This window comes from Falco punctatus, assembly GCF_963210335.1.
Source record: "Falco punctatus genome assembly, chromosome: 7".
Lineage (NCBI taxonomy): Eukaryota > Metazoa > Chordata > Aves > Falconiformes > Falconidae > Falco > Falco punctatus.
In genome coordinates, this window is record NC_137587.1 from 38,837,763 (window position 1) to 38,908,811 (window position 71,049).

Sequence of the window (71,049 nt, forward strand, 5' to 3'; positions counted from 1 at the left end):
CAAAAGCTTTTCTCTGTTCCTTTTTAAAACTGAACGGACTTCATAATTTGTTTTATGTTCACTACATAACTTCATTAATGTTGTATAAAAGGCGACAATTTAGATCACTTTTCAAAATATTTATTTTGCTAAACGATTTGTTGTGGTTTTGTTTGGACTTTTTCCCTACTTAAGTACACTGTAATTTACCCTGCAATTAGTATTCTAAAAGAGAATTTTGCTCATGGCAAGTACTTCTAAACTACAGCCACCAGCACATCAGGAACTGGAAGGTTTAGTGAACTATCCAGAGAGGAGCGGCCCTCATTCCATCCCTTTTCTAGCCCCTTTGTGCTATTCCAGTAGCACAGAAGGGCTCAAAAAAAAGTATCTGTCTATTCTGGACAGACAGGAGAGGGTGCCGGACCACCACAGGTCTAAATACACCGCTCAGTGGGCAGAAGGGAGGGAATAGAAGCAGTGGTGCAAAGCCATTCACCCCACCACCAGTCTGGCTTGCACCTGCTCTGCAGTATAACCTGTATTGTTACACTGTGAGCTCCCACTCATGGTCTGTGTAAGAAGGTGAGGGAGAAAAACTAAATAAATAATAACACCAGGGAAAGAAAGAAATAGTGATAAGCACAGTGTCATGCTAGCTGCCAGCTGGTACATCCCATTAGAGAACTTGATACTTATTCTTACTTCTAATCAAGATCTAAATATATCAGAATTTATTTCCAATTGCACACGTAATCCTAAAATAAACTCTTTTTGAAGGAATTTTGAAAATGTGCATCCTTTATCTAACAAGACTCCATTCAACAGTGCACTCTGAAAGAGATGGCATTCTGAAAAATATGGCTCATAGCTTATTTTAAGATTTTCCTAAAGAAACACTGCTTAACAACAGTTTGAATTAATAGGAAGGAGGTCAAATAACTTATTTCAAATGAGAAAGAACACTTTAATAGAAAACTATGTTAAAACTTGCAAAAAAAAACCCTGAAACATTTGAAGTTTTTGCTTCCAAATTACTGAAAGTATCATTAAAACTAAACTATGCTTTCCTGTTCAATGTAATTCTTTCAATATAGTTTTATTTGTATATGTCTGTTATCAAATCTATACTGCAGGACCCAATCCTGTAATTACTCCCGTGTAAGTAACTGCTGCTTATAACTTAACATGGTGTTCTACATTCTACCCACTTGTGGCACTTCATTTTGCTTTTTATTTCTACTAAGATGCTTCTACTGCCTTTTTTTCTTTCCCCAGCTATAAACAAAATATCCTTTAAATGTACCTATTAATAAAAGCAATAAAATGAGCCTGAAAATATATTGGAGTATTGGCCTATATTAGACTAATAGAATTTTTTCATGAAACCCACCTATGAATATTAGAGCAATGAATTTAAGACTCATCTTTGAGCTAGAGGAGGCTTTGTTAGTAGAAGGATTCTAAGTTAATTGTTAGCTATAAAATTCAGAATCCAGCACAGAAACAATCTACATCATTCTAAGACACAGTTAAACAAACTGTTTAACTACCATTAAATGCAATTTGTCTTAGTCCTTACTCCTGATGACTGACTTGATCGTCCTATTCTTCAACCACATACAAAGCCCTGCTAAGCAATGAGAGACCTCCACTGTACTCAGTGGCCGTTGGATCAGATCTTGATGGCCAAAGTCTGCTTCTTTTATCCCCAGAATGAATAGCTCCTATTCCACAGGGAACTCCCCACAAAACATGGTGTTACTTACTGCAAGAAAATGTATCAGAAATTGGACCTCAGCGAATAACTTAATAATGCGCTCTCAGCAGAGAAAGTTTGAAAATACACTCGCTACAAAAGTAAGAGGATTTGTAAAGCAACATCATGAAAATCTGGTAATGGTTTATTTATAAGAATCCATATCAGAATGTCAAATACTCCAGAGTTTGCAGGCAGAGATATAAAACAGTGTGGTACGGACCACCATAAGAATAAGGGTTATTTGCTAAACAATAGCTAAGATCATGCTTAAGGCATGATATTAGACGCAATAAATAATTGTTATTTGGAGGCAATAAATGATTGCCAGAGCTGTAACTGATGTGAGAGCAGTTAAGTAAAGGCAAATTCCAAGATATTTTAGCTGAATATTGTGTTCAAATTCTGACACACAAGGATAGGAACTCATATGAAATGTGGACCTGGATTTAAATTTTAAACTTGTTGCCATTAAAGTTCAGGGTATGTTTGGGTCACACAGCTCAGTGCAGGTTTAGATCTCTACAGAATATCAAGTTTTTAAAGACACTTTTCATTTTCAGATGTGACAGTTAAAAAATCCTGGGTACAATAAACCATTTGACTTGGGGAAAAAAAGTTGTGCTATAAACTGAAACCAAAGTAGCTCAACTTGGGAGTGTCCCAGCTGCAGAAAACTCTTAATTTTAAAACACTTTGATTGATCCCAAATCTCTTCAAATTACACTGCAGTAAGGACTGTGTGCCCTTCTGAAATCAGGCTATGCTTCAATTACTTCATCTGCGTATAAATTTCATTGTTATTTGAAACATATGCAAAATGCAGATACCAGTATACCCTAAAATTGATTAAATATCTACCTCATTAAAGTACAAAACCTACAGTATAAGAGGCCCTAGTATGAGGGTTCACTTTGCATTAAGAATGCTAAGTCTTGCCAGTGAACTACCATTCTGGATCAATCCAGTTTAGCTGTACAACATCTGTATTTTAGCAGCTGGACACTTATACCACCAACACCCTCACCAGTGTTTTCACCGAGTTTATGCTGACAGGGTAAATACAAACCAACTCTTGCAGTGCAAGTCTGCCCACCTGATTCACTCAGGCTATCCAAATGGGAAAGGCAAACAGAAGCTGGCCTCAAGTAAAACCTTGGAGTAAAAAGCTTCATCCCATGAGCCAACATTTTTGAGAATCAAATGTGGATCAGAGTGTTCCAGAACATTTTATGGATTCGAATGTCACTTAAGGAAACATGAAACCTGACAGTCTGTAAGTCCATTCTGGGGGACTATTACCTTCCAGACAACTATTTTCAACATATAATTCTGAGCTTTGGAAAACCCTTCTGCCAATTCCCATGAGGATTCAGTCTGTTGGCCAAATGTGTCTCGGCATTGTGATACAACATGCACAGTAATACTGTGTTTGCCATCCTTGAGACAATACACCAGTGAGCATTTATAGACAGGAGGAAATTTTCATACCTTTGTTCTGAGATGCTATTAAAAAAAGAGCAATAATTATTTTAAAATTACAGAAAAACCACATAAACACAAAACTGCCAGGAAAAAAGTAGGTATAGTCAGTCCCATCTTGGCAAGGAAGCAAACTAGGTGCGTAGTATTCAGACATTCTGGCTGGATGGATCATTTTTTCCTGTCCTTCCCTTACAAGATCTGGGGTGCTGAAACAGCAGGAACAGCACTTCCTGAGGTCTCTTAATTTTCCATGCGCGCATATGCATGCAGGAAAGCCTCTAAGCATCCCCATTTCCCCTTGGAAAAAACAGTCATGGACATGCTTCTTGATCAGTTTGAACAGCCTGTTCCCAGTTGTCAACTCCTTTTCAGAGGGAGAATCTGGAGGTTGCAGACTGCAAGCCAGATGAACTCCACCAGAGGTGGTAGCCTACACTTCACTGATATACACTTCACTGATACCCTTCACAGGAGCTCACTTCTGGCGCAATGCACCTCATGGAATGCAAGCCCAGGAACCCCACAAGGAAAACAGGGGTCATGATCATGAGTTTCCACCACCCAAACAACTCTGAAAGCCAACAGTCCACATTTTATGTGCTCCTGAGTTGCTCCCTGAAAAGGAGGAGCGGGTTGCAAACTGGTTTAATGCTTTGAATGAGCAATACACAGCCTATGGATCCCAGGCTCAGCACCCTTGCAATCAAGAACCTCTCTAGGTGTCTTTCAGCCCTACTTTGCTACTGCAATTCTGTGAGAAGCAGTACAGCTCCACATTGCTGCTGCTCAAAGCAATGCCTAGAAGGTGTAAACCAGACCTTTTAGTTAAGCAAGGAATTTGAATGAGTACTTGGTGAACAGGATGAGTTACAGAGTGTATCAGGTTTAAATCAATCCCTTTTCAACAGAGCACTTAAGTATGTGATTACCTTTAAAGATGTATGTTCCTCATTAAGTTGGTGGGTTAAGTATGCCCTTAATAAGAACGATAAGAATATGCCTATTTTACAGATGGTGAGCTTCTCTGAACCAGGACCCTCATTAGGTTCCACTGAACTGACAAAGGGCCTGGTCACTTCTACTACAAAGGAAATGTGATGTGGTCTTTCATAATATTTCAAGCACTAAATGCAAATGTGGTCTCCAGAAGGAAGCCACTCAAATCCACATGGACACTCTAGCTATGTTACTGTACATCTTGCTTCCTGAGTTCTTCAGGCAAATGTCATCTGAGTATGCAAGTGGCTGTCCACATAGCTGCAGGGGCAAGACACAAGATGTGCATTTTTGGAAGATCATTTGTAAACTTGGCATGAGGTTTGTTTTCTAAAATGTTGCTGTGAACAATTTGCCCCTGACTCTAAGTCTGACAAACAAGCCCCTTAGGCTCATTCAGATGAAGATTAGGAATGCTTCACTGGAGCTAAGGAAGCAATACAGCTTCGAATGCATCACTTTTCCCTATGTCATCCAAAAACTATGTTAAAATAACATTGACAAGGCAATGCCCAAAATTTAAAAGCTAGGAAATGCCAAAATTAAGGTTGCTGTACAAACTCCATCCAGCCCTTTTCTCATTGCACTTCATGATACAGGTTTTCATTACATGATCATGCACAATTTTTTTGCACCAAACCACTGCCTCATTCATTGTGAGGTAAGGGAGGCTTGAGGAAAGAATTAGGGTTGTCAAGGAGATAGCTGTCTGTAGAAACACTCCCTCATTCAGAAAACAAGCAGTTATTCAATACTTCTTTCTATTCTTCCATTCAACATGTAGCCCCAGGCTTTATCCTATACACAGCCTTTAAAATCTGTGTTTAATACAGAATTATTCATTTCCTCATAGCCATTCCTATGGCCCTATTGGCATAGCATCCAAGTGCTTCACACAGGGTAAAACATTTGTCTTCACAACAGATATGTGAGAACAGAACAAGCAGAAAATACTCAGATTATTTTCTGTTTCCTGCTACCTCTGATTTCTACTTCCCTCCCATTTTCTCCATTTAAATTCTCATCAGGTGCTTCTTTCTGTATTTTTTTTTGCCTATATCCTTCAGAGACAGCTCTAGCAGCAAAGGAATTATGAGAAAACTATTTGTTCAGTTCAGACAAAAACTTCAGAGAATTTAGCTGCCAAACTCTAACAAGTCTCTGCTAAACATCTGTGAACTAAAATCTTTTGAGAGCCATACAGCTTGGCCAGATCTGGGAAAATTTTTATAGGCATGCCAAGAGATCTCCCCCTGATACCAGAACAACTTCCACATCAGATTTTAAGTGTTTGTCCAAAGCATAATTTAAAAAATATTTCTAATTTTAGCAACAACAGAAATGTATCTTTCTCTAATCTCATAAACAATGCAGCTGGGTTTAGCTATTCCTTCCAAATAGCTGAAGAATGACAATGATAAAACCAACTGGCAACACAGTGTTATAATGTAAAGCTCCAGATAACACCATAGATAGTACTGTTTACTTTGCATGTAATTAATGTAATGTAAGGCTAGAATCACTGGCAAGTACAACATGGGCATCTTCCAGGTATTTTTAACAATGCTAGAATTTAAAAATGAGAATTGTTGGTTGCCTACTGATACAGATTAACTATTAACAGAGAGAAATATTGTCACCACCGACAGCAAAGCTCAGCACAGCACATACTGGCAGCACTTTTATGCCGCTATGCAAAAGTGGAGCTTCATGGAACACCCATAATGTGGCGTGTGACCCATCTCGAGCGGCAGATTAAATTGTAGAAAATATACTACTGCACTACTTTGTGGCTGAGGAACGTGGTTTATTTCTAGGAGAGTCTCTTCCAGCACAGCACCTATAAGCCTAGGGCTGAGTCCTACACCTTCCCAAACCACACAATGGGGAACACTAGAGCTAGACATGCCTTCTTACTTATAGACGGTAACACTACATTCATATAGTAGAAGAGTAGTGAGTGCTTTCTGAAGTTAATGGAGTTATATTGGTAGGAAATTAATATATTGGAAAAGACAAGCAAGACCTTCAGTCTTCCTCATCTGGAGCATAATCCTGAAAATCATACCCTGTTACATGTCTTTCTCAAATTAGTGTCTTTGGGCAGACCCTCAGCTGAGATCAATTGGAATAACTCCACAGAATGCATGGCAGTTTATACTTTGTAAGGTTATGACCACAGTATGCTTGAGCTAAGTTTTCCTCAGAATAAATAGGGAGGGACAGACCAGACTGTTCCTTATGTGTGTCCTCAGTTTTTCCACTCATTTCCCCATGCTTTGGCCCACCAGAATCTGAATCTGTTAACCTCCCATGCATCCTATCAAGTTCATCTTTTCTCAGCCTGTAGAGCAAAGTGGCCTGCCTGGGCTGATGATGAGAATGGACAAACCTTTGGTTTGCTGGTGGGTTGTTTGTTTGTTTGATTTAAACATTTTCTTTCTTTATTAATGAATTTTTATTAGAGTGAATGGAGAGCTACTAATTAAAAAACAGTTAAAAATTTGGAACAGATATCAGTGCAAGAGGTACTTAAATAATTTGGGTTCTTCTGGGGATATCAATTCAAATTTAAACAAATAAAAATTTAGGACTAAGGTTTCTTAAATTTAAGGATAAATCATACGAACAAGCAGGCTAAGGTACGTTACATCTTGCAGTGACTCCTGGAGCTAAGGCTTTAAGAGCTATATTATATAATATATGCTTTGTGATACCAATACTCTGTCTCTTTTCACAGAGAAAACTAAGGAAATTCAGTGATAGTTTTCCCCTTCAGCCTTTTGGCTCTGTAGACCTTTTATTAAAAAATAAAGGAGGCAAAATAGTCTAATCACAGGGTGGTGATTCCAAGACCTCAGAGGTCTTTGTTTCCTTTCACATTTTATTTTTTTTGGCCCATCTAAATCTCCTTTCCTATTTTAGCACCCTAAATTAATCAAAACATTGCTAGAGAAAAACTTATATCTGATTGTTTGGCCGAACTCATCACACACTTGAGAAATGGATTTCAAGCAATAAAAGGACAAAAATGTTTAACATAAAATTATAGTACATAGTTAACAAAAAATAAACAGAATTTTTCTCCAAAGAGGTTAAGTCCCTGATGGTGGCTAGTTGACCTGGAGAAAGGAATATCAGTGGAAAACACTAAAACCCATAACACAAGGGTGCTGTTAACAGGCTGCACAACCACTTCCAGGCAGCTGGGATTTGACTCCATTTAGCTAGGAAGCTTCACAAAGGAAATCTCACGACAGTGCTTTTTTCTGTCCTCTTCCAGCTATTTGAGTACCTACTTCTTCCCTCCCACCCCAAATTTCTAGGTCACAATGAAAATATAAAAGCCAAGAAGTACTGAATACACCAGGAAGATATCAGAAGCTGATTAAAGCTACCGGCAAAATGGTTAATGCTTTTCCCCTTCCTGAAATTGTCAAGGAAAGATACTAATTTCTGACAAATTTCCAGTAGAAAATAATTACTTTCAAACAATAACCCCCTTAATGACATAAAAAATAGATTTTCAGAATGAAATATGTCTTTTGAGATTAAGTAAAAAAATTCCATGAAAGTACAAAATTTCTATATATAAAACAAAAAGTCTACATGTTTTATCAAAAAAGAGTCAACAGCAAATTAATGACTAATGGACACTCTCTGATGCACCTTTTCATAACAGCCCAGTTTCCTTATTGTTGCTTTTATAGTAAATCCTCACAGGCCACACAGAACAGCACCTTTGTAATTCTTTTCACAGCAACGCAGAGTGGTCTCAGAGGGCAGACAGCGGGCCAGGAGGATATATGAAGGTTGTTATAATTCCTTAAAGCTTTGTGGCTTTATTAGTGGGCATTTCCATCCACCAGCCTCCAAAGGCCATTGAGTATGACTCCTCTAGTGAGGATGTGTGCCATGTGAAGGCTTAATCCTTTAGGATAGATACATGCAAAGGAAAATAGGAAGACTATTTTAAAAGTGAAGGAAGACCAAGCGGATAAAGCAGTGATCTTAAGTATGTTTCTCATTAGCTTAATAATTCCTTCTAAAATTATTTATTATGCTTTTGGGGCATGCGTCTTTGTTGAGAGGACTATAGCTGAGACACACACTGATCGTGAAGGCAGATGCTGCTACCTAAACATATAAATCATTGTTACAAAGTTAACTTCCCCTCCCCTTTTAAATTTACTATGCAATCCAATCAATTTGGTTTTAGTTTATAAATCAGCCCAAGTAAGCATAAGATTCCTCCCTTTCTTCCACATTCACTACTTTAGGCAGGAATAAGGTCAGGGATCTACATCACAAGGCCCCAACACTGAACTGCGGAAAATAGTCTTTCAGCAGCAGGAAGAGCATCTGGTTTCTTGGCTTGCTCCACACACAGTTGTGCTGACAGATCTGGAGTGGCCTTTTACAGTGTCATACAGTCAAACTGCTAATGCAGTGTCCCTCCCCACTTGTCCTCCTCATCTCATTTTACTTCTTTGATTCATATTTAGCTCCAACAAAGCTGCATGCATTCATCCCTACAGACTGATGGGCCCATATCTCCTCTTTACACTTCACAGCAAGCTCAGCCAAATGACCATACTGAGGCAGTCTTCTAGGCATGCCTATATGGGATTTCCTTAGGAGGGTTCTGGTACTCATCCAAAACCCAACCCAACAAAGCAATGGGTTTTCCCCTACACCTTCATATCAGAGGACCTTAATTCCAGCCCAGCGTCACTGCCACCTCATTAAGCAGACAGTGGAGGTGCCAAGAAAGTGGGGTCCCTCCCCAGAACTCCAGTTTGTCACCGCCTCAGTGTGAGTCAGTGCCATTTTGTATTATTGCCACAGATCTCCAGTGTGTGAATCTGGGATATGAGCTGTAAGTATAATTCACAAAGCAAGCTGAAGCTGTACTGATTAAGTATTTTTCTTACTTGTTTAAACATTCAACACACCAAATACATTAAACATTTTGCATATGAACCTCTGCCTGTGTGGACAGATCCACTCTAGAGAATAAGCCCATTTTCTTTATGTCACATGAATGAAAATCAACACTGGATGACTATCTACTGTGGACACATTTATCATGATTTATTGAAGCATAGGACACTACTTTCTAAACTTATCTGGTGTTGCCCACCTGACAGTCTGACCGTCTGGTTAAATATGATTTTTCAAATAGATTTCAGAATCTGCCCTTGGCCTGTAGATATTAATGATAAATACCTCAACAAAAAGGAAAAGAGTCCAATTACAAGAAGGCATAAAGAATTCCTGATCAAAACTCTGCAGCATATCCTCTACTGCTGCTAACTGGCATGAAGCAACTTACATGGGGCAAGAATCTGGTGAGCTATATAGAAATGAATGACTGTAATTCCACAGCATCTGAAATTATTTTTCTAGAAGAACTCAAGCAATCAGAGTTCAACAGATTGAAATGAGTATCTTACAGGCATGATGCTGCAAGATAAAAAGTATGCTGGCTATTTTCCAACAAGGAACTTGAGCATGTGCTTATCTTTAAGCTTACAGGCAGTCACACTGAAGTCCCATGCTTCATGCCTCAAATTAAATCAAGTATTTTGCTGGATCAGGGCCAATGCAATTTTGAAAGTGGCAACTCCAAAAGCAGGGATTGTTTTTTGAAGAGTTACTCAGGTGCACCTAGTGTGAGCTCTGCTGACAGTCGCAGGAAGAGATGAAAGCGCTGTTACCTTCCTGCTTTCCAGTAATACCAGGGCTTGCCAGTCTCTCATTTAACCCCTGGTATAAATTAGAGCAGATTCAGGACTACATGAGTTTATGCTGATTAAAATTCCAGCTGGTCTGCTGCTTACTGTTATGAACAGCCCCAGCTGGTTGCATCCATCCTGCACATGCCTAAATGGTAGGGAACCCTCAGTTGCAGAGATTTTTGCAGAGCAGGACAGAGTTCTTGGTCTTTATCAGTACACAGCAAACCCTAGTCAGTCACTAGATATTGTGGGTCTGTAGAGCTGCCTTAACGTCCATGATGCTAATCACCCACCAGAAAATGAGAACCCCAGCTTGCTACACATCAGGGAAAAGGAGCTTAAAGTATTATTATTTTTGTTTTGTGGGGTTTTTTTACTTCATGTTCTAATAAAGGGAATGTTTTCAAGTTACTGAATACCTATCGAGATTAATAAGAAAATTTAAATTGGATTTTATACAGTGCCTTGCAAAATGTAGCATATATACACCTTTATCTCAGTCATCCAAAATAAAAATAGAGAAAGTTCTAAAAATTTGGCACAAAGCTCTAAATTGTTTTGTCAATAACTGAGTATTTTGCAGCATTAACGTGCAACTTCAGCTATTAAAATAAAGAGACAGGAAGTAGAGATGGAAATCAGAAAGAAGAACAAGAGCTGCAAAATTGAACTGTTCTCTTTCACATGTGAAATTCAGTATAAAATACTTCTCTATAAATAGTTGTCAATAAACACAACTGCTGCAAATGTATTTGGTAAATGTTGAGGTCAAAGGCCTCAGCTGTTTATTGCCTTGTAAACTCAAAGGCAAGTAAATTTATTGCCTGAACGAGTTTCAGAGTATTGGCCATCATAAAAACTCTGCATCCAAGGTACAAAATATCCCATCAGCTTGCACCGCAGCTATTCCACACAAAACGCAGGGGCCACCACGTATATCATAATTCAAAGTATCAGAAAGTATATTGTTGCTGTGCTGAATACACACTGCCATGGGTTAGTGCTGAACTGTCTGTCACTACTTTAGAACTACCACTTGGTGAAATTATAAATCGTTGTGCTTTTAAAAGCAATTTACTTACTGCACTACTGTAGCAAAATGTAGCATTACATTTGCCTGGCATCCTTGTGCAGTATTGCATTTTCAGAAGTCCCTCAGTGAAACTGGAGCAGCAGCATACTAAGCACTGTGCAAACACAGCAAGCAGCAACATTTTCCCCAAATGTTTGCGATCTAAGTGAAAGCTTACAGACAGATGATGGGAGAAAGAAAATATCTTCCTCTGCACTTTACAGTTGGAAGAATGGATCTCAGCATTTATGTGATTTAGGTCTTGCAGACAGAAAATTATTACCTTAATGTATGTCTTTCCCCTTCTTTTAAAAAGGTCAGATTGGTTCTATAGCTTTCTATAAAATCATTAAAACCATGGTTAGTGTTTAGTGCCAAATCCTATCCTCAGATCCATTATTCATGACTATACTTCCAAGATTAATGTGTTGCGAATCTTATTCTCTTCCAGCTCCAAAATTTAAAAGGGCCAGTTCAGGAAACAAAGTGTATATATATGTTTTCTTGAACAGGGTTCTATTAGGAAACGTTATGTTTCTGTCCTCCATGGTCAGAGCTCAAAAACTGAATGTGTTCAGTGTCCTTCCTCAGGTGTTCCTTTCTTAAGTACTGTGCAGCTATTAATTAATGTAAATTAACACAGAACAGGTATGAATCTGTAAAAACTCAATTGAGATAGAACTCTGGATTCAAGCTAATATGGCACATACTATAAAATATTACATTATCAAACTTTGTAACCTAGACTGTAAACTCCTGAGGGCAAACACTGATGTTTTTCTCTCTGTATCATGGAGCATGCAGCCAGTGCTAGTAACTTTGGGCATAATTCAAACTTTTAATCTTCAGTTGTGTAGTCAAAAGGGAGCTGTCCGGCTGCCCAAAACTGTGCTTGTGAGTTGAAATGCAACTGCATCCTGCCTTTGCTCTTTGAGGCCATTCTTGAGCAGCTGATAGTATCTGAAGATAAAGTTTTGCAGTGTTACTTGAGAATGAAGCTGCTGTCAGAGAATGAAGCACCTGACTGAATCTGCCAGTCAGCAACCTAACTATCTGCACACTTCAACTGAGAACATACAAACGTAGATAGGCACATGCACATACATGGTACCCCACACAGACAAGAAACCCATCAAACAATAAAACACAAACTGCAGCCGCACTTTTAAAAAAAATACTACTATTTCCACAGATCTACAGGCTCAAGGAAATCAGAAATCTAAACACAAAACATTCAGGAGCATGCACAGGTACATCTCATTTCCTAGAGAACTACGGCACCAGTAAAGCTAGGCATATAGATTTTTGTTTTTCACTCTGGACAGATCTAACTGTTTTCCAGTATTATTCCCACCTAAGAAAACTGTCTCAACTTTCTTCCAGCCATTCCTCTGAAATGTTATATGATAAAAAACACTGTTCCATCTGAGAAATCTACCCCAGTAAATTTCATTTCCTGCACAACCACAAGTATGAACACCTTGTCAAAGTCAACAAATCAATGTTTTAAATGAAAGGTACTATGCAAGCTACTGTCATGCTGACCCTCCTTTTTCTACTTGTAGCTTTTATAAATACATAACTAATCCAAAACACACATAGCATATGACAAGCATAATACTGCGATGTGGTTATGTATGAGTGAGCATATCACAAAATTTAACACTTTTTTCCATGTTCCCAGAACACCTTTTCCTTGTGATGCTGATATACAAGAGGCCACATGCAGAACACTCATGACTGAAGCCTTCACTGGAGTAAACTATTTCCACATTCAAGAAACCCAGCAGGAACTCTGTGCCTCTTGTCAAAAGCAAATGAAAATGGAAGAGACATCCCAAAGATTTAACTGGCAGCATCTCATTGCCTGTCACTAAGGAAAGCCAAACACAAAGACGCACAGGTGTAGCTTAGAGTCCTCCAAACTCGGGGCAGGAAACCCAAAGAGAGAGAGAAATGGTTTTTCTACTACCTGCAGCTGAGCAGGGGTTACCCTCAATTCTAGCACAGAGGCCCACCATCTTGTATACTGCATGGCAGTATACAATACAAATATCAACACTGATTTAGAGAACCCATCGCATCCATAGGGTATGATTTAAGCAGTTCCATAGGTTTGCTGTTCTTGCTTATAAAACACATGGCTCCTTTCCATACCAGGACCATTTAACATGCCAATTGCTGACAATTTATCACTTACAGGCATTAACTTCTTGAGGGAAGGGCTAACTAAGTAGTACCTCCCTCCTTAGTTAGTATTGTCTAACTGAGGTGTTACCTATCACACAGCAAATTATTTGGGTTATACAGCAAAGGCATAGCCCCAGGGCAGCATATTGCCCCAGCCCACAATGCAGCTGGGTCCAGCCTTGAGCTGTAACTCCTTATTAGACCCCACTGTCTCACTGTCCTCAGTCACAAGCGTATAACCCATCTCTCTGCCTTCATCTTCCCTCAGGAAGGTAACAACCCTGCATCCACACAAAACAATCTTTTACTTTGTTATGAAAAGAGGGGGGGTTGAAAAACATACAGCCATTTTTTATCCCAGATAAAATTCCCCTTTAATTTGTGCTGTGTTGTCCAGCAAATACCAAGCTACTCTACAAAAGAGTTTGTTCTCATGCCTGTGCATGGTATTTCATGCCAAATGGAGAATTAGTGCCTCAGCATCAATCTCTTAATTCCAAACCATAAGCTGAAAATAGCAGATGATGGGAACAAAATCAGAACAAAGATAATAATTACAGTAGTTCCACTAAGGTTAATTGGGACTATTCAGCTCAGTGAAGGAGAGTTAGAGTCTAAATCACCAAGAGGAGAAAACAAGCCAAAGAATAATAAGGTACAAATATTAAACAAAAAACACTTTCAGGTATTTCTGTCCTTTAAGTTGGTTTAATAACAGTTAATGGAATAACAAATAAGTGACATTACATTACCCACCCAGCACACTTTCAATCAAGAAACAATGCGGCCATGAACTTTTCTTGGTATAACATGGAATATGAATGGGGTACTGTTGCTTAATTGTTCTCCTAGATTTTTATAGGATGGAAATAAGATCTTAATATAACTAGAGGGGCCACAGGAGGGACACTTTAAAGGCTGCACTACCATGTGTGTCAATACCAAGGGCTCAGCAACATCTGGTTTAATTCATTTTTTGAGCTGTTTACTAACTGGAGACTAGGTGTTATTTCCTCTTTGAGATGGGAAATGCCTTTAATTGATGCCGGTGCATCTCCCTCGTGCCAAATGGGCACTCATGAGACACTATGAAAACCAGTTAAGCAGTTGTTGTAGAAACAGGAGTGGGATTTGTGCATGGTGTCAGTTTAGGTGGCAGGCCCTTGGAACAAAGGTTGTCTCTTACTGTGCATGTCAGCGTAGCATTTGGTCCTACAGAGCTTGAACCTGGGTAAGGCTTCTGAGTATTTCTGGAACAGAAATGAAGATTGCTATTTCCAAAATCTATACTTTCCTTTGAACAAAGGAAATGTACCACTTTAGCATCATATTTTCCAAATATCTTCGATGACAACGTACAGCCTTTAAGGAACTCCACCCACCAATCATTTTTAGAAAGGCAATTTTTAAAAACAATCACCTGATAACTATACTGTTTTGGGGAGACCTTTTGATCAGTTGGACTCAGTTTGTCTTCCAAAAATCAGTTAAACATTAGCAAAGCTGCTCAGGAATAATTATTCAGAAGAAATAGTTTTTTTCAGATCCATGTTTGGCTTTGTGATCACAAAAGGGGAAAGCAGAAACAATCTCAGGCTTTTAGAGAAAAATCAAACTTTCCTCAGATCATCTGTGTCAGCAAACAAGTTTAAAGCACAGCTGTGGATAGGCAACATAGATTAGTCTCTTCATGCATTTGCACAAAAACATGCCAGAAAAGGTAATTTGAAAATCATTATGCACTCATTTCTATAAGTAACACCTTGTGGCCCCCACTGTGAATGTGGCTGTACTGCAGCCATTTCCTTTTATGTCAGAATTTTTTTGAAGTTTGGTGTAAGAATCACAGTCATATTTTTGTTAAAAAAAATAATTCAGATTATGCAGCAGGTCCTTGAAAACAGCAGCATAATGCAAGCCCTCAGATTTTTATCATTTGCAACCCTATTTCAACTTTCCCTTACATCACAATAAAATTCCTTCAAAGCTAATTTCAGCCTGGTCCCAAGAGAGCATTTGTCCATATCATGAAAACCAGTACTTAATTTAACACGATTACATACACATGCTAGTGCAGTCAGATGCCCGACTGGAATAGCAGAGTTAAGATAGGTCAGGATGAAGGTGCACTGGTGGGGCTTGGCAGGGAACCTGCTTTTAGTGCTTTTGGCTCTAGTTGAGAACATCAGTTTCTCGTTGGTGAGTTCTGAAAATAAAATCCTTTCCAAAGAAAAAAGAAAAGAAAGAAAAGAAATCCCTTCACAAATTCTACTTTGGGCAATTGTATATCGGTGTCATAACTTAAAATCAACAAACCATACAAAGGAGGTGAATCAAAGTTAAACACATCTGTAGACATTACGTTCTTTGATTCTATTTCTTACACCCACTTTTGAAAATAGACTTCTCATGCATCAGACTCAGCTGGCAGATGCATTTTATTCAAGTTGTCCCAGCCACTGCTCCTCCACAGGTATTAACTCTCCCTGGGGAATGCAGGCACAGAGGTAATAAACATATTTGTTTCATTATAACATCTTAAAAAATGTAAAAATTCTAAAAAACCAACTGTAAGCTGACCTCCAGCCAAAGTACACATTAATTATACAGCTTAAGTCAGGCTGATGCGCAAGGAAAAGAGATATAATGTTACACCCAGCTGGATACTTTGTAGTTAGCACAAATGTAACATAAAGCCTACCAGAGTTTGTCAAGTGTCTGTCTGGATTTTCAGTTTTCATTAGTACTATAATTAAAACCACATTTTCAGCTATATTACCTATAACAAGAAAGGAATGAGAAATGAGGTTGTCAAGGTCAGTCTCTTTCTGCTCTTTATACTGAGTATCTGCAGGCCACAAGTTGTTGAATTTGGTGTAAACCAGAGTAATAGGATGGAATGTCACGTTACAACCAAACCTTTGTGGTTGAAAAGACAAACTTATGAGGTCACTTCCTTTTAATCACCAATGGAGCATATTTATCAACCGTCATATAAGTCAGGAAGACAGGCAGGCAGATGACAGACAGACTGACAGATATATGGAAACACAAACACCCTAAACACAGATACCACAGAGCTGATGCACAGAAACATTCCTTTTCAGAAAGCTGCGCTCAATTTCACACTGTCATAGTTCTTCCTATTTATAAATGACACCACGCTAAACACTTTTTATGCCCTTTCTATGGCTCATCACAGAGAACACAGCGAAGATTAGGAAAATACAAACAATGGATAACTTGGACAAGAACAAGCTAAAAAATTTAGATCCAGATTCATATTTTTAACACTTTTAAGTAGTTCACAATTTTGCTTAAGACCTATAAGGCAAAGTGACCAGTAGCAGATAGTAGACTTCCCAGCAGTGGGACATATTGTTCCAATCATTATAGTGGATGCTTTAATTAAAGATTGGTGGTGAAAAGCAGACAGTTTCCTTGAACTCAGCAGAGGTCAACATCTTAGTAAGGATCTGATTCATAAATTTCAGTATTAAAAATGCAATTTTTTCATATTCAAGTGCAAATAAGTACTAAATGGGGTTCCCCAGACGAGTATGCAGTATGTGGTCTAGAGAGCAGATATAGTTTTAGCTTTCAGGAGAAGGGGGGGGGGGAGAGAGAAAAGAAAAAAGAAAAAAACCCACAAAAAGCAAAGCAGCTGATCAGTCCTGTTAAATATAAATGACAGTTTATTTGTGATACTAAAAAGGGATTTTAGCTTCATTTAAAAAAGACTGCTATGAAGGAGATGAGTGAACTATTACAACACTGAAAGACTTAAAAACAATACCCCAGGAGATAACGTTCTGAGAATAAAGTGAAAGAGCTCATATAAAATACAAAAGGTGTGTTGTAAAGAAGGATCAGAAGGGCAGACTCTGAGCTTCATCTAGTCATAAATCAAAAGCTTGTTCTCCATCATTCTTTTCTATGAGGTCAGCTTTGATTCCCAAGCTACAATTCCCAAAGGATGGAAGTATTTCTATTGGCAAGTATGTGTCTGTCTTCCCCCAGGCTGGCTCTGCCAGCCCTGCTGTCACCATGGACTGTCATTATCTCAATCTCTTTACTGCCCAGGATTGTTCCATCCTGGAGCCATAGGGAACTATCACAGGGCTGTGAGAGGAAAACCCAGTTAGAAAACTAAGGGCATTCGCAACAGATTAATTGGCAAAGTTGTTTATCGAGACAGGCCATCTACAATAGTTCAGTAGTTCTCCTTCATAGTGGCCAAATGCTTTAGCATACTAGCCTCCAGGTGACATGTTAGGAACACAAACTCTTATACAAATTAAAAAGTGAGTTAAAAAACACAGTTTAAAAACCCTATCCCAGCTGAAACCAAGACAACCACCAAAAATACATTCAGAAAAACAATTCTCTGCCTAGTCACGTGCTTCATATTATTTTGTGTCTGAGTAACTTAAGCATTAATCTTTTAGCTTTTACTCATGCACACTGTCCATGCTTATAAGGATAGTCTGTGTAAACGGAACTATCCCCACCCACCCCGAATATACAGGCCAGCTTAGCACCTCAGTTTGCAGGCAGCCATCTCCATATATAAATACAGGGCAGATACTTTCCATACAGAAATGTTTACAAAATACATTTAGTATGTTGTTTTCCTGATTTTCATGTAATGTACTACATCAAATAATAATTACCAATTTTATCTACATTTCATTAATCAAAATGTCTCAATATTTTTTATCCTAAGTCGAAAAAAAAGTTAATTTCCGAATATTCTTAGGTACCACTCAATTACAGCACACTTTTATAATCTACTTCCACAGTGGATTCTATTATTTGTTCCATTAGTATTATAATGGTTCTACTTCAGCAATTCTCACTTAATATAGAGAAACGTTGCTGTGTGGCATAAAACCTGATAGTTACTGCAAGTATCTTTAACAAAGATAACATTTACAGAGAATAATACAGACATCTGATCCTATATGTTTCTAGAGATAAAAGCCTTGATTCTTTTGGCAACAATTTGTAAAAGCAAGGCATTGATAGGTGTAAAGTCTACATTTTTAAGACAAGATCGCCCTCTACTGCTTAGAAAACAGTAAAACTAGGAAGGATCACAGAATGTTTTGAGTTGGAAGGGATCTTAAAGACCATCTAGTTCCGACCCCCTGCCATGGGCAGGGACACCTCCCCACCAGCCCAGGTTGCTCCCAGCCCCATCCAGCCTGGCCCTGAGCACTCCCAGGGATGGGGCATCCACAGCTGCTCTGGGCAACCTGGTCTGATGTCTCGCCACCTTCTCAGTAAAGAATTTCTTCCTAATAACTATCTAATCTAAATCTGCCCTCCTTTCAGTTTAAAGCCATTCCCCCTTATCTTGTCACTACATGCCCTTGTAAAAAGCACCTCTCCAGCTTTCTTGGAGGCCCGTTTAGGTACTGGAAGGCTGCTATCATCCTTACCTGTATGGTCTTTACATAACCAAAATGTGAAGCTCCTGGCCTGGAGATGCTTTGCAAACCTTGATGGCTTCACAGTCTGGGAGTTGTTCCCTCTCCCACAAAGCACATTCCTGAGTGAGCTCAGTGACTGCAGAGCAATAACTCCATGCTGCCAAGGATGTAAGGTGGTTTATTTACACATCCTCTCCTCTCTCTGAAATTGGTACACAACTGCCTCCAGTGCACGGAAGTTATGTAGGCTCATTTGCATGGCATGCTTGCCCTTTGCTGCACATAGGCCTTGTTTTTCCCTGAGCTGGTATTCAGTGCCTTCCAGACTCATTAAAAGACAGGGATTGCTCAATAGGATAATATCCTTGAATAATTATTATCATAAAGTGTCTTTACCTTAAGTGTTCTAAACTTGCCTACAAAAAATAGGCCCATAAGCCCAAAATCATATGGTGGAATGACAAGACACATTAAGCCAACAATGTGACTGGGTCAAAATCATTCTTGTAACCAAGAGGACTGCACAAAAAGAGTGCAATTTCTTGATTCTTCCTAAAAACTATTATCAGATCATTGAGGCCTGATTTCCCTCTATAAAGGCAGTGTTTACTCTTTGCCATCAGAACTTACTTAACCAAATGCCTGTTATTTCTATTTTTATCACAGCTTTGACCAATTTAATATGGCAGTCAGACCCACATAAGTCTGGATCTTTGTGAGTACTCTCCTAAAAGTGTTTGTCACCTGCCATCCCAGTGATCTGAACTCCATTTCAAGACAGAAAGTAGCAGCATAGTAGTTTGGTGAACTCATTATCAGATATCTTTGAAATTCTTCAGTGAACATCTTCTGCTTCTAGCCATTTATTTTGCATTTTCATTGTGTTGGGTTTTGTTAGTTTTTTAAACTCTTCTACTGACACTACAATTTGAGTAGTTCCTCAGAGACATCTTGAATAAAGACTCTACTCTTGGAAGATCCCTAAGCTACTCTGAAAAGAACATTGATCCAAATAACTCATTTAGTCTTGAACTTCAACCTTACTTTCATCAAGGATTCCTCTTACAACAGTGTCAATAGGCCACAACATTTCCGTGGCAAGTTCTACTTCCAATAGGACTGGAAAAAGCATATTACTAATTCTCTCCAAGGAGTTTGTCCCTCAAAATCTTTTTAGCTGTGTTACTATTACCTTATATTTGACTTGGGTTCGTTATTCCCTTAATCTAAATATGACAGCATCTTTGATGGATGTCTATTAACTTCCAGTAGTGTTCTCTTCTCTACTGCTTAAGCATACATTGTTGTTTTTTTCTTTTGTTGTTTTGGTTCTTCAAAGGTTTCCTTACTATCACAGACTCCATGAAGCCCACACCATGACACCTGGAAGATGACACTTCCAGCTGCTGACTTTTCCTACAGTCTAACTGCTGATCAAACCTAAACTACTTAAAAACCACAAGTTGCACTGAAACACAACTTTGTGCTGAGGGGAAGGCTGAAATACATTCCAAGTGAATCACAAATTACTGTGTGCAGGATTTTGGCTTAAAAAAAGTAACAAAAAGATTGCAAAACCTGTGTCCCATAAGTTTACTATTGAGCTAATATCAATGCTTTCATAAAGCACTGGGCACAGCTGGAGATGGAACTTCAGGCAGGCTGGACTAAGTGCTTGGGTGATGCATTTTGCATACGGATATTATGATCGCCCCATCTTGAGCCAGGATGATTTTCTCTGAAGTTAAATGAGTAGACACCCAGCAAAATAAATTACATACCTGCTGGCAGTGTGTAGGTATAATTCATGCAGTCATTTTCCTTCCATTGCACAAGCTTCTGGCATGTTTGGCACTTTGATCTCTCTGCCATCACCACACAACTTCAGCTCCTGATTACCACTAAGCTTTTGTCTATTTAGAATCTTTGACAATACTATGGACATGGCTCAGTAAAATTCATTAGCTTGTGTTTTACACATTTAATGACATAATTTGATAACACTATTGCTCCTAGATTCCTAAATATAAAAATAAGATTTAGGAGCCAAAAAATAATTCCTACTTCTGATATATTTTACTAGGCCAGCTGGGCAATCTACCTTTTGATCAAACTCCAGCTTTTACTTAACTGAAGAAAAATCCTAAACCATTTGGGGAACATTTCTATTTTTTTTACTAACTGTTTAAGATCAGCAAGATGGACAGTGGGACTGAGTGCACCCTCAGCAAGTTTGTCATCGACATGTGTGGTGCAGTTGACACACTGGAGGGAAGGGATACCACCCAGAGGAACCTTGACAGGCTAGAGAGGTGGGCCCATGCAAACCTCATGAAGTTCAACAAGGCCAAGTGCAAGGTCCTGTATACGGGTCAGAGCAATTCCAAGCACAAATACACGAAGCTTTAAACTGAAGGAAGGCAGATTTAGATTAAACACAGGGAAGAAATTCTTTACTGTGATGGTGGTGAGATATCAGGCAGGTTGCCCAGAGAAGCTGTGGGTGCCCCATCCCTGGAAGTGCTCAAGGTCAGGCTGGATGGGGCTTGGAGAAACCTGGGCTGGTGGAAGGTGTCCCTGCCCGTGGCAGGGGGTTGGAACTGGATGGTCCTTAAGGTCCCTTCCAACCCAAAGCACTCCTTGATTCTATGAACAGAATTTCAAAATTTTCAAGCATCTTCTTTTCCCCCCTTCACTTTAAATTCTATGTTTGTAGAAAATGAACCACCACATTATAGGCTTTACAATGCACCTCACAATGAGGATATGAATGGAAAATTCTTGTTACACAAGATAAAATTGTGTGATGTTTGGAGAAACAATTCAAACTTGAGAGAGAAAATTGTACAAGTGCAAGCACAATTTTGAGGGATTCCATATATTTTCCACATCTTTACTTAGTTCTTCAGCTACACTTGAGTTTGTTTTGTCAGGGGTTTATTCAAAAACCATGCCAATAAAACCTTGACAGAAATATTTGTGAATAGTGATTGTCTGCTCCAAGCCGAAGTGTTTGCTGAAGGCAGATTCTTTGCAAGGTATGTTATTTCAGAACAACAAGCAACTATCCTCCTACTCCAAATTTTTTGAGGGAACTTTTTCTTTCTTTCATGCATGTGCATTTTCATTACTTCCAATCACAACCCAAATACATTTGTGGCAGAGAGCTGGCTGAACACATAAAACTCATGGATTGGCGGTCTCTTCTGTCAATAAAGCCTCAAAACTAATTTCTCTGTAGCTCCGAACAAAAACACCCTGCCTACTGAGAACAGCTGTTCGATTGCAGAGCGACTTACTTGTGAATATGGTGTTACACACTGCTGCTGCTGCCATAGAACTAGATTTATAGATTCTTTTGCCAGGATAGTACCATGGAGTTAAGATTTGAAACCAAGACAGAGGGTCTTAAGATCTGTCTGGCCCTATAAATCCTACATGTCTACTGAATTAAAACAAGAACTGAGATTTGGCCCTAAAGCTGGTGATGAAAAACAGTGTTGTAGGTAAATAAAATAGTATTCCATGCAGTTTTAAAATTTGTTACTGGCAATTGTTAGTGGAGATTAGTTTCTGTGTTTCTAAGGCAGGGGGCTGCCCTGCTTTTATTGAGACTAATGATATAAGTGTCACTGCCATCAGGATGTTTTGACTCACAGTATTCAACAAATCCCTGTTTATTCTGGATTGAAATGTGAAGCCTTTCATAGATACAAAGAAGGTCTACTGCTATTTGGATTCAAGAACTGTGCACCTGATGTGGTATGATGTATGTTTCTTGTCTGCTCTGCTTTTATCACAGTTCTCTCATATTTTTTTCCTGTTTGTGCTAAACAAAAAAAGAAGTTATATCTAATATGGTAAAGAAAGTCTCTGAAATGTACTTTTTGTTTTGTTTACTTTCCATGACTTGCTCTTTCTACAGTGGTCTGTTCATGACCTTGAAGAATCTGTTCCAAGAGATTATTATTTAAAAGCAAGATTTTCCCTGCTGTATGATTCCCTTTATATTTCTTTCTTCTTCTATATGTATTGCCTGTTGAATCAAGTAAAAACTAAAAATATTTTTATTTTAGGTTTTAGCACAGTGTAGTTTGATTTCAGCATGTCAAGGGAGGTGATCCTCCCCTCTGCTCTGCCCTAGTGAGGCCGCACCTGGAGTGCTGTGTCCAGTGTGAGCTCCCCAGTTCCAGAGAGAGGGGGAGGCTACAAAGATGATGAGGGGACGGGAGCATCTCCCTGGTGAGGACAGGCGAGAGCTGGGGCTGTTGAGCCTGGAGAGAAGACCGAGAGGGGATCTCATCAATGCCTACAAATATCTTAGGGGTGAGCGCCAAGAAGACGCGGCGAGCCAGGGTCTTCTCAGCAGTGCCCAGCGCCAGGACAAGGGGCATGGGCACACGCTGCAACATGGGGAGTTCCACCTGAATGTGAGGAAAAACGTCTTTACCATGAGGGTGCTGGAGCACTGGGATGGGCCACCAAGGAGGCGGTGGGGTCTCCTTTTCTGGAGACATCCAAACCCGCCTGGGCTGTGCAGCCCGCTCTAGGAGACCCTGCTTGAGCAGGGGGTTGGGCTGGGTGAGCTCCAGAGGTCCCTTCCAGCCCCCACCAGGCTGGGGTCCTGTGATTATAACTTGACTACATAAGCCCTACCAGAACACAAGTAATAATAACAGTTAATGACAACAACACAGCAGATGAGAGCTTAACAGTTGTGCCTTACTGCTCCAAAGCAGGTAATTTGTGGATATCTATATTGCACCGTGCATGCAGCAGCATACTTCATGTGCAGTTACTTGATTTACAAGGGATAAAGTCATATTTGCAACAAATGCAATGTTGCCCATGGAGCTGAGCATCACCTATCAATCATTGGCTTGACATACAATAGGAGTAATTTTTATTCCAAGTTATATGTGGCCATGTAGATATTGCTGTTTTCCTCATGGGACCTACTTGTTCTTTATTATCATTTAATAATTACTGTAAAACTTTTGGAGATTGGAGACCATTTGCTAGCAAACTGATTTGAATTCTTACTAACTTTTTTTCCTGTATTTGTGGTTTATATGAAGTTTCAAAGCAACAATCAAAACAGGACATTGGCAGCAACAGTAGGAAAGAAGGAAAGCATAGGAAAGCAAAACAAACTTAGAAGACTGAATCTTCCACTGATAAGTCTGCCACACTTGGTGGCTATCCTGGTTTACGCTAACTGGAGATTATGTTCTCCCTAGGAAATATTATTTCTGTTTGCTTTTATTAGCTTTGTAGATAATTCACCCCTACTTAACATTAACCCAGCTAATACTAAATTGCACTTTTAAAATGTATACTCCCTTAATGGTAACCAAGATGAAATGGAAAACATTGCATATGGATTATTTTGTCCCTTTTCATTGCACTTACCAAGTTCCTTATAAGAAGGCTACAGTGAAGCTGGGGCTTTTGTGTGTTTCTGGCTTGCTCTTCCAGACATTGTCTTTTTAAATACTTGGTCTATGACAGCACAGGTTTTTACAGTGGAGATGATATAAAGTCCCAAACAGACAGCTGAATTATTACTTCAGCCATTGTGAAAACAGCAGGAGCTAAAGTTTTGAGTGAGTGCCTGTGAAACAACTTCATGAGCCATAATGAAGGTAAAGGACACAAACCAAATATTTGATAAATGGACATATGTTTAAAGCTTGATAGTCCAGAAAAGTTTATGAAAGTTCTGGCATAGTGAATCTTTTTTTCCCCCTACAAACTAGTCAATGGAAATACTACCAGAGCACAAAACTGGATAAATTTACATGTTTTCTTTCTCAATTTTTCCTGTTTTTCAGAGAGTTGAACTGAAAATTAGCTATAATCTCATCAACTGGGGTGACTCATGAGATAATTAAACTTTCACAGTCCGGACTTTTCAGAACAAGAAAGGATTCTAAGTATCAAAATGCAACTTGGAGAGGAAAAGTGCAATAAAAAACCAAAAGTTACTTCCTGCAACCTGTAAAATCTTATTTCAAGGGACTTGCTCTGGGAGGGCATAGGAACAAAAGGGGGATGTGGCTGAAGTCAGTGTCAGGGGTTGGTATCTATGTTTTGAAGGAACTAAAATATATTACTGTCTCTTGCTGTTTGTGGATACGCACTGTGACTAAAAAAAATGGGGGTTAAAGCATTGGATGCAAAGTCAGAGGATTCTTTCTTTTCTTAGTTCTGTAGTCATTCATCTTAGCCTGTTCCCTTAAATTATATGTTGCAAAGAAGGGTTTGCCCCGAGAATGTCAGTGGATGTAAGTTACTGGATTGAGTCTAAAAATAAAAATGCAGGTTTTGGAAAGGTAGAAAGGAATTCTATTTTAAAGATTCTGAAATCCATTTTTTCCATTTACTTGTCTTCATAGAATTATGGAACGGTTTGAGTTGGAAGGGACCTTAAAGACCATCTAGTTCCGACCCCCTGCCACAGGCAGGGACACTTTCCACTAGCCCAGGTTGCTCCCAGCCCCATCCAGCCTGGCCCTGAGCACTCCCAGGGATGGGGCATCCACAGCTGCTCTGGGCAGCCTGCGCCAGTGCCTTGCCACCCTCACAGTAAAGAATTTCTTCCTACTGTCTAACCTAAATCTGCCCTCTTTTAGTTTAAAGTCATTCCCCTCTGCCCTATCACTACATGCCCCTGTAAAAAGTCCCTCTCCAGCTTTCCTGTAGGTACCTCTGGATTCTGGAAGGTGCTGTCAGGTCTCCCTGGAGCCTTCTCTTCTCCAGGCTGAACAGCCCCAACTCCCTCAGCCTGTCTCCACAGCAGAAGGGCTCCAGCCCTCTGAGCATCTCCGTGGCCTCCGGACTCGCTCCAACACATCCATGTCCTCTTATGTTGGGGGCCCCAGGGCTGGACATGGTGCTGCAGGTGGGGTCTCACCAGAGTGGAGGAGAGGTAGAGAATCCCCTCCCTCAATCTGCTGGCCACGCCACTGGTGATGCAGCGCAGGGTTAGGGCTGCAAGCGCCCATTGCCGGGCCATGCTGAGCTCCTCGTCCACCAACACCCCCGAGTCTTCCTCCTCCAGGCTGCTCTCGATCCATTCTCTGCCCAGCCTGTATCTGTGCTTGGGATTGCCCTGACCCACATGCAGGACCCTGCACTTGGCTTTGTTGAACTTCGTGACATTCGCACAGGCCCACCTCTCCAGGCTGTCAAGGTCCCTCTGGATGGCATCCCTTTCCTGCAGCACATCAACCACACCATATCATTGGCAAACTTGCTGAGGGTGCACTCAGGCCCACTGTCTATGTCACTGACAAATATGTTAAACAGTGCCCAGGTAGATGATGTCACTTGCTCTTCCCTTATCCACCAACACTGTAACCCCATTGCAGAAAGCCACCAAATGTGCCAGGCACAATCTGCCCTTAGTGAAGCCATGTTTGTTGTCACCAACCACCTCCTTATTTTCCATGTGCCCTGCCATAGTTTCCAGGAGGACCTGCTCCATGATGTTTCCAGACACAGAGGTGAGACTGACTGGCCTGGACTTCCCCAGGTCTTCCTTACTTCTCTTTTCATAAATGGGGGTTACGTTTCCCCTTTTCCAGTTAGTGGGAACTTCACCGGAATGACACAACTTCTCAAATATGATGGACAGCTGGTTTAGCCACCTTATCCGCCAGTTCCCTCGGGACCTGTGGATGCATCTCATCAAGTCCCATGGACTTGTGCACCTTCAGGTTCCTTAGACGGTCTTGAACCTGATGTTCTCTTATAGCAGGCTGTTCTTCATTGTCCCTATCCCTGCCTTTGCCTTCTGCACCTTTGGCCGTGCAGCCAGAGCACTTGCCTTTGAAGACTGAGGCAAAATAGCCGTTGACTACTCCCACCTCCTTCCAGAGAGGGCCCACATTTTCCCTAGTCTTCCTTCTATCACTGATGTACCTACAGAAGCTTTTCTTGTTGCCCTTGATGTCCCTGGCCAGATTTAATTCTATCAGGGCTTTAGCTTTGCTAACCTGATCCCTGGCTGCTGGGACAATGTCTCAGTATTCCTCCCAGGCTACCTGTCCTTGCGTCCACTCTCTGTAGGCTTCTTTTTTGTGTCCCACCTATCATTTTTTCCCTCCAAAACTAACAATCTGAATAATTAATACGATGCCCTGTGGGATCTTCTGGTGATATCACCAGTGGAGTGCTCCCAAAGACATTACAGTGCATCTTTTGGAACACTACATGTATTAGTCAGTCTTACTAAAACGCAACTTCTAAAATCTGATATATGAAATGGGCGATGACTAACAGGTATTTGGCATTACATATGGTTGTTTGGAATAATCAGTTACCAATTATCTTAAAAATTATTTTGATGGTTTGGACATTTCAGATGTCATTTTGGCTCCTTGCAGGAAGGGAAGATAACTTGTTTGTTAAAGTTTCCTCTTTGAACAAAATACGTTCCTTCACTCCTTGTTTCACACTGGTCCCTGGCTGCCTCCACTGCAGACACACTAGTTCACTCCCAAGCTTTTACCCAAAGTAAATCCATTATTTATTTTGCCCGGGAAACCCGAGTGCAGAATAGCAGATAGAAGATATTACATATACAAACCACTCTACTGTCCCCAGGGATGAGGGCTATTCCCCTGATCCAAGGACAGCTAAACCAGGTTAGGCTTAACTGTATTTGTCTGGCAATTGAGATTTTAACACTTCACTGGTAGACAAGCTATGAACTCAAGGTACGAAGATCTTCACTTTGTTTTGGTGCACACAGACGTAAGGACCAGATGTAGCCAGAGTAACATTTGCAGCTAGCTCTCAGGCACTTGACTGTTTGCTGAGAAATGAGAAATAAGAATGACCCAAAACCCAGATAGGTTTGTACAGCGTTGCTTACACAGGAGTCACGATTGAGTCCATGAGTAAATTCTTAGCTAACACACCAGACCTGTCTGGATTTTCATACACCATTTTCTTATATTACAAATTTTGTATGCAGATTTTGCTGCCAGACCACAAACCCATTCTACATAAGTGTATTTAAAGCCTGGGACATAGGGCTCCTTGGAAAATCTTGCTGCCTGACCCCCTCACCGTAAATTATTTTAAACATCTCTGGGAAGGTATTTATTATCGCATTAGAGACATAAGTGTCTTATGTCATGTAACATAAGCATTATTATCTCAAAAACAGGAAGAGCCAATTGAAAAAACATAATCCGAAGCAGCTACCACATAAGCACAAACTTACCAAGCAGACTCTTATTTTGTTGTCAACGCTTGCAGTAAGCAATTATTTTCTTATATGAAGCAAAGACTTCCCATATTCTAATTTTTTTCCATTGCCTCTTCTCTTTCTCCCCTAAGAAGAGTCAGAGTCCATCTTTTTCAGACTCTCCCATCAGGTATTTGTAGATAGCTGTTCCTGGCCCAACCATTTATCTAAAAGCCCAATTAAAATTCTGGTTAAATCATATCTTATTCATCACCCTTTCACACCAGTGAAATAAATCCTCCAAGCCATGTATTTTAGCCCATGTCTGTGTCTATTTTTCTTCACTTTGCACAAGCCTCCAATCTACAAACTGACAAAAATTTCCAGAAGGTAAAGCCTTGATGTCAACATGTTCCTTTATATATGCCAAAAGGGCACTTTCTTGCATACCAGCTCCTGTAAGTCTTTCCTATAAAATACACCACAAACAAGCTGATCTAGTTGCTTTAGCACATTACAATTTGGTATGCTGGGCAACAGCTCAATTTAAGACTAATAGACATATTTGTCATTTCATGCTGCAAGGTGCCAATGGTAATAAATAGCAGGACCTCCCCAGGTTTGCTTTTGGGGTTATTTTCCTCCAAACTTTTTCCTACATTTACTTCAGATTTCACACTTCATTTCATTCCTGCCACAACAGACCCAAGATTGAGCCTCACATTTTGCAGACTCCTTGGCATTACCAGCTGTTATTACCATTTTAGATTTCATGCAATACTGTACTGATTTTTACCACGTGAAGGCACCCAAACTCCAAAGAATTCCTTTGATCTTTTCAAAGGACAACCAAAAGTTATTATCACCATTGTTATTTTTTTGTATTTATCTTTCTCATGTTGCTGCTTCCATAAAGATGTAATGCTCAGATTAAAGTCTGCAACACCTCTCACATGAATAGACAAAATCAATCACAGGAGAAAAGTACGGCAAATTTCACATCTATATCAAATAGTACAAGTGTTGCACATAATCTCTAAGGGAACAAGAGCTAAAAAGACAGCAAACAGAAGCAAACAACATACCTGTTCCATCATGCAGTGGCTGTAGGAGTCATTACAGTGGCATTTGCAGCTACAGTGGCTAGCTGTCCTCATGTTGCCTCAATTCTTTGGATGAATTTTTTCCCGTTGCTCATCTTAGTCCACAACATCTGCATTGTTTTAATTCTCCATTATGCTCAGTAATGTAACTTTCTGCATCTGCTATTGTATTCTAGGTTTTAATAAAGTGGTCTTCTCCTTGATCCTCTCATCATCTGTTTCTTCATTCCCTGAACCTACCCTAAATCCTGCAATACCAAGCAATTTGCTTCCACAATCTTTCTCAGGCAGGTTTCATTAAAACCTCCAGCTGTGGAACATTACTAATGTAGAACTAAAATCTCCACACCTGGAGACATTGCATTGGTCCTGCTGGGAATCCCAAACTCAAACTACTTAAGGAATTTGTAAACAGCCATTCTTTCAACTTCAAACATCCTTAAAAGTCTCCATGACTTTATTCTCCAGGTTGATGCGAAAAATCACTGTTCCTCCTTGGCTCCTTCACCACATAGCTCTACTCAAGTCTAAACACAGACTAGAAATGCCTTAAAACAATTTTAAAAAACAAAACTCCACACTATCAACTTATGCATTTCTTCCTATTATTTAATGGCCAGAGTTACTGGCACAATAAACCAGATATGCTGCAAAAAGAGGTCTACTAAAATGCCCTAAGCTCTTAAAGATGAGGCATCCAGAATCTTCCCCCCACCCCTCCCTCCCTCCCCTGGAGCCATCTTTTGTGTTAAACTCAGCTCAAAACTCCATGTAATATCCCTAAAACCTATTTACACTGGACTTTTGAAAAGAGGACCATGGCAAGAGCAGGATGCGGATGTATGTAATTGCTTTAAGTCTGAATTTTCCATGAGATCTCACAAGAGCATACACAACAGCCACCTTCAGCTTTCCTTGTACATGGAGTTGTGAGTCAGCTACCTAAGCAGCAATGTTAAAAGTATACCTGTGACGTGCAGACAGTCCCAAAAGTTCTATGTCTTACTGCTGCCAAAATATTTGATATTAAGTTCACAGTTTAAAAGAGCAAGCATAGCTCATTTTCTGCTTTTAGAAAGTCCTATTTTCTCTGCACCCAGAACTGGTAACCCAAAACCTCTGCAGTGTACCTGGGAGCCCCTTTGAGAACTCCCCTGCACCCATGAAGGGTACAGCCACCCACAAAAACCACACTAATGCCGAAAGGAGCCACCAAACTGCACTCAGACCCCATAAATTCAAGCACATCCCTGCTCTCACAGGTACTGTGGGTGATACAAGACTACCAAAGAGAAATGGAAATAAAAGGCCGGCGCTGCAGGAGCCCGGACAGTACTCCACGTCGACATCGACCGGACGCTTTGCAACACATATACCTCAGGAACAGCATCCCAAGCTAAAAGGGCTGGGGCAACGTGAAAGCAATTAAAAGTAAACCTACTTTCGCTTCTTTTTCAGTCAGAAACACAAAGCCGGCCTTAAAAAAAGGAACTGCGGGCTGGTGCAGCTTCTTGCAAAGGCCCCGGGGGCTCGAGACGCAGCCCCTTCCCGCCACACCACCTCAGCCAATCAGCGCAGAGACCCTCGACTGCCAGCTCTAGGTTGTTTATCTTTTTTAAAGCCCGCCTCTCCTTCGCTGCTTACCAATCAGAATGCTCCTCTCGTGAAGCCGTAAGGCCGGCCGCTTGGCTCTCCAAGCTTCCTGTGCGCGACAGCTTCCTATTGGGCGAAGGGAGGGAAAGGCTTGGCCAATGAGGTGGCTGGGGTGGGCGGGGACAGTTCAAACGGACGGGCGGCCGGTGGAGAGCGGCGCCATGGTGAAGCCGGTAAGAACCGGGAGTGGGAGCGGGGCCGGGGCTCGGGCTCCCAGGGTCCCTCAGTGCCGCCTCGGCCGAGGGGGCAGGGCGGGCGCCGGCCCGGTGCCGGCCTCCAGGTGAGCTTCTGGCTCTCCTTCCGCCGCAGCCCTGCGCCATGGCAATGAGCGACTTCGACTCCTCTGACGACGAGACCGCTGAGGAGGAGCTGAGGCCGCTCCCTGTCTCCTGGTAAGGCGCGCCGCGGGGCGGGCGTGGGTGACTTTTCCCTCAGAAACGACGCGGGAGCTTGCATTAAATCTCTCTCGGGAGTGTTTTCCTGAGGAAAACCCGCGCCCCGGTGACCTGCTAGCGGGAGGGCGGAGGCTGGGGTGCCCCTGGCAGGGGATGAAGGTGTTGCCCGTGAGCTGCCGGTGGGTGCGGGGCCAGGCCCGCTTCTGGGAGCGTTTCCTGGCCACCCTTGGTCCTGCTGGCCCGGGGGTCTCGGTGCTGAGGCGCGGGGAGCCGTCAACATTTTCAGTCCTTCTCTTGGGCAGGGGCATGCGATGAAGTATGCTACCAAACGTGTGATTCCCTTGTCTGATGTCATAGAAATAATACTGGAATTTATTCAGTTTATTCTTAAAATTGAATGATAGGTAGGCAACTCGTCTCATGGTCCCACAGAAAAGGAGTGTTTAGTAGTGAGTTATCTCTATTCAAATAATCAAAATGTTCTGTTCTGACCTTTGTTATTCTCTCCCCTGATAGGTTGTCTTTGTCTCCTGTCTACTCTTCTGAGTTCCTGGGATTATGTTCCCTTCCAGGTAAGAAGTGTTTACTGAAATTAGCAGACGTGTTTGAAGCTGAAGAAAGGTAATACCTTGCACTCAAAGATCCTCAGTTGCATGTGCTTGGTAGGGTGACTTGGTTTTTAATCTACCACTGGAATCATTGTTTCAGAAATACCAAAGCTGATCTAAAGAATATCTTAATGCAAGATCATACATCAGAGCGGTAAGAGAATAGTGGTTGTCTTCCCTTGTCAGTTAAAATATTTGGCTTTCTGGCCTGGCTTACTATTTATAACAAGCAGCAACAGTGAAACAAGACTGCTTTAATAAATAATTCCTTAATAAAATATATCGGGCCTGAATTAAAAACACTTGCTGTGCTGACAGTTCTATACTGCTCTCCCTTAGTGTCTGGGTTGCCCTACCATGGCCATGATATAAAAATTAACATATAAGCTTTCACTGTATTTTTAACTACCAGAACTTCAGCCATGGTGTATCTCCTGTGGTCACGAAAGAGACAGAACTGGTGGTAGTGACAATGTGAACTTTCCCTACTTCATTTAAAGCAGTTACTTGATTTTCATTAGCCAACTCTGAGAAATATACAAGCTTGGGAACATCACCACACTAAACTAGAAAACAAATGTTGAATAATATTTGAACTTAGGGTACCTTGAGGTGGATGATGGCCAGCACTGATGAAAATCCCACTAACGCTTGAACACCGGTTAACATATATATGCCAAAAAAATAACTGCATTATGTTTTTTAGCCACCTCACCTGTTCATGTAATAGCTGTTTCATCTTCATATTCCAACCTCCAGTCATAGCCCTGCTGATACAGCTTTTGGTCTGCAGGATTCTGCTGTCATGCTTTCAGAAGGTGTTAGAGGATATGCACAGTCCTGACCGTTGTCAGCAAAGGCATAAGAATTTTATGCCTGTGGGGCTGTAAGGGGAAGAGGGGAGACAGAGGGAGGATGCAGTGTAAATGTTTTGAGCAATTGCATCTTACAAACCAAACCATAGCTGTGAGTGTTGTGCTGCAGTATTCTGCAAGGGTTGCAAAAATGTCTCGGTAGCATGGTATGAGGAAAAAATGGAAGTGGCTGAAGATTGAGTAGTAAGGAGGATTTTTAATGTGATTTGTGCTGAGCATTACAGAAGAGGGAACTCACTTTCCTACCAGTCAACCAGACAACTCTTAAGTGATCTCCATCCAGCCCTTTGATTTGTTGGGGTTTTTTGTTTAGGTTTTGTTTGTTGGGTGGTTTGGTTGTTTTTTTTTTTTTTTTTGGAGGGGGGTGTTTAAGCTGTACTGTGCTTTATAATATCCCAAACTTTTAATCTGGATAAATGCATAGCAGTTTAAAACCTTGGGCAGATTTTTTTAATCCTATTAAATTACAGTGTTAATCAGATAATGGTGTTCAAACTGTCTTCTGTGCCAGTGATCTATTTGCAAAAATAAGAACTGTGTTGTATTTGGGGTGTGGCTTTGTTGTTTACTTTGGCTCTGAGGGAGAGGTTGTCTGTGCTCTGTTCTTCAGCTGTAGCAGCCATTCCATAAATGTCACATACCTGGAGTGGTAATTGTCATCCATCATTTATTTTAGGTTGCAGGTTTAAGGATGTCAGAAGAAATCTTCAGAAAGATATAGGTGAGTCTTCTGGACAGTGTGTAAATGTCTCTCATTTTCACGTAATCGGCAAGAACAGCATGCAGGTAAATTGAAAGTGTAAATTGCTGAGAAGCTGCAGGTTTACTTTGTCTTAGTCTGGAGACTTCTGGAGTTGCTGTTCATCTAATCTGGGCATAAAGATCCAGACACCAGGTGTCTAAAATGGTGGTCTCTTAATCATACTTCTACGATGGATGCTATAATTGTCTATGTGCATGTCATGATGTTAGAATGCAAGGCAGTTCTTTACAAAGTCCTGTTTGAGGGTATGTCTGACAGCAATGTCTGCCTGAGTTTTGGTGATACTGTGCTTGAAGGTGCAGCAAGTACCTTAGCACGGTCACTGTTATGAGTATTAGGTACCATTTTCAAGTATGCAATGCCACTTTCTCTGTGGCTTCTCCACCAAATATTGAATAAATAGGGTATGGCCAGGCTGGAGCTATGCAGGCATCTCTGTATCTTTCACAGTAACCCTGAGGTCTGCCAAGTCATTTGCAGGAGAAAGTCTCTTCAAAGCATCTAGGATCAAGATGAATTACAAACTTGTAATCTCCTCTTCCCAGACAAAAGTGAGATTGGGATAGAAAAGATGAAATTTTGTAGAGATTTGTACCGAGTGTTCATCTGTAAACACTAGAAGAGCAGAGGCTAATAGCAAAAACCCATGCAGTTTGGATGTAGTCACAGCTGGAGGTGGGACAGAATCATGCTTCAGCTGGCAGCAGTTAACAGACGGTTCAGAGTGCTGACAGTTCTAATGAGGCTTGTCTCAAGACTCTGAACTGAGAAAATTCCACTCATGGGTTACCTGAGGGCAAATGTGGGAGAGAGTCAGTAGAAGTAAATGCTGCTCAAAGCAAAATTGCCAACTCCTATTGTCTTAACCTCAGAGATTAAAAAAGAGAATCAGTACCAAGTAGCTTATCTGTTTATCCTTAAGTTTTATAGGCTTTTGTTTATTTGCAAGTGTCTTAATCTGTTGGCAGAAGAACTAAAGAATTATGGGACCCAGGATATATTTGTGCTTTGTACCAGAGGAGAGCTCTTAAAATACAGAGTGCCAAACCTTATAGATGCCTACCAACAGCATGGGATCTGTGTGCACCACTATCCTATCCCAGATGGGGACGCTCCTGACATTGCCAAGTGCTGCAAAATTCTGGAAGAGCTCAGAAGCTGCTTGGAAAGTAACCGGAAAACAATCATACAGTAGGTTCTGGTTCACCCCACATTCCTGTAAAAGATACCAGCTTGTCTCTAGATGCATAACCAGCTGCAACAGAATGCTGTCCAATGACAGCTGTGTTCTTTAGGGTTAGTTCAAGCATTGAAAAGCTGCTTGTGTTTCTTAAAGCTCCTTTTGGAGCTACCTTGTCCTTTGTAAGATCTGAATCTCTCATTTCCTCTTGCTCTATCCAGCAGGGCTCTAAAGCGTGTGTTGGATGGCACCACATGACTCCTTGCTGCTAGCCTAGTTCGATATTGGGTGTACAGTATGAGTTGTAAGCTAAAGCAGCTGTTGTCAGAGGGTAACACACCCCTGGGTTGTTTATCAGGGACTCGGTGGGTTCCAGCAGTGCAAAATTCACTCTTAAATTGCACAAAACTGGTTTAAAGTAATTTCTTTAGACACTTGTAGCTGTGCGCAGGGTAGAGGGGAAGAGCTCTGCAAATTGCATGTTCTCTTAATGGTCCCACTGACAGCTCCTTGCATAGGTGTCCACTGAGTCCTTGGGCTTCCTGCTGATGCAGAACCCTGCTGCTTTCATTGTCTTACAGCTATCATCAAAACCTTAATCTGGAGTAGGATTTAAAGAAAACTGAGATTGTCCTCCTGTGCCTTTGGGACTATTCCCATGAATAAGGGGGAGCTTTAAAACTGAGGTTCCTCTAGAAAGGCACCACTTAAGGAAGGCCTGAAGAATAAACAGGAGATAGCGTTGTGGGTATTTCTATTGAAACTCTTATTCTGACTTTCTTGTACCCCTACTCTTGATTTTATTAAGGCAAGAATTGTGTTCATATATTTACATATTGAGGGGGCTCTGGGTGTTAAAATCAACTGTTTTCTTCTATTTCAGCTGTTACAGTGGTCTCGGGCGCTCATGTCTCGGTAAGCAGTTGTCTTCCCCCTCTCAGTACCTAACTCACTCATCTTGCCTGTTATCATGAGACAGCACTGTCTAAAGGAGCCAAATTCTACTTGAAGCTTAACTGTGGTTACAGTGCAAACCGCCACTACAAAGAGCAGGCTAGTTAATGTATTTGGGCCCATTTATAGTGATGAGTGACATAAGCATGTCACAGTATAGACCTTAGTATGTAGGTGAGAAGATGGAGGGTCAGACAGGGGCAGTCTTTCAGTGAGGCTGATGGGAAGTTCTGTCAAATTCCTGACTCTCTCCATTTTCACTGCACATTTTAGTCTTATCTGACTAATGGGATTGCACCTTCTCCTCTTCCCCGAACTTCTCATCAAAAAAAGGAGATGAACCTATTCCTCGGCATCTTTCTTCAGCCCAGTGTTCCCCCTAAAGTTTTCAGGGCCATTAATTATTGTGTGTGTCCTGGAAGGAGGGGGTGGCAATACTGCTAAAAAAGCAAATGTGGTCAGAAGACACAAAGGGGAATTTACTGGGTGTACTGGGACCCATTCTTGAAAAGCCTAGAATTTGCATCCCAAATGCTGCTGGAAAGGCAGGGGGGAAACAGGGGGAGGGGTTTTCACCTGTTTCCAAAACCTGCAGGCTTGGGCAGGAACAGCAGGCAGATGGGGCCAATGCCAAGAAATTCTGTTCAGCAAAAGATCCAACTACTCTGTGACCCTGGTACGAAGAGGTTGAGTTTTACTGGAGTGGTTTTCATGGAACAAACCTACTACTGTGCAAAAGTGGTGCTGCGCACAGCCAGAGGTGCTCAGCAGCATGCATGCCTATATACCTTTCATTCACAGTAGCTGCGTGTCTCCTGCTTCAGCTTTTGGACACACTGGCACCTCAGCAAGTGATAGACAGCCTCAGGAACTTGAGGGGATCTGGAGCGATACAGACCATCAAGGTAATGAGGCTACAGCAGCTAAATCACATGGTGAAACAAGTGGAGAGCTTAGCTGGTCCTCCTCTTCATGAAGGGGTCCCTCTGGTCTTTCTCAGATACTCTGCAGCTGGTGCTCCTGCTGCCATCTTGGGTTTGAGCTGCTTCTGGCTTTCTGCTTTCGTGCTGATTCTGTCTTGTTCTGCCTCTACTGAATTCAACATCTGTTCTCCCTGTCTGCTGATCACCATTAGTAACTTGTTGCTTTCTCATCCTTATACCTGCTCATAACTCGCTAAGCTACATCCCTTTTTCTGTTACTCATGTTCTCCTCACAATGTGGACATCTGGTTGCTTTTTCTGCCTTGGTTTTATTCCATCTTCCTAACCCAGCTAGCCACGTTTGTCCTCTGTAGCTACTACATCAATAGACTTGCAGTCATCTTTTAAGTGTCCTAGCACTAGTGTGAAAACCTACATGGCAGGAGGCCTAAGTGGCTGAATTTAATGGGGTTTCTCTTCTTTTGGTGGGATTTTTAGCTACTCTACATACTTCCTTCTGTTGGTGTGAGTCCTGGATGTTAGGCTTTTAAAACTGTTCTACGTAAAGGAAAGAGGAGCTGATATTTAAAAACTTTACAAGATACAGCTTTTTGATATGGGTAGTACCCCCTCTGGAAGTGCAGAGCACTCATTACAAATCTGGTTGTGCTTTTCCAGCAGTACAATTACCTCCATGAGTTTCGGGAGAACCTAGCCACACATCTGGCAACAAAGGATACAACATTGAGATCAGTATCGCGATAATGCACGCTAGCATGGTGCACCTTTGTCTGCGTGGATGCAGCAGACACCTGGGCAAGACACCTCGCTCCTGACCTTTACGGTTTCTCATTGCTACTGCCTGTGTGATACAACTGCTCGCTTCCAAATCTGCATGTCTAATGTTGGGGTGGGGGAAGGAAATCCTACAGGACATGCAGCATCTGCCTCTATTTAGCAGCCTTTAATACTCACTGCCTTAAAAATACATTTTGTGTTCATTACTGTTTGGCTGGTGACCTGTCATCAATATAATAATGACTCTTACAAAGTGTCTACCTCACAGGACCCCAGCCTGGTGGGGGCTGGAAGGGACCTCTGGAGCTCACCCAGCCCAACCCCCTGCTCAAGCAGGGTCTCCTAGAGCGGGCTGCACAGCCCAGGCAGGTTTGGATGTCTCCAGAGAAGGAGACCCCACCGCCTCTCTGGGCGGCCCGGCCCAGCACTCCAGCACCCTCGCGGTAAAGACGTTTTCCCTCACATTCAGGTGGAACTCCCCGTGTTGCAGAGCTTCCCTTTTTAAAAGGAAATGCAATTATTCATCAAAAAAACTAACAGATGAATACAACAAGTATCTGTTCAATTCCAAAACAAAACAAGGCACCAGGTAAAAATAAGTGTTTCCACATTTGAGGGTTTTTTTAAATATTTTTATTTATTGCACTAAGGAACAGCAGGGCAGTTTCACAATCTCACTTTCTGCTTTGAAAATGTCTGTAGTATTACTCAAGTATTTTCATCGTTGGACTTGACAAATGTTGTAGGTTTGTCCATTTGTTAATAAGACAGCACAGACATTGAAAAAAAAATAATCACTTAAATACATTCCTTTGTGGACAATTCAACTTCTATCACAATGACATATGCTTGAGATTAAAGCAAGATTACATGTTTGGAGAAAATATAGAAGTCTCTGAACCATGCATATACAGGGAAGGACTAACCAGATTGGGGGTGGGGGGGGTGGGGGAAGCAAAACACAACAAAACCCAAACAAAACAGAACTATTTTTTGCAATTGTGTCCACGAATTTATCTCTCAAGGCCAACATCACCTACAGGTAAAACACAGAGCACTTCTGGTCCTTCCCAAGTATTCAGCAGCTACAGCTGATTTATAGTTACAAGTGGGATACACAAGTCCAAACGAGCCACTACAAAGCCCAGCCTAAAGAAAATCCCTAGTGCACTAAGGCTAGTCAGTAACGCATACCTACTTGAAGATTATGGCTGTTCCTTATGGAGTGCGAAGTCAGAACTTTTCAAAAGCCCAGTAAAATATAAGAAAACAGTCTTTCCACAAGTATAAAGTGTGGAAATATGTTAAAAAAGAGGGGAACCATAAATTCCTAACACAAATGCAATAATCAGATTCTGTGTTTAAACTTGGTAAGAGGCTCTCATTGTAAAGAATCCATGTTTTGTGGCTTTTGCATGCACTTAACTGGAACAATGCTCGATCAATGTCTTCTTAAGAGCTCACCAGAACATAAATCATGCTGGAAAATAAAATGAAAATAGTTAAGACACACCATTTCCATTCATGTTACACATTTTATGATACAGTTGTGTATTCTAAGGAACAAATTGGTGTGAGGAAGGTGGATTGTGACTGAAGATTCCACACAACACATCAGAAGGGCACTGTAAAGTACCACATGAACTGCTGCAACAACAGTTGTCACTAGAGCAAGTGACATTACCACAGGGAGCCCTGTACAAATGTGATGCCTATATGTTGAAAGCCTAAACTATTCCAGCTGCATTGTAAGAAGTGCAGCGTGCCAAGAACACCTGCACGCTACTTCTCATGTCACACCACCCAGACCAGATGTGACCACCCAGCAGCCAGTTAGCTTTTGAGCCAAAGAACTGGGAGGAGGAACCAGGTGGTGGCACTGGCTTTTGTGCCTCCCACTCCTTTTCACTCTTGGAATGATCCTTCCACATCTGACTTCAACAAAAATCACTTTTACATCAAAATACCTACTTATTCTAAAAATATTGTTCCAGCTTCTAAATGAAAATACTTGGGTGGGGGGTTGTTATACTATGCTTAAAAGAAGGAAAGTGTGGAGCTTTCAAGTCTCCTGTCACCGTATATTCGAAAGAGTAACTGCGACCAAATTAAGACTTGTGTTTTAAAACAGACTAAATGGTGACTGTGGATTCTTTTCCAGGGAAGTCCCATGTACAACATTTCTCTTGTGCACTGAGCCAAAATTTCAGACTGAAGATTAGATGGGAGACAGAGGAAAAAAACTTACCCATATAGGTAGTAAAAAAATGATAGAAGGTAGAATGCTAATTTGCACCATCCTTCTTTCTGGCAATAGGCTAAAATATCTGCATTCATGATGGTTGTAGGATCATACAGACCAGGGCCACTCATCACAGGTCTACTCATGTACCTGAAAGTGACGCACAGTTAGTTTTGTGGTGGCAATGATGGGAAACGTTGGTTCCTGCCCCCCACCCACCAAGTAATACCAGAACCGAGACAAGGAATCGCACCCCTCACAGCAAAGTCCATCACTCCATGTAGGAGACGGTGAACTGTGAGAGCAATACGAAGCCCCATACTAAATGTGTCTTATCAAGGGGCGTTCCCAGGTGGTGCTGCGACAGCTTACCTCAGCCTTAAACCATGCTGAACTCTAGTACGCCAACAGGGACTAGGACAAATTTATAAATAAATGAAAAACTGAATTCCTGATGGAAGGGGTGAAAAGGATGGAGAGGAGACCAACGTACTACCCTACGTAACCTGCAGCCTCTACTCGTTAAAAGACATGCTGGCTACCATAGTGAAGGAACGCTCATATGGGCCAATACAAAATGACCCTGGAATTATAGTTTAACGCAGGCTGCTAGGAACAGTCCTGCCTCCACCCCTCGGATTCCTCCTCCTGCCGGTACTAGCACAAATACAGCCAAGCTGTGAAAGCTGTTTCGCTGGGTCACATTTCAAACAGAGAGCTTCCTCCTGCAGCTCCCCAGCACAAGGTGAGGCAGTGCCCACATCTTGGTGGTAGGAGGAAAGCAGGATTGCCGCTTCTACCGGCAATCCGCTCCACGAGTCAGCAGGATTAGCACACCTTTGACATGTCAGCTACCTTTAACACATGCAACACAACTTGATTCTTGCATAGCACAAGTGAATAAAAAATTTAAATGACAGAGAAAGCAAAGTGATGGATCTTATTTTATAGCTATGACATAAACTTTCTCTCTGTCATATCAGAAAGCATCTTTATTTGCCAAAGACAAGGAACACTGCAACGACAGAATGAAGGAACAGTTAACGTGAGTACAGAGATACCAGACTCATCAATATTACCTCCAAATATGATAAGCCAACAAAGGCATATTGAGACCCAGTGTAAGCCACTCTGCTGCACAGAGAAACATAACACAGAAGAATGCATGGATGAGGTACTCTGGAAGTACAAGCTGGAAAAGAAAAATATGAGAAGTTTCGATTACTCAAAGCAAAATGTGTGGTGTTTATTTTGGAGGTAAGCTACCGTTTAAAGAATACTATTTAAAAACAACTAACAAGAACAAGACTGCAGAGAGTGAAAACAGCAACTAGCAGTATCTGCCTTGCTGTTTTCACAATGGTAATTCATGAACCAAAAAGAAAAAATTATAAAGTTAAATGCCCAGATCAATTTTCTTTTTTTATTGCTTCTATTAAATAGAATGCACTGTTGACAGATTCCACGCTTTATACGTGACCTTCATAACAGAAGAGATCATAGAGATATTTCTGCTCATGCAACAGAAATATCAGTAGGACACGTGCTCCATGTAATGGTTTATAGGCAAAAAGATGTTTTGTGTTTTCCTATTTTACAGCTTTGTTTTGGTATGCACACATAGATAATTTTTCAAATTTAAACTACAAAATGTATTATCCCAGGCAGAGCTTTACCCAACCAAATCAGCAGGTACGCCGTCACACACACGGATCTGCACACAGACGAGCGCTGTGCCACCTGCTGCGCAGGAGGGCATGACAGCAGCGACGCACGTAGAGTTCAGGGTGTACTGGCCAGCTTCATTTTCCTTCACAAGTACCTAATATGCATGCTTTATAGCATCATGCTTTCCAGCAGAAGCCCACAGAGCTAATTATCAGTTTACTATGAAATCACAGAAAGCATGAAATGCCAGGTAGTATTAGTGTTATTAATAGGAATAATATGGAGAGATACATAGATTAAGGCATGCAAAGAGCCAGCAAAATCTCACACCCACCACAAGAGTAAAATTCACTGAAACGAGTCACCCCAAAGTGGTATTATTTTCTCCTTTTATCACACAATTCAGAAAGAAGCAAATCCGTACGCTTCTGACTTCTCAGCTCAGGACATCTCCTCATGAAAGATACTCCATTTCCACCCAAAGATTTAAATTGTGTATGTGTGTGCACACGCATACACAGGGCACTCTGCCCCTCTTGTGTAATATGACTAACATTGCATAGGATGACTATGCTGAAGTTTCAGCGTTTTAGAATTCTTTTTCATTCTCTCTAAGCAGACACTTCTTTTAAACCCCAAAAATATCTTCCCAGAAATCTAAAAACTACCAACAGACATTCGCACCACCTACTTTGCTACAACACTCTGCTTCCCTAAACGAAGAATATCAAACAAAGCAAACTCGCGTCAACATCAACAAAAATAAGCCGTCAGACTTGAGATGTTTCACGTAAACATTTTTGTCCAGATCCTTTTTTGCATACTTACCATTCACAACTCGGCAATTATTTATAGCAGAACAACAACCCTATCCAAAACGCAATGCATTTGGCACCCTTCTGAGACAGATTTACCAGGTCTGGAAAGCTGTAGTTTATTTAACTACACATCTCAAAACATATTTTTCTTTATCTTGATTGTTTATTAAACCCTACTCTCACACCAGAATACTTGTCTCTTGCAATCTTACTGCACTTTACCCTCTCTGGCTGACCTGAAGGAAAATTAACTATATCATATTCTACTGTGATATTTATCACAGAAGCGAGGGAGGAAGAAATCTCCTTGCTGAGAAGAGATACAACTATAATAGGAGCAGCAAAGAGAAGGCATCAACTGTGTACTAAGCAGTTACTATTCTGGGCTAATCATTCTACTGAGGTGTCTCAGCTCCTACCAGGACTTTTTATTCTTTGTACAGAAAAACAACACTTCAGCGTTTTTTGTCCAGCATCATTTACAAGAGCCCCTCAAGAGTCGCCAAAGGATCTTAACTTCACTTTTAGTATCTATTCTACTTTCACAGGAACAGTAAATATTAAGTTATTTAATATTTTCAGTCCACAAAGCTATCATATAAATAAACACTACATGCATGTGGGTTAACAGAAGGTTAATATTTGCATTAAACATGCGCATTATACTTCAAAGGTTGCAATAAGATCATAATGCATAAATGTAATGAGAATTTGCCCTTCCCCATACTGTAGCAGAAATGGCTGTAGAACAGACCAAGCAAGGGAAACTGTTAGATGCACAGCTATCTGAGCAGCAAACCTCACTCCCTGAGATGCAATCCTCTGCCTACCGCCTCTTCTCCCCTCCCATTCTCAGGCTGTAATAATTGTTGTCAGTTTATGTGCTGTATGTCGAACAAGCGGGTTGGTTCCCCCTGCAGCTAATGGTAAATTCATTTCTCATTCGCATAATTTACTTAACTCTTCAAAACACAGTAAAGTTCCAGTCCAGCTGTGCTGCCCGGCATTCTACCTCAGCCTGGGCACAACCAAGCCAAGGTAAAACCCATGAAAAACACACAAAAGCCCTGCACTATCAAACTACATTCCCTTTAACAAGTATCCCTTTTGTTATTAAACTATTACAGATGCAAGAAAATAGTTTGCTTCGAATTGTTTTCATAAACCAAGGAGTATCAGAGTTGCATCCAAGAGAGGACACCACAATACGTCCCTGATCCTGGAACATAAAACAAAGAAGTAAAGATAACGCCCATCACATTTTGCCCACCTGAATCCTCAAGCAAGATCAGAATCGACTTGGTCAATGCTTAAAAAACAATTCATCTCCTACAATCTCAGCGTTCAATACATGTCGCTTGAGAAGTATTATTTCTACCTGAAGTTACTTTGGCTAACCAAGAGGACCTGTAACAGGCATGTAACAGTTTTCCCCACTTTACTGGGTAAGCAAGCAAAATTGTTTTGCACAAAATATGGAAACCCATGACATTGTTATAAACCCCCCACAAATGAATAACGAGCAGATGAACAGGCACACTAAACAAAACAGCTTAATAGTATTACAAACGTTCCTAACAAAATGAAAGTGGCATTAAAAACGTTAAACTGAAAAGCAGTACACACCTTTAATGCAATTTTGACTCTTTTAATCTTTTTGACCTTTTCAACTGTCTTTGTGCCGAAAACGTAGAAAGCAGATTGAAAGAATGTTAGTACGACAGCTGACAAGATCACCAGCTGATTAATAACAGTCAGATTATTCAACTTGAAAGTAAAGAATCAGACAAAGCATTTTCCTTAGAACTTCTGTCGAACAGCTAGGTTTTGTCAACCCAGATGCAATTCTATTGCCTAGTCTGATTACATCAAAGTAACACCCAACAAGCATTTTACATATATTAATTTAAAAAATATTTAGCGTGCTACTTACAGGATTGAGTGTATTACATTGGTCTATGGGATTCTTGTAATCAGTCTTCAGTTCATCAAATGCTATAATCTAGGAAAAAAATAAAAATTGAAACAGTTACGATTCTTCAGTGCAGGAGCAGCAAAGTATTTTATGCATGAAAAATGACATTTTTGGCACAGAGCCGTAACATTCAACTGCTGCCATTCTATCCAGGAACATAATCTCTCCTGAGTAAACCCTAGTGTCATAAACCCACAGGTAAGTCACATTTGAAACAGGTTATACAAAGAAAAAAGCAGAAAACACTTCAAGCGTTCAGAGACCTCTGCTCACACTCTGCCTTTTTACCTCCCCACCAACAACGAGCTTCCAATGTCACTTTCAGCAGTTTTTAACCCCACGCTGCACGCAGACCCCAAACCTCGCAAGTGACTCTCTTGGAACAGGAACCCGACACAGGGTTTGTTAATAAAGAAAAAGCAACAGTGATCTTAAAAGCAGCCAAATGTTTTGTCTCATTGTCAAAGTACATGCTGACCCTACCTGTATGTCTAAAAGGTGCATCCATAAAGAAAACCCCCACATATACTTAACCTTTTCTTGCCATAAAAATCAGACAAGGGTGCAGGATGAAATACAAGGAAAGCCACTTCCACACTAGGGTCACGGCAAACATCACATCCTCTCCTAGAGCAAGATCTCACAGCTGATCCAAGCCAGGTTCCCATTTGGCTAGCTCTCCCCGGGTCAGGCTCAAGACAGAAAACTCCCCCCAAAATATTAATGATTATAATTATCAGATCTCAAGTTGGGAAAAAATACCACTCTCAACTCATACTTTCGGTTAAGTTTGCAGCCAAACTGACCTCAGACGAAAACATTTTCAACAACTGCATTTTCAGGCTGCGCTCATGTAAAGCGCCGTTTAATGAAAGGGACGTGTCTTACATCGGAACTTGAAAACCCATTTTATCCACAGAGCGGCACCGCCGGGTTTCCGCCTCTCCAGGCCGGCGGCCCCAACGCCCAGCGCGGCCCCGGGCAGGCGGCTCGGCCTCCGGCCCGCCAGGCCCCCGGGAAGCCGCCGGGCGCCCCACCAGCCGCCAGGCAGGGCAGGGCAGGGCGCGGAGCCCCGGCAGCCCGCCGCGGGGACACCCCCACGGCGCGCCCCGGCCGCGGTGCCACAGTCGAGCCGCCCCCCGCCCCCGCAGGCCCCCCGCGGCGAGGGCCAGCCCCAGCTGCCCCCGGCCCGGCGCGGGGAGCGGGAGGGCACCTCCCGCCCAGGAGCGGGACTAGCTAGCCCCGCGGCCTAGCGCCGGCCTCGGCGGGGGAGCGGCCCGAGCAGCGCCCGGGGCCTCCCGGCGGGCAGGGCGGCGGGCTGCCGGCCCCTCAGCGCAGCCCGGGCGGCGGGACGGCGGGCACCCGCCCCTCGGGCCGCGCGGGAGGGACGGCGCTAAGGGCCGCCCCCCCCCCACTCACATGCCAGATGGCGAAGAAGATGAGGGCGGCGGTGAGCAGCAGCGCCAGCATGTAACAGAAGGCGGCGAACGTGAAGGCCATGGCGGCGGGCCGGTAGCGGCGCGAGGGACGCCAGCCGCGCGCACCCACCGCGGGGCGGGGCGGGGCGGGGCCGGACGAACCCGCCGCCGCGCAGCTGCCGCGCGCCCCCCCTCGCCCCGCCCCGTCCCGCTCGCCCCGCCCCGCCCCTCCTGCCGGCGCGCGCCCGCCCGCCCGCCCGCCGCCATTTCCCCCCGCCGCGCCGCCATTTCTCCCCGCGACAGCCGGGAGGCCCCGCAGGTGCCCAGCAGCCGCCCCACGGGACCGGGGGACGGACTGCAGGCGGGTCCGGCCCAACGCGAGACGAGAAGATGGGGGCTGGGGCGGCGTGGGGCAGCCGGGCGTGCGGCCTCGGAGGGGGCTCCCCGGGGGCGCGGGGTGTCCCCCGAAAAGGCAGGCGGCCAGCCTGGAAGCGGTGCAGTGCTTGTGTGCGCCCCACAGGCAGCGGGGCCCTGGGTCCGGCAGCCCCGGCACGGTACCGCCTGGAGCCTGACTGCAAGAGGAGAAAAAATTTGTCTGTTTTCCTTCCACAGGGCCGCACAAAAGTCATTTCAGTTTTAAGCAACGACACTTTGCAATAAAGGAAAGTCCGGGCGGTATTGCTGCAATAGTTTCCTCCAGACCAACGGCATACGTAATGATTTCCATAAAACTAACAGCTGCCAAATAGTAAATTACATTTTCTGGTGATACCTGCTGGAAAGCTTTACATGCAATTAATTGTCACAACGAGGGGTGCGCAGCAGCTTTATTTCCTTCACCAAAAAGAATAGGGAAAGCTGCAGCAAATGAGCTGTCTTTATGAAATCAGTTGTTGCGAACACGAAGTTGATCTTTCAGTGTAAAATCACTCCTCTCGTCCACAAACTACTCCCATAAAACCGCTGTCCGCACACCACGGCTGCTGCTTAACTGCTCCTTGTCCCTTGCTCCTCAGAGGAGCGAGTTGGAAACAACAGGGGGCCAAAGTCATCTTTGCAATAACTTACTTTCTACATATAACTTATTTTATCATTCATTAGGCCCTATTTATTAGGTTACTGTTTATTTCTTACCTCAAGTATCCTCGAGCTGCACAGGTACACTTGCTCCCAAGACCATGTGACTGGATTCTGCTGGAAGAGCTGATGCTCAGCATTCAAACTCCCCATGCCAGGCTTTTCCTAAGCCATTCCGGAGGGTCGTTTCCATCAAAGAAGCTGTAGAAGGTAAAGAAAGAGAGGCTGTGTGCAGAGATGCTGTTATATCGTGGGACCAGGGAATTGCTCATTTTTGACTGCAATATGGAAACGAGCAGTTTGATCCACTCAAGGTAGATACGTACTTTAAAAGGCACCTGGATATAGTGACCATCACTACTTTAACTTATGCCTAGAGCCTCCCTGGTGACACAAAGCTCTGCAGAACTACAGATGTTTCAGCACCAAGCCTATTGATACTGTCCAAGAAGGAGATGTGGCTCCCCATAAGACCCACCTCAGGCCACCAGTCTCACCTGTAACTCTGAACTTGTACTTCAAGACATAAATACGCAGGCAGGACTCTAGACAGGCCAGTGCCAAGCTGCTGTTCATGTAGCGCCTGGGCTGGCACCACTGCTGTCAGCAGCGTCGCGGCCATTTGCACAGACAAGTCACCACAGCGGTAACATTTTCTCCCCAGCGCTCCAGCTGTAACAAATCCTGACAGGTTTGTTTTGGGATGTGTGATCCGTATTAGCTGAAACATGGGAAAGAAAAGGCAAACAATCTGTTCAACACCCGAATAGGCAGTGGTGTTGTTACGCTGCCGATTGTACTTGGTGTTCCTGTGCAACAGGGATGTGTAGTACCAGAAGTGAAAAGGTGTGTCAGCCATGTTCTTGCATTTGCAATTAATACTGGTTCTGCCTCAAGGAACGCAATATTTTATTAACTCTGATGCTTGCACACCATTCAACTGCAATTATGTTGTCAGGAGAAGTGGAAGGCAGCTGTAATGTTGTACAACAAAGATTGGTTCATTGAAGGACTTCTTGTATTATAATTATCTTTATATGATAAGACAAAAGGAAATGAAAAGCAAGTTCTGTAGAAAAGGGTCTAATCAATTCTCATTTCACGCATTTATTTGGGAACTCAAATCAAAGAACAACTGAGTATCTTCTCAGAATTTTCTCCGATTATCTTGTAAACAAGATAAGGAAGACAGTGGAGATCTGGAGATGGCCTACAGCTTTTAATGCACTTCCCTTTTAGCCTGGACTCATTGAGTTTAATCCTTCCTGGAATCCCAAGGGAAAACATCAGTGCCTGTTCACTTCATCTTAAATCCCTTTCAAGTATTTGTCCTTATCAGAAAACAGTCATATAATCAGTTGTAATTCAGCGTGTTGCAGTCTGTTCATACAGAAGATTTAGCTAAAGACAGACAGCTCTGGCAGGTCATGACAACAGCACTTTAGCAGAGAGCTGTGAAGGAATATGACAGAGCAGTTCCTCTGAATTATCACAGTAGAAATGCACGGGTTAACCACATTCTTCAACACTAAAAATAATACCTCTGGAAAAACAGTCATTTCCATTACAAATATCAGGGAATAATCTAATACTATTGAACTCAGTAATAAAAATGCTGCTGACTTCAATAAAAACTTCACTTACTGGGTTTTCAGGAGAGGAAAATTTGAATATTTATCTCCAATTTAGAAGAGACTCTCCAAGTACCTCTAATGTAGTCTAGCAGAGGTCACCTTTCTGCACACCTTTTAAATATACATCAGAAGCAGCAAAAGCACACAATCTCCCCACCCACTTACCTCATTTACGTGCTAACAGGCATCAGGATGGAGGATGTTGGTTCACTGTTCAATCAGCAGGATGGAAAGATCCCTGGACTTGCAAGGGCACCAACTTCCTTTCTGAACCGGCTAATTTCCTTTCTTGTTGCACTAATTAACTCATCTTTAGAATCCCTGTTTAGACTCTACCACCATGTGTGTGACCACATAAAAAAATAAAATTGTTATAAATTCCTTTGCACGTGAAAGTAAGTCTCAAGAGAAACAAGAATCACATTTAAAACTCTATTTCAAAACACAGATGCTGCCAGGCATCTCATTATGGAATCCACTCGTGGCCTCAATCCCTCCAACATTTACTGTCAGATGGCAACGTTTTTTTTTCAATAGGCTAAATATTGAATGTGCAACCTGTCCTTTTAATAAGAGGGTTTGGTTTTCTCTTGTGTAGAGCTCCTGTTAATGGCTCTCTGTACAATTCTGAGCCCACAACATAATACCAGTGTGTGATCAGGCAAAGGGACCAACAGTTGTTTTTTTCAAGAACATTTTATAATGTGTTTCAGGATTTGGCCACTCATTAACAAGGGGATTTTCCAAAACATTCTGCATTAGTCTAACTGTAGCAGTGTTGACTCTGAAAATATCACCCTTAGTCTTAGCTCTTCAAAGAGTAACTTTAAATTCTGATCCAAATATAAACCAGTGTAGTGGTGTCAGCCTGAATAAACAGAAGCTGAAACCACAGTGGTAGCATTTTAAGATGGTGTTAGGTCAGGTACCAAATGACACCACCTAAAAAAAAAAACAAACAACTTTCCCTTGTTAATTATTTCACTGCTAATTTTAGCAGAAACACCATCGCTGCTGGATAGGGGAGAAGACTGCATCAGGTAGAGTCAGGGCAGTTACTCGCTGGGACAAAGGCATTTGGTCCTCTGCCAGATGTAACATCATGATTGTTTCTGCCCCAAAGGAGGGAAGATACACGCACCTTCTGCTTTGTATCAATAAAGCAAGCTGTTCAGGGCTCAGTGTCTTGTCAACAGCCAGAAGACACAGCCCAGTTACCGCAGCCTCATGCTTCACCAAGCAGCTCTTCCAGTTCCAGCAGAAGGCCTGCAGCATGCTTCAAAATTTGTGAGGGAGAATAGTCAGCATAGGGCACAGGAGACTTTGATCTCCCTGTTCTCCCACAGACATCCCATGTGGCCCTGAGTACGGTATCCTCAGGCCCAATGTGTATTTACACACTTAAATCACACTAAATAGGATTTCAAAAACCTTCATCTACATCTAAATTCCTTCACAAATCTTACTCTTGATCTCTCCAGCTTTATCCATGTTAGCAAATCAGCTCAAGGCTCCATCAGCAGTAGAAATCCACTCTCCTGGTTGTTCTTAAGAAGTACTGCATCCAGTCTGGGGCCCCCAGCATCAGGGGGACACGGACCTGCTGGACCAAGTCCGGAGGCCACGGAGATGCTCAGAGGGCTGGAGCCCCTCTGCTGTGGAGACAGGCTGAGGGAGTTGGGGCTGTTCAGCCTGGAGAAGAGAAGGCTCCAGGGAGACCTGACAGCACCTGCCAGTACCCAAAGGGGCCGACAGGGAAGCTGGGGAGGGGCTTTTTACAGGGGCCTGGAGTGCAGGACAAGGGGGAATGGCTTTAAACTAAAAGGGGACAGCTATAGATGAGATATGAGGAAGAAGTTCTTTACTGTGAGGGCGGCGAGGCGCTGGCACAGGCTGCCCAGAGCAGCTGTGGATGCCCCATCCCTGGGAGTGCTCAGGGCCAGGCTGGATGGGGCTGGGAGCAACCTGGGCTGGTGGGAGGTGTCCCTGCCCATGGCTGGGGGCTGGAACTGGATGGTCTTTAAGGTCCCTTCCAACCCAAACCGTTCCACGATTCTAGAATGTAAGTCCTGCCCTGCGCTGGTTTGGTATCAGTACCAGTTCTCCGCTTGGTAACCTCAGGCACAGGGAGCAGGGTGGTGTGGCTGGCTCACGCTCCACACCTGCCTCTCCAGACCATGTGGACGAGGTCACAGAACAAGCAGCTCCAAAATGTTAGGACTGAACTGCAGCAAGGAGAGCAACAGCAGCATTGGTGTAGGGAATAAAGAGGCAAAAGCATTCTGTAAAGTGAGAACAGCTCGGCTTCACCTCTCAGACAGGGTAGCTTATGGTGGACTATACTTACAGACCTTGGAATGGGGCCATCTAAGGAAAAAAGGGCTGTTTAGTGGATGCATCTATTTTTCTATTCTTCCAGTAATACAGCTATACAATTTGTTTTGTACTTCTGAACCAAACAATTGCACATTCACAGTTGGAGGTAGGGTATAAACATTGTCTCTAGCTGATCCCTTGATCCAGTCGTTCTAGCTGAATTAATCACATTCGCAAATCATTCCAGGATTTGCTGCTGTCAGAGCAGATGGCCAGGCAGACTGCATTTGTGAGCAAGGCGGGCACATTCTCCTTCCAGTTATCCAGCTGCATTTTCCTATAGCAGATATTTAATATTAGACATTATTTTGAAAAAACGCTAAATCTCTCTTGCTCCTCATTCAGTTCAGTAAGGGCACTGACCCCTAACTTTCTGTCCTCTAAGGCCTTGGTGAAAGTATGGGATGGCTGGTGACCCTTTCCCTTTCAACTGAATATCTTCTGCCCTATTTTCTTCTGCTGTCTTCCCATTCTCTGCAGAAAAGAGGTGACAACAACAGATGCTGTTTGGCATAGGGATTTCAAGGGTGCATTATATTAATTGATCAGCTAAGTACTGCAGAAAAGGAAAGAGAAAACTGCATTCATGCTAGGAGCTGCCTGCCGTAGCACCTAACAGCAGGAACAGTTGACAGTGCGCCTTTCAGAAAGCCTTGATGGGACTTCCCCATCACAGTGGTAAATTTGCCGTGAAAGACAGTCATGCTGTTTTCCCAGTGTTCGCATCTGTTCTGCATTCAGTGTCTTTCTGGCTGATAATTGCTCTCTTCTCCCCTCTGTCTCCCGCTGGTCAGCTAGAGCTGTCAGGGGAGCTTCAGCTGAGCTCAGTCACATTCTATATGAGATGTCTCACTTATCACCTAAGGTGAATAAGGTTAACCAAGAGTGTTTGCCGTCCCTGAAAGAATGAAACATGAGAGAACAGTCCAGAGGAGACAATTCCCCTGTGGTGTGACAAAACGGACCACACCGATTAACTACATCTATGCAAATGTATTAAAATTATCTCCTTCACTTTATGGCTGCATTGAGAGAAAGGACACAGAGCCTAGTCTGAGCAAGGCGAGGCTGCAAAGGAAGCTGCATATACACACTGCAGCAGCCAGCCCATTACCTGCACAAGATCACACCATCTTAGTAGCACCAAAAGGAACAGCAGATACAAAAGGAAGCCCACAAGACCTGGGAGAGGAATGGTGGCCAAGTTTAAACTGATGCGAATACAACTTTACGTGCCAGTAATGTCCTAACCACTACCAGAGAATATTCACTCTTTAGTATTTCACCATTTTCCTTCACCGTTTTTCACAAAATGAAATGTTGAATGTAAAAAACAAATAAACCCCATAAAATGAGTGTTAAAGAGAAAAATCGGGGCGTGGGATTGCTCAGCCTTATGCTCAAACTTTCAATATAGAGACCTGGCAGATACAAATACATATTAATAATTGGAGAAGTCAAAAGCTAATGCCAGGGTTTCTCATGCTTCAGAATTGTTGTGTTCATTGAAACATGGCTGAAAATGAAGCTCCCAATGCCTTGAATACAGCACAAATCAAGCCAGTCCACTGCCTTACATAGCAGCTCAGATAGAGGTTGTCAATTCCTCAAGACTGACTGCTGACCCCAAAGAGACATTTTGAGAACTACAACTCCTTCTTGCTAAGCTGCAGGTACCTGTACACCTCCACATCTGGCAGTTCAAGACTGTTCTTTAGGAACACCAGAGCTTCCTCTCAGATGGCAGGAAAATTCTCTCTTCCCCAGCAGTTACAATTTAAGCTGCATACCCAGACCAGCTCAGCGCACAGGACCGATTCCCTGGCCTCGATACCACTCTGGAGGAGATGCGGAAGCAGCAGCCACTCCACAAACTTGGTACCATCTCCACAGCTCTTCCTTTGCCGCTAGAGAGAAGCAGTTGCCTGCCCTAAGGGAAGACCGTGCAGAGAATGACTGTTATCAAACTAGAGTCATACATGCAGAAGCAAAATCCAAGAATTCCAGCACTGAGATCTATAAATCCCTTTGAGCAGGCTTTTCCACATGAAGCTGAGCACACTTTTTTTTTTTTTTTCCCTAACCAGCCACATCTTAGGAGATTGGCAAGTCTTGTTCTATTTTCTGCTGTAACACATGAACAATCCAACCAGATCAGGCCAAAGCTTGGTTGAGTCTCCACAGCAGCTGGTATGCCTGCAGCTACCAAGAGAGGTGCCCTTAGCCAATGCCCCCCCACAGGTGAGGTCTCCTCTGCTGCTGCAGAAGGCCCTGGGGCGCATCACCAAAACCACAGCTGACACGACTGTGCCAACTAACAAGGGCAGGGGATGGCCCATCCGCCACACACCCTCATTTTTGTTCCAAGGGGTGAAGCCCACCTTAAATCATCACCCCTGCCACAGAGGACTCGAGCAGAATAAACCCCAACCACTCTCACACCCACAGAGTGCTTCGGGTCTCTGCCCCACAGCCTCCCTGCCAGCACTCGCCCTTAAGGCTGCTCAGCAGCACCACACCGATACCTCTCCTGCTTGTGCTTGGCTTCCCCACCCTTACCTGCACCCAGACACAACACGGCAGGACCATGGCCTGTGAGGAGCAAGTAAGGAGCCTGGGAGAGCCAGCTCATACTCCAATCAATTCCACCACCTGTGGGGGACATAGAACAATAGGCACAGACATGTTCACAAGACCCTTTGGCTGGAGCCTCTTTCACTGCCAGGAAACTTCTGCACATATGGGCAATGATTGCCCCAGCTCCTCCAGAACCAACTAAATTTCTCCTCTTCTCTGCAATATCCCCAAAGACCCCACCAAGTCAAGGGATCTGCTTAGCAAACTCCTCCTCGCCCTGGGCAAGCCATCTATCCACACACCTGGGAGAGAAAGCACCAGCTGTGCGATACCCAGGCTACGTGCATATTGCAGATGTGTACTGCTGCACAGAGGTTTTCCATTTTGTTTCCTATTCCCTTCTCTAGCCTTGACTTTGCCCTTTTCATGTAACTATTACTAGTCAATGACCTTTCCCAAATGAAAGCATTTCACTTTATATCCCTAGATCTTCTTGCAATTCCCTTTGGTCAGCTTCCGTTTTTACTCTCTCAATGATCTAGCAGTGCCAGTAAACTATCACCTCATTTTCTAGTTAAGCATACTCAACAAACAACAGGGAATGTCACAGGACTCCACAGTTGATCTCACCCTCAATGTGGGAGCTATTTATTCCTTTCTCCCACTCTCCTTCCCTTTAATCGGCTGTTCTTGAGAGTCATTCTTCTCCCACAGCAGCTTAGGTGTTTTTTTCAGAACTTTGGGCAACAGATTTTGTTGCAACATACTTAGGTGACCAAGATGCCATTCAAGAGCGCAGCTGCTTCAGCACATCTGGCATTTTCTCCTTCACAAGAGCTCTCTTCCCTGGGGGAGAAGGATGTTACTTCTACCATTAATGCTATTCTTCAGCATGGGCAGAAAGAGTGAATACCAGCTACAAAAGCCAAATTCCTTGGTCAACAACATAAGAAAAAAAAATCCCCAAAGATCAGGAAAGGAAGAAACAGTCAGCAAGAATGAGGAAAAGGAGTGCTTCAATCAAATTAATCTAATGGTCTCTTGAGCAGGAAAGAGATGAGCCAACAACTGTGAGGAAAGGGTGCAACTAAGTTCCTTTGACTTCTTTCAAGCTTTGAGGACCTTGACAACCACTCTGACACTGTTCACTTGGCACCTGCACTCTATAGTGTCATTTCACAGCTCCAGGTTATGCCGGCAACCTTGACCTTGTGGGAGAGATGTAAAATAGAAGTCTATGTGGCATTCCAGAATGAAATGGAGCCCCTGTGCTGTCTTGCAGCTTACAAGTATGCTCACTTGAGTTCTGTGATACAAGGTGCAGAGCAGAGGCGGATGGCAGTTATCCTGCAGTATGCCATCAGATGCTGTCCTCCCCTCTCCCTGGCTGCCACCCTTCACAACAGATGGAAAGAGGAATTATTTTAGGTAGAAGAGCAAGCGAGGGAGTATGTTCAAGACTACGGGTTGCTGCAAGTCCAAAGCAAACTCCAGAAAGCTGAGAAAGGGAGGAGCATCATACCTACTATTAATACATTTTCCTGTCAGACACCCATTCTAGATGTGCTACTTTGCAATTAAAACAGGGCAACAGAATCTCTTAATTAAACATTTTATTTAAACCAATACAAGCACCACGCTTAGCAAAAAAGATTTGGTTTAAAGTAAACATGCAATGTGAACTAGCAGAGACTAAACAGCATATGGAAGTTGTACTGGTTACCAGTATTTTCATGGAATTGCCAAATTCTCAAAACTGGCCATGACCCTCTTGCACCTTTTAGCAACCGCAGCACTGGTGCCAACCAACATGTCACCGTACACAAGTCAACCAAGTCTGGATCACGTAACAAACACAAGAGTGTCACTGACCCTTCTCATGTCCCATCACACCTCCATTTCACAGTTACTAGGTGGCTGTATCAAAAACAATGTTGCATGATTATTTCTTTTTTGAACGCATGAAAGTGAAGAATTTAACTCCCTTTGCATGTGTGATTCAGATCCCTGTTACTAGTTTAACATTGTTTCTGGACTAGCTATTTTACAGTTAAAGATACAAAAATGGAATCCTGGTACAAATGCGTAAGATGCTCCTTTGGAGAAGTGAAAAGGTGTCAACACCCGCATTATTGCCTCCTTTGATAGATCAAAACAGCATTTATGACACTAGAAACACACTTAAACCATCAAATACCAGCATTTGTTTTTTTGCTAAAAATATTCAAACAATACAAATCCATTTTATGGGCTGACATGCAAACTCATGCTTTAATTCAGCTTACCATCGATTAATAGGATTAGAAGAGCTGTATCCCAGCCATCTAGTCAGTATTTAAAGCAAACCAGATTAATTGTGGCAGAAATCTCCCTTTGAGAGACTGTTAACTCCAGGCCAAGGATTTTACGGCCAACTCACTAACTCCCGAAAAATAGGAGTTCACAATGGAAGATGCTGACTCTCAGACCTTTAGCTACAAAGGCTCCCACAGGTGGCATTAGTTAATTTACATTGCCCTTTAATTTGAACGCTTTAGAGATCTGAAAATTCAAGACAAATGTACGATTACAGGTGGGCAACTCACTAGTAAAGCACAGTGAGAACATACTGGCCTTCTGAACACAGACACATCTGCCTCCCACTGATGTTATGGGGGCAGCAGTACAGAAAATACAATGCTAAAGATAACTTGGGAAAAATATGTTAGAAAACAAGTATTACTTGTGCAGGAAAGATTTTGACATAATTAATGTCTTTGTTTAATCAAGTATTAGCACTACCTGTATCTCAAGGGCCTAGGACAGTAACCAGCAGACAGCTGCATCAAAACACTGCATTAAAAACAAGGAAACCACAAATAAGCCTAGAACAGCAAACATCCTCTGCACACTCATTCTCCAAGTGCCTGCAGCTGCTTCCTCACTTCCACAGCTCAGAGAAGGGAAGGAGGTACAGCCACCAAGCAAGGCTGTTTGAAGAATAATACTGGTGGGCTGAGCAGCATCAACATCACCCTTCCCATGAAAGTGGACTTTAACACTCTCATCAGTATTTGTATGCTTTCTACAAGACTCGCAGGGCAGTGCCAGAGGCAGAAAGTCCTTAAGCAGAGGCAACAACAGCATCCAAAGCTAAAGAACTCAGACTGAAGATAGAGCCATAAATAGCAATACTTTCTTGGCAGAAGGTGGAGTGATCCAGAGATGAAGAATCAAATTCAATCATTTGCCTGCAGCAGCTCCAGCTCCTCCCCTCACCTCCTGAGAGACAGGCGCCTTTTACAGTTATTTTTGTAAAGACCTGTGCAGCAGCGGTTGGATGCTGGCAGCCCACCAGTGTACAAAGTACAATGACAAAGATTGTTAATTCAGTTTTCCCCACTGCAAGTCAAGCTGAACATTACAAGTGACAGCTTTCCTCTCACCCACACTGTACTTTGACATGGCTTACCTTTAGCACAATGCCAACAAAACTAGATCCTTGCTGTTTCAAGACTGGGACTTAGAATGACACTATTCTTTAAGCCAAAGTCTTATTTATACAATGTTTGTCACAAAATACATTGTTTTTATTTATCTGTAGTACAGAAAGATCAAGCAACAGTTTCATAATCAACATTTTTTTTGTCCAGGGAAGTGAAACTGTGTTTCCAGTCACTGCACTAACACAGACATTTAATTACAAGCATTTCTTTCCCACGCTGAAAGATCAATTTAAGTGGATCATTCTAACACGTATTTTGAAAAGCTCCCCTCAAGTCAGATTTGTATACAAATAAATGAGTAGTAACATCAAACTCAGAAGAGATTTACCAACACTGAGGACCTTTGCAAATTAATTCCTTGTGATCTTAGAGGAAGTAAGTGTTTTAGCACTATCACAACATATGTTTACTACCAAAAAATAAACCTTCTTTCAGCAAAGGTTTCACAGCATGAAATACTGGCCTCTAAATTTAACACTGCATTCCTTCTCACCAAACAGATTTGTTAGGGCAGCTGTATTTTAAAGTACGTTATCAACAGGAAGCTGCTCTTATGCAGATACTTATTCAGTAGCACAACAAACATGAGCAAGACAGTGAGATACTGTCACATGAGTACTCCTTTTGCCACTGCATGGGCTGAACATGTCCCATATCAGACAACTACTCTATTCAATATAAAACAGACCTGTAAAAAGACTGGTCATTTATAAAAGTTAAATACTATTTTCACATTAGAATATTTGCTGTTTCAAAGAGATGAACCGTAACTAAATGAAAATCAAGTTATCACTTATGCAAAAGCTTTATCTGGAATGTAATTTTGACCAACAAGCAGTTAAGAAAGTTAAGAGACTGTAAAGTACTCAAAAGCTATGTGTGGCCAACTTTTATAACAAAAAGTGATACAAATCATTCATTATCATGAAAAGCTTTAACCTCCTGACTCCTACAAATGGAGTAGATGACAGGAATTTCAAAGAAAATGAGGTTAGCTTTTTTTGTTAAAATCAGATGTCAACTGCAACACCAGGCACTAGGAAAAAATGTTACTTTGATTCTTTAAAGTTTTTACCAAATTTGTACTAAGTGGCAGTGTAAAATTCTCAAGTCATTTTAAAGCTAACAAATTAAAGGCACACAGTATTAGCAGGTGTTCATATCATAGGAAATGAGCAAAGAGGTAAACTCTGTAACAGTGTAATAAGTTATATATGCAAGACACCTGGTATGAGAGTAACCAGAGTTGTAATTCAGCCCTTAGTTATCATCTAGTTCCTGTAAGACTGTATCAGCATGAGAACTGGACAGTCAAAGCTTTGCCCTGAAATTTAGAAAGATTTGACTCAGTCAAGTGAGGAATTACTGGAATGACAAAAATTAGTTCCAAGCATTTGAGAAAGCTCACGTGGACTCAATGGAAAGATAAATGGATGGATTTGCTATACAAGGATTTTGTCTTTCTAATACTAAATGCTTGCAGGGAGTAATTTTCAAAATTGAAAAGTCATTAAGTCAAAAAGTCTGTAAAGTAAGTAACAGTACACAATTTCTGCACATAAATGGCTAGTATATGTCATAAGGATGCATTTGTAGCTCAGAAAAAGTTAGCGTCAGCTTCCAAATTATGTTTGTAGATACAAATCCAGAACTGAACTATTTTAGTTATAGAAATATTAGTCGCAAGAGTGCAAAAGGAGTCCCTGCAGAGGAGTATTCCCTTTTAACAGGTACAAATAAGGAAACACCTGCAAAGATTTGTTACTTCAAGGAGACAGACCTGCTATTCTTTGCACAAACTTTGCACAAGAGATATACTGCAGGAGACAGATGTAAATACAGTGCATTTTTTAGATGTAAGTATTCATGTCTGGTTCCAGTATTATCAGGATGGTACATAAATACTTATTACAGAGGTTTTCTTAATGGAAGAAGCCCAGTTTCTCACGCAGCCATTCTTCAGTTAGGTCTTCTGTATTTCTTATTTCAAATACCTAAACAAAATTGCATTGTGTAAATTCTTGAGGTGATGGTACATGAAAGGGGTAAGCATACAAGGCAACCAGTACCTTTTCCACACAAGCAGTTTGAGCTGTAATAAACCAGTAACCAACCTAGAGGTTCCATGTGCTTTCTTGAAAGGATCAATTAATCTTCTCAAATAACATCAGTACAAAATATGCAACACTAAATGGCAAGGAATATTACTAACTTGAACAAGAATCCCATAATTCGTATTGCTAGAGTATGTGAGAACAGCACATGTACAATACTTTAAAGTTACTCTGAAATGGCACCATTTCGTATGTATTACCTCAGCAAGAAGATTGTCTGTTTTAAGACTACAAATGAATTTAACCTCTGGACTGGATTTAGCCCAAAGTTCAGGAATTTTGCTCAGCCCAAGAGGGTTCTCCTTTTTGAACTGTTGAATTTCTTACTTGAACTGAAATAAACCCTTAGTATCCAGTAACATTGTTTTCCCTGAAGAAACAAGCCTGGGATACCTCAAAATAGGAAACTTGGAAAAAAAACCAAACAAGACCAAAGACAACCAAACCCCAAAAACCATTAACTCAAAGCTTTGCTGAAGCCTTAAAACAAATCTCTAACACAGCCTTGAAGCAGAAAAGACCAAAGACATGAATATACTCTTTACGTTCCATACAGGCAAGTAACTGTTTTGTTGGGTCTTCTTAATACCCTTGAAGAGAGGCTAAGTTAATTCTGTATTGCTAACTGGAGCCTTTCAGATGCCCACAAATCTTTTCAGAAGAGTCAAGTAAGTAAATTTTGCAAATCCACAGGCCTTCAAAAGTGGTGCTCTAAGTAATGAAAACAAGAAAACTATTTTAAATTGAGACTGTTGTTACTACTCTAACAACACAGAAAAAGGCTATGTCAGCACTTTATCAGTTATCTGCCCCTCTAATGGTATCGAGTACATAGCTGCAAAAAGCATGCTCAGGCCATTAGAATGGATGGGATTTTGTAAGACTCACAAAACAAGCTTCTCAGTTAACCTGCTGTTTGGAATGAGCTTCCTAGTTAGTCCTGTTCTCAGCCATTTCACCATTTTAATCTTCAGGAAGCAATTCAAGTTCTGTATCTTTTCTTCCTTATTACCCATTTCCGCTGCAGTAGACTTTGGACACTGTTTCTTGTATTCAGTGATCCACTACTATCAAATAATATTGAGGATTTTTTTTGTTTGTTTTTGAAGTAAAAGATAGGGGGGATATCCCAAAATTCAGTGTTATAAGAAAAGATCAGCTTAACGGAAGGCAAGTTAATATGCAAGTCACTGAAAAAAATAACAGGACTCAGTTCAGTCACATGCAGAAAGCACACCAGGAGGAAGTCACAGCATGAGCTAAAATGAAACATAGTTCAGCAAGCGGCAAGAACAAAGCACAACTGAAGAGCAAGTAAGCAACCTGAACTGGAGACAGGCTATCATCTCCAGCTTCAGAAGGAAGATGATCATGGTCCTCTATATCTGCTCCTAGGCTTTCATTCAAAAGCCTTTCAGACCGAATTTCTCCCACTTGACAGGTGATAGTATCTCCAACAGAGCTAGTCCTCAGGCTTTCACCTTCTCATCAACTTTGCCTTCTTGCTCACTGAAAACTGCCTTCCTCCTCATGGAATTTTTCCTGTCTATCAAAGATGCTAGAGTTCTCAGGTCTCTAAGACGCACTTTCAACTGAACTGAAAAAAAATATATTTCTTGGGGCTGTACTGATTGATTCCATCATTTTATCTCCTGTTTCCCTCCCATTTACCCGTCAACTCGATGTCCAATCTAAAACAGAGAGGGCCTTTTTCACAAAGTACAGCTAGAACAAGTAGAAATTCACAGTTCTTTTATGGGCCCAATGTACATTTTTAATGTGATGTCAAAGGACTAAGGATAAGGAATAACAAAAGTGAACAGTGCTTTTGGGGAATGATGAAGTCATTTCACATTGTACGAAAAACCTGAAGTGGCCACTGACTAACTTTACTGGTTTAAACTAAAGTTTTAAGAAGTCTAGGTGTCAATTAAGTAGAGATTTCAAAGGTCTCCAAAATGACAATTAGGTGGCTTTTTATTTTTTAAATATATATACACCTAGGCCTAGTGAATGCAGTGATTTCTTTTGGTCTTAGTACTGGGAGAAGCAAACACAGGGAGATTTGGAATTGTTCAGCACTTGGCACATACGTTACTTATCCTGAAGGCTATGTTCTGCAAGTGTACAGCCCCATGAACTGTGCAGCTACACCAGTCTGCACCACACCATGCTGAGACTTCAGTCTATTCTTCCCATCAATAAATTCATTCCCCAAAATAAAGAGAGCCATCCTATCAATGGATATTTTAGTTTTAGAGAACACAGTTCCTCCTGTACCCTAAAACTCCAGCAATCCCCACGCCTCTCTCCAGTCTTCCTACAACAGAATCTGTGCACTGTAATTACAAAGTCTCATAACATCCTTCTTGTGACAGGTTCAAGCAAGACACAAAACAGCTTCTGCAACCTGCATTTAAGGGGGAGACAGTTATTTCAACTAGTCAATTATACCTTAGTGAGCTCAGCTGTCTGTACAAGCTTATTCTTGCTTCCAGCATACATCATCTGCTGTTCAGGCTTACATCCTGTAGTTGTTTGGGAAAAAAAAAAGGGGGTGTTAAGTTATTTTGACTGCAACACTTCAAAAATAAATTTTATTTTTTTTTAAAAAAAAGAATCCAAACAAAGCTGAAGTCTCCATTCAGAAAAGTGACCTACTTCTTTATATACATTATCATCCTTGCTCTTACTTTCATATCTAGTACTTGAAAAGCACTTCCAGAAGTAATAAGTGTACAGGTTGAAGTGGTGGTCTCAACATGCACCTCCATTTCTGCTTAGACCTAACATCAAATATTGCAGCAGTCAAACTTGAATCACAACAGCCCACTAATCAGCACCTCCTGCCACTACAGTAGCTAATTACACGACATTCTTTGCTCTTGCTGTTTCTAGAAGATGTCCATGCTTTTGCTAGTTACACTTACGCAGATCTTTATACCATGTGCCTTTGAGCTGGAGTCAAACTGAGAACAAACCAAGTCAGTTTGAATTTGTTGTTCCTTCTCCTAATCTCTCCCCAGGTGAATTGGCAGCTCAAAATGACTCCCTACTCCCACAGAGCAACTTCAGTCACAGTTGAAGTTAACTGCTGTTTAGAGTACCAACTAATGGCTCATTGTTTCCAACTCCAGTATCAGTCTAACCACCAACTTACGTTTGAAGAACATTTTTTGAAACAGAAAACATCAAGGAAAAAAAAGGCTTTTTTTTAGAAGTTGCTTGCTTACAAGTTTCTAGATACAAGTGTACTTTTAAATCTTGCCACCCATAAAGAACATTGTCTAAGCTCTCTTTTCCTATGAAGTACTGCAAGTCTGCCCGCTTTGTTATTTCAAGGTCTCCCAGGATGTTTTTTACTGCTGTTCTAACTCACAAAATAGCTATCCTTCAGAAGAGAAGTTAACACCTGTAACATTTCTCAGGTAACTACAGAAGAATATGCTCACTAGTTGCTGAACTCTTTTACCTACCTAGTTATTTTAGTTCCAAATAATGAAGTGTAAAACAATGCAATCAGTTTATCTTCTTCTAGAGTATAACAAGGATAATCCAGTAACATTATCAAGCTACCCTATTACAATTCAGAACAGATTGTAACCACAGAGCAATTCAGCTCTTCAAGTCCAAATCAGGTCACAGATTATTTGGGTTCTATAAAAATTACACAGCTCTCCATGCAGGTATGTCTATATCAAGTGTTGCTGTGACACAAGCAGGGGAAGTCACTGCTCTGTATAAACCTGGGATGATCTAAGATCAGTGTCTTTCTCCCTGAGCACAGTGCATTCAGCCAGCACTTTCACCTGCCCAGATCTGGGTTATGGAGTCCTCTCTCCCTCCTTTTCACCCGTAATTGCGACAGCCCTTTAGACCTTCACATGAAAGCGCTGTTTGGAGGCATCCTCTGTTGTTGCCCAGTGCACAGAGCCCCCCTGGAAAACACTCCTCTTGAATCCTATCCTCACCCTTTTAGAGCCCTGTTCCTGTCACAGGTAGACATGGGTTCCCATGCCCTTCTGAGGAGAGGGATTTCCTCCCAACCAGTCCCTAATATCTGAAAAGCAAGACTGACAGAGATGAACAGAAACCCTCAGGAACAGAGGTGGTATTACCCAGCCCTCTCCCCATTCATCTCCTGAGCCTTGTCTGATTTCCCAAGATCTGAGAGAGTGACAAGAAACACATTAGGTTAAACCTACATGAACAGATGCAGAGCGCTCCTGGCTCCTTTCCTTTAGAGGAGCATGTTGCTGAGCACACCACTAGAACACAGTGGGCAGGCACATTTAGAAGGATGCAGCTTTTGGCCACCTAAGCAGGAAACCAACACTTCTGTTCAGCCATCAGAAATAGGAAAGAAAAAATCTCTTCTATCATACATCTTAAGTGCCCTAAATGTGAACCCCAAAGGCAGCAAAGACCTCCAGCAACCTCCAGGTAGACCTGGGCAGAGGAAGTGTTCACACCTGGCATGAGCCGATGGTGAGGATGAAGCTAATATACTAGCGATTCCCTGCTGCCAAAGAAGGTCTCCAGATAATGGCACAGCTTTACAGTGCCTTGCTTCCGGCAATGGCATAAGCAAACCTAGCCTTAAGCATCTGAACCACAACTCAAGCATTAAGCACTCATTTTATCTTCCATAGCAAATAATATTCCCATATTTACAACACATAATAGCTACTGTTCACAATGTTCACTCACCAACTGGACTGGAGAAGATAAAGCACAAGGGATAAGAAACTCTTCCATCATCATGCTGATACTTGTAACTATACACAATAAATGTTTTTTCTGAGGTTAAAGAAACTAAGAAATAAATTTTATTAGGATCCAAGCCTCAGTTATCAGAGCCTGATGCAGGTATAAATAAGTCTTGCATTCTAAAAGATGCTTTAAATTTGGTAAGTAGTCTCACTGTTTTCCTGTTTTCACTTCCATATTTGACTTTTAGAACTGATCCCACCTGCCCTTACCAAAGTCTACCATAGCTGGGCATAAGGGCTGCCTTGGTATTACTGTTTTGCATCAGAGCTAAAAATTATCCTTTCATCACTAATACTCCTCTCCTAGCTTTGTAAAAAGACTTCCCACATCCACCAACATGTTTCTGGCTTGATGAAAGCCAAATTCCTTCTTTGCAGACTAAGCACTTTATTGTTTCAGGTATTTTTGCTCAATTTGAACTCAAGTTTTCACTAGGACTCCTGCTTTATAGCCTACTACTACACTACAGTCACGAAAGGAAAGATTCAGAATGACACATGGGATAGCACCAGCCAGCTTTTAAGGCTAATGGTGGCAGGTATTTTCTTTGCTTATAACATTAAGTACACTTCTTATTTCACCTAGCTTAAGAATAATTTATTTGTCCCTCTTCTTTTCCCTTTTTAAAATACAGAGATTCTTCCCTAGACCACATGCCTACAGCACTCCCAGAATCAGTAACTGCAGCAACATAGCAAGGGCCACATCCTAAGAAAGTACCAAAACAGATCCCAAGTTACACAGGCAGTTTTCTATATTCAAAAATAGCCACATACAAAACTGGCACTTTTTTACTCATTTCTTTACATTAACAGCAGCGTGGCTTTGCTTTACTTCCCCAAACATTATATAGTCAAAAAGAAAATAAGATCTTGGGAAAGACTTAAATGGTCATTGTTTCAACAATGGGACAACTGTTCAGTGCATCATAGAACTGATCCCTTGGTTATCTCACAAAGTATCAGTAAAGTCACACTACAGGCAGGTATTGGCCTAAAAAGGTGAAGTCCAACTTTGTACAGCTTGCAGGAGTAAGACCAAATCCCAGCAGCGCAAGAAGGATATCGAGGTTGTCTCTCAGGCAGCTCATCTTTTAGCTCATCGGGAGAAATACCCTGGTAACATTAAACACAAGCAACATTTGAACAAGTGATCTTGCTGGTGTACTACAAAGGCTAAAGCAGAATAATGGAAGAGTAAAAGGTTAGATGTACATCTACAGCTGAACTGGTAATGATCTCTCACTTAAATTACTAGAGCAGTTCAGGAAAATTCATGTGCTAACAGATTCCTATGACTAAACGTAGAATTAATGTTAGTATGAATAATCATCCCTATTTTAGGCATAATGAGTTTAGGAAACATTTTTGGCTCCAGTTGGATATGCTGGCAGCTACCATGCTTATCTAACTAGTGCTAAACAGAAGTAAGCAAGCACACAGCAAAAAGTAGCTGTTAAAATCAGCTACGTAAATGGTGCTTTTGAAAAATTCAGTCCTTCCTCCTTGAGCAAGAAAAAAAAAGAACCCCCGTTCTATTTAAATGTTACATTAATTTCTACATTCTGGGGAATAAGAGCTATGGTTAATGCTCAAATCCCTGGGAAGGATTTAATTTTGCCCTATGTACCATTAAGAAAGAAACACTACACACTGGGCTGACCTTATTCTGCCACCTATCAAATTTAGAGTCTGCAGAGGATTAGCAATCCTAGCTTCTAATTGATGGTAGACCAGCTCAGAGTCAAATATGCAAATCTACGTGGAAACACAGCAGAAATCTTTTCAAAAAGCCAGCAGGTGCCAAAGGTACTTTTTACACAGTTTTATGGTAACAGCTTTAAAATAACCTTTTTGTGCAATTAATTAGTCAACTCAATTGCTTCTGCATAGTTCCACTATTAATAGTGCTGTGCTTTACATGCAGAGTGACCATGCATTTAAATAAGCTCATGACCCAAATTAGATTAAGAGTTTGATAACAATTTGAAACTAAGGCAGTACCTTAGAGACAACAATACATTGCAGGCTGAAGATATTCTTATTTACAATTCATTTAACAAACCTCATGCTCCTCATCCAGTACCACCAACTGCTTATCCTTGTCGATTTTCACTACAAATCAAAATGAAACATATATAAATTGATTGAGAAAACATTGATCTAACATACACATGAAGCTTTTTAACATTCCCCCACAAGTATATTCCTTGTGCTTCCATTTTGCTTCTTCGGTGTGCCCCAGGACTTCACAAAAATCATGGAAGTCAAGAGAAGCATACAATATAAGCGTTGTTCATTGTGATACACTCCTAAATTTTAAAGACTGAAATGTCAAACTCCCCTGCTTAAAGGCTACAAAATTTATGAACTCAAAATGACTGTGCCTTGACATTTTCTACTATCATTTCACAAAGTGGTAGACGGAGCTGCAATCAAGCGTAAATACTCAACTAAGAGCAAATGCTGTCTTACATCAGAAGAACACACTGCTTTACAGTTAAAATTACAGACAGAATTAGAAACACTGAAGTTCATGTGAGAAACAGCCTCTTGGCTCCCATTTACCCGTTACATCAGCAATATTACATGGGAAGGAAAAGAGAAGACAGGATTTTCTGCAAGACCTTGCATTTTGTCAGATGTGTTTTTAACTTACTTATAATGGCAGCGTTGTTGGTTTCTTTACGAAACCGGAATTTTCTTAGTTTCTCCACCAGGTCTTCAGCAACATCACAAACCACCAGAGACTCACTCTACAAAAAGGAAATGGCAGAGGGGAGGGAAAGATAAATCTTTCTAGTAAACCAGAAAAAACTCCGCATGTCACACATACGTGCACATAAACCCTACCAAAGTGGAACTGCATGCAGCATGTCCAAAGTTTCAGAACTTACACGTATACCAGAAAAACCATCGATGAAAGCAGTTTCTGAAAATAACAGAACTCTTATCTGTTTTAATATCTCTCCTCAATACCACACAATTAGCTAGAAATATTAGCTATTCCTGAACTGGGATTATCCTCACATCTCTTACAAGTAAACAAATTTTACAGATCATTTGCCAAGACAAGTCCTGAAATAAGGAAGCCCCTCAGAGTGGCAGGAAATGGGTTAAAGTAATTTAAGTATTTAAAGTAACAGAAGCTACTCTTAGTATCTCAGAAGAACACAATCAAGGATCACTGCTTATTTTTACCCACCAAAACATTAACTGAACTTTGGAGATTTACGTACACAGAAAGCATTTAAGGCATTTTTATCAAAAAGCATGCATACTTTCCCCACGTGCTTCTCTGTTACTAACTCCAATCTTTTTTAGAAGTGTCCAGATAGCATATTAGTCATCACACTTAAGATGGAGAAGGAAATGATTATTTCACAAGCAACCATGCAGGTTATCTTCCATTACACATGCAACTTTTAAACTCTACCAAGCCAACCACTGCCATTTCCTGAGCAGCATCTTATACACACAACCTCTACTGCCACAGTGAAGAGGCACATGCCAGTTAGATGAAGATATTTAACATCTCCAGTTTGTTCATATTACTGTATTTATAAATTCTTAAGGCATCAAGGCTTTTGTGCCAAAACTGTATTTTAAGATTTGTTTAAAAAAATTGCTCAAATTAAAAAGAAAAAAGTTGTAAGATTACCTATCACAAGCTCTACTAAAGAGGTGTTTCATCAAAACAAATCACTACTTACAAATGAGAAGAAAGTTACTACTTAAACTCCAAGTTCTGTCTCCTCATGTTCAACATTGGTTTGTTTGTGAGATTTTCCTCAAAAAGCAGAGGTGTCTCTCCTTCTCCACTTACAAAATCACCTTGCAAATATCCTATGCTTGCTGTTACGCCTAAAGAGACTTCCACCTTGACCATATTCTGGCACAAAGTCTTGTGCCTCTACTTCCTTTTAACAGCTGGGGAGGAAATCAGGCTCTGCTGCGATAGGACAGGTCAGGCACTGTGTGCACAGCCTTCGTTATTTTGCTTGTTTCCCCGAAACTTTAAAGACTGTTCTTGGCTCCCTCTGAACCACAAACCTCATTAATACCCACTCTTACCATTTCAGGTCTCTATAAAAAACAACAACAGAGTTCAGGGCTGCATTTCAAGGCTGAAGTTACATTCTTTTACCAAATGCTCTTCTCTGAAGGGAGCATTTCTCCTAGTCCTCTGGGCTCAGCCATTTCCTAACATCTTCCAGCAGACACTGCAGGGTAAGCAGTGCTTGTTTCACACCTGTGCAGCCACACAAACATAAATCCCTAAGAGAAGTTGAAGGCTGTGCCGGCAAAACACATCAGATTCAGATCAGCTATCGGGGATAAGCTGGCTCACCAGTGCTTGGTTTAGTAAAGACCAAAGAAAGTCAAAGAGACAGGAGGACTGCACAGACAGTGGGCACACCTGCCAAGCAGCGCGGTAGGGGGGTGTTGCGGTTGGTTAACCTCAGCCACCATTCATACCAGCATTACGCTTCACGATTTTCAGAACACGATTTAGCCGTCTGCCGAACAGCCGCTGGCAAGGCAGGTCACGACTTCCTTTTTAAACAGCTGTTTCTTCACTCTCCCCCCGCAGGCTGCCAGCGCCCAGCAGAAAAACAACCGAGAAGGTCCTTTTGCCGGCGGGGCAGCAGGTGACACGGCACACGGCACGGCCCGGGGTGTCGGGCGGGGCTGGGCAGAGCCGGAGAAGCCTCTCACGGCGGCGCCTCGCCGGGCAGCACCCCCAGACCGCCGGCTCGCCCTGAGGGGCCACCTGCCCCCGCTGCTCCGAAGGCACCTGCTCTCCCCTCAGAGCCTACTCCCCTCAGAGCCTCCTCCCCGGCCCGCCAAGCCCAGCCCGCGGGGACACCAGCCACACGCCGCCCCTCCCGCCTCAGCGAGGGGAACCCCCGCGGCTGGGCTCCCCGCGGCGCGGCCCGGCCCGGCCCAACCCCCCCGCAGGCGGTACGGGCTTCTCTCACCATCCTTGCGCGCGCGCAACCGCCTAACCGCCGCCGCTCGCGCGCCAACAACGAAAGCCGCCGCCCGCCGCCTCCTCGCTGGGCTGCGCACCCCGCTGCGCCTGCGCGGCGAAGACCCCTCGTCTCCCCCTCCCCGCCGGCCAATCAGCGCCGCCGTCCCAGCCTGGCGGGCGGTGTCACCCGCCTACGGGTAGCGGGAAGGTTCAAGAGCGGCGGGGAGCGCCCCACGTGCCGCAAAGGGCGGGAAGGCGGGAAGGGGCGCGGGCGCCGGCGCTCGCAGTGGTACCACGTGACAGCCCAGCCTCGCACTCCGCAGTTCCCCGCCCCGTTACCGCGGCGCCGAGGCTCCGCCCCTCCCCGCGGGAGTCATGGTCAACGGGACGGGGCCGTGTGCAACCGGTGGGTGTGTAGCCGCGGGGGGGCTGTCGAGGCGGGAGGAGCAGGCTCGGAAGGTGGGGGGCTCGGTCCCTTGGCGGTTAATGCGGCCGTCGCGGTGGCGAGGGAGGGCCGGGGCTGAGCGTTTAAACCCTGATCCGTGGAGAGGCCTCCTCCTGCCGAGGCCAGTCTGGCATGTCAGCCCGTGGGCAGCGCCAGGCAGCCACTGTTAGAAAAGGCCCTTAGGGCCTGTTACCAACTTGACATCCTTTACTAAAACACCTGAGGGTATACACAGTAAAATGACTGTCAAAAAAGCCACAGCTGGAGTGTCTGACTCGGTAAACATTAGGAGATTCAAATATGAGGCACAAATTGGAAGTTCTGCTGCTCATGGTCCTTCTTGTTTGGACAAGTTGAGCATAATTCTGGAAGTAAACCAGGATTTGGAGCTCACAAATATGAGAAGGGAGTGCAAGGCAGGCACTTCTGTTCAGTAACAGGCTGCTGGTGGAGGGCTGTCTCAGTGCTGGGCCAAATATCTGACCTTCTTCATGCTGCTGGGAATTTAAGCTGCTATAACAAAGAATGCCTTCTTCACACTCCTGTAGTGGGAGTTAATTAAGAATGCTATTCGGTTTTTTGCTCAAAGAGAATGAAAGTATAGATTAAGACTTTGCATCTCAGGTACGACCTCATGCAAGCTATATTAATGACTTAAATATGGGATCTATTTATGCAGTTTTTCAATGAGCGCTTCAGTAAACCACATGGAAGTGCAGGATTGTCAAGCAGCTGTTGAAGCATCACTTGATCTCTGTACACTCTTAAGTACAGCTATTTCCTTTGTGGTATCGTGTAGGTGGGTTGCTTATTCATTTCAGTATGCAAAACATATTTCTGTAGCACTCTATTTAGAAGTGGAGGTCACGGGAGGAATTTGGCAGCATCCCATCTCTACTGGAGGTCGGTTCCCCGAGTGTCAGGGCTGCTACAGCTACGGCACGGAGGTGTTTGAAGGCGGACGGCCACATAACGCAGGTTTTATGACTTAAATTTGTTACTGGGATGCTTTGTGCCAGCCCAGGCAGCCGGGGAGCCCACGGCCGTCGCTAGGCAACGCAGCCCCGCCCGCGGGCCCGCCCATCTCCGGGCAAGCTGAGGGCAGTGGCTTCACTCAGCTGCCGCGCATGCGCCTGGTGAGGCGGCTGGCGCGGCCTGGTGCTCTCCCGCTGTAGGGCAGGGCGGCTCGGCCGGGCCCGGCCCCGGCCCCATGGCCGCCGTGTTTCTCGTCACGCTTTATGAGTACTCGCCGCTCTTCTACATCACCGTGGTGTTTGTCTGCTTCCTCGTCACCAGCGGCCTGGTGCTGGGCTGGTGAGTGCGGCGGGGCGGCGGCAGTGGGGGCAGCGTGTGGGGCCGACGCCGTCCCTGAGGGGCTGGCCCTGCCCGTGGAGGCCGGTCTGGGGCGATGGGCCTTGGCTGCGGAGGTCTGGCGGTGTAATGAGGTGGACCGGCGTAGGAGGGAGGTGATGGGAGTTGGCACCCCTTGGGGAATGAGCTCCGGGAGTGTGGGCTGGCCCTGGGGTGGCAGCGGTGGGGGCAGTGGGGCTGTGTTGAAGAAAGGAGGGTGAGGAGGGCTAGCGTTGACCGAAGGGGAAGAGTTGCTGTTCCAGCAGGAGGAGGATGAAAGCTGTGGAGAAAACAAGGTGGGCAGGAGAGGACCTGACCCTGAGTGAGAGAATGGGGGTCAGGTAGGGCTGCTTCAAGGGAGGAGTTTGGCAGTGTTGGAGATAAACATCTCAGATCTTCGTAGCAGATAAAATGAGCAGATACTGAGTGAGGTGCCTGGCGCTAGGCTGAGTAGCAGCTGAATCTTGTAGCCAGTCTGTAAGGCAGGGTTGTTACTGAGGTGCCAGAGTACCCAGGCTTGCTGATGTGATACCAGTCTATTCCACTGATGAAGCTCAGAGAAGAGGGTGTTTCAGGTGAACTGAACAGGGACTGGGATGGGGAGGAACCTTAAACAACTGATCTGCTAAAGTGTCTAGAGGTGTTATGAGTAGAAGACTTCCCTTCTTGTGTTTGAGAGGATTCAGCAACGATGTCACTGTTGCCTTTTTCAGAAACAGGGTCCTGAATGTCCTTGGTTCAGAGCACTGCCAACTCAGGAGTGTCTGTAAATGTAAATACTGATACTTGCCAAGTGGATACCATTGATTAGCAATCAAAATATTTTATGTAGGAATTGGGAATTGTGTGGCTTCTGGAGAGAATAAGTTGAGTTATTGCATTTCCTTCCATTGGCTTAACATTAATATCGTAGTGCTGTACTTCAGTGTTTTCCATCATTTGTCTCTCTTTGAATTACAGATGTCTTAGCTGCAGCTGTTCTCTTGGCAGCTTATAAATACTCTGCTCGACTTTT

The 71,049-nt window shown here is 42.5% G+C and overlaps 4 protein-coding genes across 10 annotated transcripts in view; 2 read left to right on the forward strand and 2 right to left on the reverse strand.

The window, feature by feature from the left end:
* The first annotated feature begins 18,399 nt into the window (after positions 1–18,399).
* CDKN3 (cyclin dependent kinase inhibitor 3) lies at positions 18,400–37,313 on the forward strand. 6 transcript variants are annotated; one of them, XM_080394443.1, is made up of 8 exons: positions 18,400–30,785; positions 30,922–31,004; positions 31,524–31,579; positions 33,167–33,211; positions 34,222–34,444; positions 35,317–35,348; positions 36,192–36,292; positions 36,992–37,313. In XM_080394443.1, the coding sequence occupies exons 1-8, from the start codon at positions 30,711–30,713 to the stop codon at positions 37,073–37,075; spliced, it is 699 nt and encodes a 232-aa protein (XP_080250569.1). In that variant the 5' UTR covers positions 18,400–30,710; the 3' UTR covers positions 37,076–37,313. The 6 variants fall into 6 exon arrangements, with proteins under 6 accessions (XP_080250569.1, XP_080250571.1, XP_080250570.1 ...); XM_080394445.1 differs by having other exon boundaries at positions 36,212–36,292; XM_080394444.1 differs by having other exon boundaries at positions 18,402–30,785; positions 36,212–36,292; positions 36,989–37,313.
* A 413-nt stretch (positions 37,314–37,726) lies between these two features.
* Positions 37,727–45,390, reverse strand: CNIH1 (cornichon family member 1). Its single transcript, XM_080394448.1, has 5 exons — positions 45,231–45,390; positions 43,770–43,838; positions 40,430–40,542; positions 39,357–39,500; positions 37,727–38,588 (listed from the first exon to the last, which is right to left on the reverse strand). The coding sequence occupies exons 1-5, from the start codon at positions 45,309–45,311 to the stop codon at positions 38,561–38,563; spliced, it is 435 nt and encodes a 144-aa protein (XP_080250574.1). The 5' UTR covers positions 45,312–45,390; the 3' UTR covers positions 37,727–38,560.
* Positions 45,391–54,489: 9,099 nt separating this feature from the next.
* GMFB (glia maturation factor beta) lies at positions 54,490–68,460 on the reverse strand. 2 transcript variants are annotated; one of them, XM_080394450.1, is made up of 7 exons: positions 68,247–68,460; positions 65,924–66,020; positions 65,330–65,379; positions 64,329–64,380; positions 63,203–63,283; positions 60,947–61,020; positions 54,490–58,372 (listed from the first exon to the last, which is right to left on the reverse strand). In XM_080394450.1, exons 1-7 carry the CDS (start codon positions 68,247–68,249, stop codon positions 58,301–58,303), a joined length of 429 nt encoding a protein of 142 aa, XP_080250576.1. In that variant the 5' UTR covers positions 68,250–68,460; the 3' UTR covers positions 54,490–58,300. The 2 variants fall into 2 exon arrangements, with proteins under 2 accessions (XP_080250576.1, XP_080250575.1); XM_080394449.1 differs by lacking the exon at positions 68,247–68,460 and adding an exon at positions 67,744–68,082.
* Positions 68,461–69,553: 1,093 nt separating this feature from the next.
* The window catches only part of CGRRF1 (cell growth regulator with ring finger domain 1), a 13,128-nt gene continuing 11,632 nt past the window's right edge, over positions 69,554–71,049 (forward strand). The window contains exon 1 of the mRNA XM_080394437.1: positions 69,554–69,998. Coding sequence (XP_080250563.1) covers positions 69,895–69,998 — 104 coding nt within the window. The 5' untranslated portion in view covers positions 69,554–69,894. The remainder of the gene's footprint in view (positions 69,999–71,049) is intronic.

What these genes read in the sequence shown, in the direction of transcription:
- CNIH1 (XM_080394448.1), bottom strand. Translation starts at nt 45,311, where the DNA reads ATGGCCTTCACGTTCGCCGCCTTCTGTTACATGCTGGCGCTGCTGCTC. An exon ending in AATGTAATACACTCAATCCT is followed by an intron (nt 40,543 to 43,769) that starts GTAAGTAGCACG and finishes TTTCTTTTCCAG; the next exon opens with CTTGTACTTCCAGAGTACCT. An exon ending in TTGGCTTATCATATTTGGAG is followed by an intron (nt 39,501 to 40,429) that starts GTAATATTGATG and finishes CGTCACTTTCAG; the next exon opens with GTACATGAGTAGACCTGTGA.
- CDKN3 (XM_080394440.1), top strand. Translation starts at nt 30,711, where the DNA reads ATGAGGTGGCTGGGGTGGGCGGGGACAGTTCAAACGGACGGGCGGCCG. An exon ending in AGGCCGCTCCCTGTCTCCTG is followed by an intron (nt 31,005 to 31,523) that starts GTAAGGCGCGCC and finishes CTCCCCTGATAG; the next exon opens with GTTGTCTTTGTCTCCTGTCT. An exon ending in GGGATTATGTTCCCTTCCAG is followed by an intron (nt 31,580 to 33,166) that starts GTAAGAAGTGTT and finishes CATTTATTTTAG; the next exon opens with GTTGCAGGTTTAAGGATGTC.
- GMFB (XM_080394449.1), bottom strand. An exon ending in TACTGGATGAGGAGCATGAG is followed by an intron (nt 64,381 to 65,329) that starts GTTTGTTAAATG and finishes TAATGTTACCAG; the next exon opens with GGTATTTCTCCCGATGAGCT. An exon ending in TATCTTCTCCAGTCCAGTTG is followed by an intron (nt 61,021 to 63,202) that starts GTGAGTGAACAT and finishes AAACAACTACAG; the next exon opens with GATGTAAGCCTGAACAGCAG.